The sequence below is a fragment of the Urocampus carinirostris genome, chromosome 2, assembly GCF_059441175.1.
Source record: "Urocampus carinirostris isolate Australia breed hairy pipefish chromosome 2, RoL_Ucar_1.0, whole genome shotgun sequence".
Lineage (NCBI taxonomy): Eukaryota > Metazoa > Chordata > Actinopteri > Syngnathiformes > Syngnathidae > Urocampus > Urocampus carinirostris.
The window spans coordinates 65,526,517-65,580,805 of record NC_142350.1 but is presented as its reverse complement, the minus strand read 5'-3'; the positions used below and the strand labels follow the sequence as shown (position 1 = coordinate 65,580,805).

General features: G+C 38.1%; 1 protein-coding gene across 1 annotated transcript; it reads right to left on the bottom strand.

Moving 5' to 3' along the window:
* Positions 1-17,645: 17,645 nt before the first annotated feature.
* On the bottom strand, positions 17,646-36,266 carry tbx20 (T-box transcription factor 20). Its single transcript, XM_088328132.1, has 8 exons — positions 36,034-36,266; positions 33,226-33,508; positions 29,974-30,138; positions 27,262-27,370; positions 25,535-25,693; positions 23,800-23,876; positions 19,153-19,265; positions 17,646-18,027 (listed from the first exon to the last, which is right to left on the bottom strand). The coding sequence occupies exons 1-8, from the start codon at positions 36,176-36,178 to the stop codon at positions 17,708-17,710; spliced, it is 1,371 nt and encodes a 456-aa protein (XP_088184258.1). The 5' UTR covers positions 36,179-36,266; the 3' UTR covers positions 17,646-17,707.
* Between the last annotated feature and the right edge of the window lie 18,023 nt (positions 36,267-54,289).

Sequence of the window (54,289 nt, the reverse complement as noted above, 5' to 3'; positions counted from 1 at the left end):
TTGTACGGCCTACAAACGTCGTTTGTTTTTACAATTCTTTCACAAGATATTAAGTAATTACAGACCTGTGTCAAACCTACCTTTCCTCTCTAAAGTACTCGAAAGAGTAGTGGCACAGCAGCTGAATGCTTTCATATCGGAGAATAACCTTTTTGAATCCATGCAATCTGGATTCAGGGCTAACCACTCTACTGAGACAGCTCTGATCAAGGTAACAAATGATCTCCTAATGTCAATGGATTCTGGCGCTTCATCACTTTTGCTGCTACTGGATCTTAGTGCTGCTTTTGACACAGTGCGCCACAATATCCTACTAGAACGGTTGGAAAAATGGATTGGTCTCTCAGGAGCCGTCCTCTCGTGGTTCAAATCTTACCTCTCAGATAGGACGCACTGTGTTAAATATGGTGAAACGACATCTGAGCCCTTTAATGTTACCTGCGGTGTTCCGCAGGGTTCAGTGCTCGGCCCCCTACTTTTCAACATTTACATGCTTCCATTAGGTGATATTATTCGCAAGTACAATATCAGCTTCCACTGCTACGCAGACGACACTCAACTATATCTTCCGTTGGAGGAATCTTCCACACTAAACTGTGGAAATTTGGAGGCCTGTCTCACTGAGATAAAAGAGTGGATGTCACTCAATTTCTTGCGTCTTAACTCTGAAAAGACCGAAATGTTAGTCATTGGTCCTTCTAAATGCCGGGACTTATTCGCAAAAACTGCTGTGAACATTGACAAATGTCACATCACACAGAGTGACTCAGTTAAAAATTTAGGTGTCATATTTGACCCTGATCTATCCTTTGAGATGCATGTAAAGCAAATTACTAGAACTGCCTTCTTCCATCTTCGCAACATTGCTAAAATCCGTTCAATACTGTCTCAGTCTGATGCGGAAACAATAATTCATGCATTTGTTACCTCCCGTCTCGATTACTGCAATGCACTACTCTCCGGTCTCCCGAAGTCCAGAATCAAGTCTCTTCAGCTGGTACAAAATGCCGCAGCGAGGCTTTTAACTAGGACAAAAAAGTACGATCACATAACACCGATTATGGCTAACCTGCATTGGCTCCCAGTTAGCCAAAGATGTGACTTCAAAGTTCTCTTAGTATTGTACAAAATCATACATGGACTTGCTCCCTCTTATCTTTCAGATCTGATCTGCCACTATGTCCCGGTCCGAAGCCTACGATCTGAGAGTGCTGGTCTTCTGATGATCCCGAGAGCAAAGAAGTCTTCTGCTGGTTCGAGAGCGTTCTCCATCCGGGCACCGGTGCTGTGGAATGCTCTTCCCCCTGAGATTCGATCTGCAACCTCAGTGGAAATGTTTAAATCTAAACTTAAAACTCACTTCTACTCCATTGCATACGAATAACCTACTCCTCTTGTCGGTTGAAAATAGTTTGTGTAATATAGTGTAACAATCTGTGAAGCCCTTTGAGACTCTTCGTGATTTAGGGCTATACAAATAAAAATGACTTGACTTGACTTGACTTTTTTTTCCTGGTATCTTTTGTCGCATAATACTAACATTTTGGGGGCCTTATTGAGTCGGTTGCACGATACACAACTGTATTTAATCAAATTTTTTTAGTGGAAGTACAATGTTGGCAACAAGATTCAATTGATATAATTGGAAATTACTTGAATGCAACACAAACTTTTTCTTTTTTTTTTTTCTGTTTTTTTTCTATTTTATTTTTAATTCCTTTAAAAAAATCTCATTGTGTTTATTTTTTTCCGAGCTGTTACTTTTTTCTTTTTGTTCTCTATTTACTTTTTTTTCCTTTGTTTCTTTCTTTTCTTTTTTTCTGGCTTTTTCTGAATTTTTCCTTCTTTTTTCTCTTCTTTTTCATTCACTTTTTCATTTTGGTATTTTTTTTATTTTTTCTATTTTCCCCCCCTTCCTTGAAGTCATTTTGTGCACAATTTTACCTAATATTTGGTCGTGTAGGGATTAAAGAAGCAAAACCAACCTGAAGAGCCGTCTAGGACCCGAAAGAGCCGGATCTTTTTAGTGAGCCGAGCCGAAGAAGCCGGTTCTCGAAAAACTCTATTGAGTTTACTCAACTTCGTTCTACTTCGACCTTAACTTCCGTATACCGCATTTAGAACACAGCGTCAGGGGAACCCGTGTATTTTTACCTTCATGCACTGTAACTTTGACTTAATTCGCTTCTTAATTAGCAATTTCGAGCCCTGATTTTTGTGAGCTGGCTAGATTTTGGAATGGATGTGGAACTGCAGTCGTCCAATTTCGTTGTCACAATATATCCCATGTTGTAACAATGACAATCAAGGAATATTCTATTATTTTATATTTTCCTGTTTGCGGAAAAGCTCTGGGTAGTGCACAATGGCTGCAACTGGTCCCAGGGCTGGACTTTGGAGACGCCTGACTTAACACCACTAATGAACTTTCAGAACTGATAACTAAGCGTACTATTTTAATGTCAGATGTGAATTTGCGCAAACAAGCCGTTCCAACCGACAGGAGCATTAGACGACATGACGCCACGCGCACGGGACGGATCCTCCGAAAGGCCGTAACGAAATCAGCATGGATTTTTCTGTCGCGGGCTCAATTAATTATGCATGACACGGGCTTGACGGACCTTTAATTGGGTTATGGTCCACAACCCAGTCAAGGTCTGTCGATCCAATCGGGTTAGGATCATAAGCGGCCTTTTTAGGTGCACGACTTCCATCGCTCCTTATCTGAGCTTTCTCTTAAGAGTGTCAGGCTACTTGGAGGGCGTTTCATCATTCTGATACCGTATTTTCACGAGAATAAGGTGAAACGGCACAGTAGCTGGTTCTATTCCTGTATTTAACACTACAGAGGGCGCACCCCAGGATAGGGCCCGGAAGACCTTTGATTGCGATTGCCTTAAGATTACACAGACAAGCATACATGCGTCCATCCATTATCTGCAGAGCTTATTATCAGGTGGGCTGCTTGGGTGCTGGAGCCCATCCCAGGAATCTTCGGGCAGTGGGCAGGGGACACCCTGAACTGGTTGCCAACCAGCTGCGGGGCACACAAAGACAGACGACTCACTCGCTCATTCACACCTTGGGTTGATTTGAACCGGTCAATTAATCCTACAGGCATGTTTTTGGAATGTGGGAGGAAACCAGCACGGGGAAGAACATGCAAACTCTGCACAGGAAGGCTGCTGCTGGATTTGAACCCATGACCCCAAGATTGTGCCGCGGACGCGCTAACCCCTCAGCTGCTGTGCCGCTTTACAAGCATAAAAATGTGCGTATTTAAAAATACAACGGAAGAAAAATTTAGTTTGTTTTTTCCTTATTTAAGTATTGATTACAAAGTAAAACACACGAATAAAACAAAATGCCCAATTTTGTCTTTAGCATATAGGCCTTAGCATGACTCGCGTGCATGTAGCTGTTCGCATAACCAGTTGGCATGTAGCCGTTAGCATGTAGCCGTTAGCATGACTAATTGGTATGGAACCTCTAACAACTCGTTAGCATGTAGACGTTAGCATGTAGCCGTTTGCAAAACTCGTTCACATGTAGCCATCGGTATGACTCGTTCACATAAAGCCATTAGCACGTAGCCGTCAGCATGACTTGTAAACATGTAGCCGTTAGCCTGAATCATTAGCATTAAGCCAGTAGCATGATTTGTTAGTAGTAGCCTTTAGCATGTAGACGTTAGCATGTAGTCGTTAGCTTACATATACATATAGTACGATCAGTCCTTCGTATTCTGCTCAGAAAATGACGCTATTCTTAGTGCATAATAATAGTTTAGAAAAAAACTGAGGGCAAATAGATGGCGCTATTTTGTCGGTATAGAAAAAGACGACTGTTTAGTTTGAACTCTAGTAGACACTCAAAATCAGGAGAGAAGACATCAATGGATTTTCAACTCTGAGCTTTCAGATAAGAAAATTCTATTCCCCATTTCTCCTTCCCGGTTTGAAATACATTAATGTCTTCTCTTTCATTTCGAGTGTTTACTCAAGTTTAAATTTCTGTTCATGCTAATTTTTTTTGCAGTTTTATGATACGTTTCCAGAAATCCCAAATTTATTTGACGATTTTCCCTCCAAATACGTTTGACACCACAAAGAAATGTATGACTTCAGACTCAAAACAAATTCGGTCTTGCCCAAAATCTGTTTATAAATGTAAATACGCGAAGCCTTTTATGCTAAACAGGTTACGACGGCGTTCCGCTTGAGTCTTTGCGTCCACTCCCCGTCTCGTTCCCGCTTCGTCACGGGAACTCAGCGCTCGTCCCGGAGGCAATTTGCCGGCGTCTCGGCTTCTGAGAGCGCTCCGAGGCTAAATTCGGCCGGACGCGCCATCCATCACCCGGCCCGCTTTTAACCTATTAGCATACGGTTAGCAAGATGGCCGCCCTGACCCCTTAGCTCGTCCCGACCGCTAAAAGCTCGCCAGGACGAAAATTGGCTGCGAACGGGACAGCGTTGTCTGCTCGCGAAGCAGCGTCGTGAATCTCAAAACGAAAAATGGAAAGTTCACTTGAGGGAAAAGCTAAACTCAAATGATGTTTGACAAGATCGCAAGGACGGACCCAAGCGCATATTGAAAGCTGGACCGGCCCTCAGCCAAATTAGAAATGGGGCCCCCTATTACTTGATAAGTTCTAGACCAGGGGTGTCAAACTCATTTTAACTCGCGGGCCTGACTATAGAACAAACATTCTGTCGGGGGCCGGACGAGATTAAAGAGAAAGAAAAAGAGAGATAAAGAAATAAGAGAAAGAGGGAGGGAAAAGGAGAGAGGGCGGGACAAAGAAAGAAAAAGAGAGAGAGGGAGAGAGCGTGAGAAACAAGATAAAAAGTTGTGAGAGAGGGGGAAAAGAAAGGGAGAAGAAGAAAGAAATCCAAAGAGAAATAGAAAGACAGAATGAGAGAAAAGGAAAAAAGGAAGTTAGAGCAAATGAAGTTAAAAAGACACAGAGAAAGACAAAGAGCAACAAAGGAAGAAAAAAATAGAGACACAGAGAGCGAAAGAGACAGAGATAGAGAGTGGGAGAAAAGGGGTGGAAAAGAGAGAGAGAGAGAGAGAGAGAGAGAGAGAGAGAAAATGAGAGAGGGCAGGACAAAGAAAGAAAAAGAGAGAGAGGGAGAAAGCGTGAGAAACAAAAGATAAAAAGTCGTGAGAGAGGGGGAAAAGAAAGGGAGAAGATGAAAGAAATCCAAAGAGAAATAGAAAGACAGAAGGAGAGAATAGAGAAAAGAAAGCACAAAGGGTAGGAAGAGAGAAAGGGAAAAGGAATAAATGAAGTTAGAGCAAAAGAAGTTAAAAAGACACAGAGAGAAAGAGACAGAGATAGAGAGTGGGAGAAAAGCGGTGGAAAAGAGAGAGAGAGAGAGAAATAAATAAATACAAGTACAGAGTCTTTGTTCGAGGCATCTGGCTTTGGCAACATCAAGTTGACATATTTCAACCTGCAGCTTGTTTTTCTCTTGTGCTTCTCCGAGTGTTGTCTCGCGGGCCGGATTCAATCCCTTAGCGGACCTGATCCGGCCCACGGGCCGCCTCTTTAACACCGGTGTTCTAGACCTTTTAGAACTCATTCCTTGTTTTACTCCAGGGGTGGGTAACTATTTGGGGTCGGGGGCCACATCTGACATACTTAGTATATCAGGTCCCTGTTTTAAGCACTTCATTTGGTATTTAGTTTTCAAGTATTACTGTAGTTTTTTTTTTTTTTTTAAATTTTTTTTAGTATTTTTGTAGTCGGATTTTCATTGAAGTTATGTAGTTTTTTTGTATTGTTACTGTAGTATTTTTTTTGTACTTTTTTGTACTATTTCTGAAGTAATTTTATGTAGTATTTGCATAGTAATATTTTTTTAGTATTTCTGTAGTACCTTTGTTGTATTTAAAAAGTAGTTTTTTTTTGTTGCATATCTGCAGTATTTTTGTATTACAGTAGTATTTTTGTGGTATAACTGTGGTGTTATTTTCTCTTTTGTATTTGGTAGTATTTCCATATAAGAATGTTTTCTGTATATTTTAGTTTTTCTGTGTTTTTTTTGTAGTAGTGTTACTGCAGTTTTATTTTTGTAGTATTCGTGTGATATTGCCATAGAAGAATTTTTGTAGTATCGCTAAAGGTGTAATCTGCAGTATTTTTGATGTAAAATTCCTGTAGTAGTATTTTTCTAGTAATATTTTTGTACTAGTTTTTTATGTTAGAGTATTATGTACAATTGATGTATTTCCAAAGCAGTATTTTTGTGGTATTTTTGTATAATTTCCATAGTTTTACTTTTTTTTAGTATTTCTGTAGAACTTTTGTTGTACTTTGAAAGCAGATATTTTGATTTATATCTAATATTTTTGTAGTATTTTTGTATTATTACAGTAGTTTTGTGCTTATAGTAATTTTGTAGTATTACTGCAGTGTAATTCTTGTACTATGTCTCTGTTGTATTTTTTAGTATTTCCATATAAGAACCGTTGTTGTATAGCTGTAGTATTTCTGTAATCTTTTTTGTTGTACAGTGTTACTGCAGTTTTATTTTTGTAGTTTTTATGTGATATTTCCATTGGAGAATTTATGAAGTATCGCTAAAGGTGTAATTTGCAGTATTTCTGATGTAAGATTCTTACAGTAGTATTTTTTTAGTAATATTTTTCTACTTGTTTTCCATGTTAGAGTATTATGTATTGGTATTTTTTTAGTATTTCAGTAAAAGTATAATTGATGTATTTTCAAAGCAGTATTTTAGTAGTATTTTTTGTAGAATTTCCATAGTAGTACTTTTTTAGTACTTCTCCAGTACATTTGTTGTATTTCGAAAGTAGATATTTTGCTTTTTATCTGTAGTATTTTCGTGGCATTTTTGTATTATTACAGTCGTTTTATGATCATTATAATTTTGTAGTATTACTTCACTATAATTATAGTACTATATCTCTATTGTATTTTGTATTATTTCCATATGAGAATGTTTTTTGTATAGCTGAAGTATTTCCACAGTACTTTTGTAGTACAGTGTTACTGTGGTTTTATTTTTGTAGTATTTTTGCGATATTTCCATCGGAGAATTTTTGTAGTATCGCTATGGGTGTAATTTGCAGTATTTCTGCAGTAAACCTCTTGTAGTAGTATTTTTGTAGTAATATTTCTCGAGTCATTTTTTTTACACTATAGTATTATTTATTTATATTTTTTTAGTATTTCAGTAGAAGTATAATTGATGTATTTCCCAAGCAGTATTTTAGTAGTATTTTTTTAAATATTTCTCTAGTACATTTGTTGTATTTTGAAAGTAGATCTTTTGTTGTCTATCTGTAGTATTTTCGTATTACTACAGTAGTTTTATGATTATAGTAATTTTGTATCTTTACTGCAGTATAATTCTTGTACTGTATCTCAGTTGTATTTCGTAGTATTTCCATATAGGAATGTTTGTTGTATATCTGTTGTATTTCTGTAGTACTTTTGTAGTACAGTGTTACTGTGGTTTTAATTTTGTAGTATTTTTCCATAGGGTAATTCTTGTAGTATCGCTACTGTCATTATTTGCAGTATTTCTGTTGTAAACCTCTTGTAGTAGTATTTTTGTAGCAATATTTTCCTTGTAGTTTTTTATGTTATAGTATTGTGTATTGGTATTTTTGTTGTATTTCAGTAGAATTGATGTATTTCCAAAGCAGTATTTTGGTAGTGTTTTTGTAGTATTTCCATATTAGTATTCTTTTAGTATTTCTCTTGTGCATTTGTTGTATTTCGCTATGGGTGTAATTTGGAGTATTTCTGATGTAAAATTCCTGTAGTCGTATTTTTGTAGTAATATTTTTCGACTAGTTTTTTATATCGTAGTATTATGTATTGGTATTTTTTAATATTTCATTAGAAGTATAATTGATGTATTTCCAGTAGTATTTTTTAGTCGTTCCAAAGTCGTATTTCTGGAGTAAATAATTCTGTAGTAATATTTTGTAATACAGTATTACTGTAGTAGTATTTTTGTAGTAATTCTATCCTATTGTTTTTTTTCAGAATGAAAGTAAAATAATATATGAGGTCTCTGTTTTTAAACACTTAATTTGATATTTAGTTTTGGAGCTATTGTGTAGTATTTTTGTTGTATTTCTGAAGAAGTATTTTGGCGTCGTTGGCACCAATATAGTGAACCACTCTTGGGGGCCCCCTTGTGGTTGGGGGGCACTAAGCATCTGATTGAGAGACTCGGTTAGCTAGCTTCTACGTCATGGCGACCAGGTGGGGAGGGGCGGTCTTACCAACTGCTCATCCAATCACAGTTGAGCTTGAAATATGCTTTGTTTATAGCCTTAATGCTAATTAGCATGCCGGTCATTTTGTAGTTCTATTTCCATTTCATTTCTCATTTTTAAAACACGTTTTATTCATTTATGATTTAATATAAATCTTAATATGTATTTGATAATGAATATAGTTTGTGTGCTATGTTTGAATGTCGTTCTGTACTTCGTAACACATTTTGAAAATATATAGTAATAAATTCAATCGTATTAAGTATTTTAATTTTATTTTTACTGGTAATACGATTCACCAATAATTTGGTCAATATTTTCTGTTGCATATTTATTTTTCCCCGTAGATGATAATAATTTACCGTAATTCACATCCAAACGATTTCCTCTTGTGTGTCCTTTATTTTAAACCTTTATTCAGTCATTTCTTTTTTTCCATTATTCATTGTTATTATTATTATTATTATCACTATTGTTAATTTTCTTTGCAACCACATGTACCGTACACTAAAAAGACATTTACTAAAACAGTCTGCCGCTAGATGGCACTGTTGAACGCGTAGAGCTGGGGCCTCCGACCTTTTTCAAGAGTCATGCTATTTTTAGCAAAGGACGCCCAGTTTCATATGCGTTTCTAAAATAATAACTACTTACTATGTTGTTATTTTGGTATTACTAGGTTGGTTATTGCAAGTAGAAATAAGAACAAGAGAAAAAAGACAAAGAAAGACAGAGAGAGAGAGAGAAAATGAGAGATAAAAAGCGAGAGCCAAAAGATAAGAAAGAGAAAAAGAGAGAAAGAGAGGCTGTAATAGAAAGAACTGAGAAAGAGAGATAAAATAAGAAAGAAAGAAAGAAAAGGGTAAAAAAATTAGAACTATAAAAATAGAAAGAGAAAGAAAATGAGACATAGAAAGAGAGAGCGAAAGAGAAAAAGAGAGGAAGCCAGAAAGAGAGTGAAAGAAAGAGAAAGAAAGACCGAAATAGAAAGAAAACGGACAAAGAGAAAAGAAGAAAGAGAGAAAGAGTAAGAAAAAGAGAGAGAAAGAAAATGAGAGATAGATAGAGGGATAGAGCAAAAGAGAAAAGAAAGAGAAAAAGAGAGGAAGCCATAGAGAAAGTGAATAAGAGAGAAAGAGACAGAAAGAAAAAGGTTAAAAAGAGAAAAAGAAAGAGAAAAGGAGAGAGAGAAAGAGTGAGAAAAATAGAGGGCTATAAAAATAAAGAGAGGAAAAGAATATGAGAAATAGAAAGAGAGATCAAAATTGAAAAGAAAGAGAAAAAGAGGGAAAGCAAAAGAGAGACTGAAACGGAAAGAAAAGGGAGAAAGAGAGAAAGAAAGAGGGAGAAATAGTGAGAAAAAAATGGAGGACTATAACAATAAAGAAAAAGAAAGAAAATGAGAGATTAAGAGAACAAAAGAGAAAAAGAGAGACAGCCAAAGAGAAAGTGAAAGAAACAGAAAGAGACTGAAACAGAAAGAAAAGGGAGAAAGACAGAAAGAAAGAAAGACATAAAGAAAGAGAGAGAAAGAATGGAGGACTATAAAGAGAGAGAGAGTTGGAATTCATGTTAATATGACATTAATATGGCTGCTGTTGCAATCACAGGTCCAACTACCAATACTATTATGAGAACCTACAAACTCATGCCAACAGTATATACACATCATAACCACATTCAAATCTTGACTTGCAGAAGCGAAAGAAAAACGTCAGTTTTTGGGTGATGATATATTTTTTCAAGTTTGACAAATACATGAAACATTTTCAGACGAGAAAATAAATATATTGCACTTACGAAAAACGACAAAATCAACAAAACGCAAACGGGAACGTGTTTCCGTGGAATATTCGGCCGGACCGGAGAAGGACTTTTATGTACACGGGATATAAACATTGTACGTGAGTCAGGGAGGAAAACTTTGAATTTTGAAAAAAAAACAAAAAAACCCATAAATACCTTGTTTTACTGGTTAGCGGAAGTGTCATTTTCCAGTATAAACCAGTAAAATTGCAGTCTACACACCTAGTTCATATGACAAGTTTTTGATTGGATCATATTAATCAACTACTGATTTCATTTTTGGAGTAATATGCTTTTTAGTAGTTTTTTACTATATAATATATATTAGTATTTTTTTAGTATAATTGGTGTATTTCCAAAGCAGTAATATTGTAGTATTTTCATAGTAGTCTTTTTTAAGTATTTCTCTTGTAGATTTGATGTATTTCAAAAGTATTTTGTTTTGTATCTGTAGTATTTTTGTATTATTACAGTAGTTTTATGATGATAGTAATTTTGTAGTATTACTGCAGTATAATTATTGTGATATTGTAGTATTTCCATATAAGAATGTTTGTTGTATAGCTGAAGTATTTCCGTAGTACTTTTGTAGTACAGTGTTACTGTGGTTTTATTTTTGTAGTATTGTTGCGATATTTCCATAGGAAAACTTTTGTAGTACGGCTATAGGTGTAATTTGCAGTATTTCTGCAGTAAACCTCTTGTAGTAGTATTTTTCTAGTAATATTTCTCAAGTCATTTTTTTTTACATTATACTATTATTTATGCATATTTTTTAGTATTTCAGTAGAAGTATCATTGATGTATTTCCAAAGCAGTATTTTGGTAGTATTTTTTTTAGTATTTCTCTGGTATATTTGTTGTATTTTGAAAGTAGATCTTTTGTTGTGTATCCGCAGTATTTTAGTACTACTACAGTCGTTTTATGATTATAGTAATTTGTAGTATTACTGCAGTATAATTCTTGTACTGTATCTCAGTTGTATTTCATAGTATTTCCATATAAGAAAGTTTAGTGTATAGTCGAAGTATTTCCGTAGTACTTTTGTAGTACAGTGTTACTGTGGTTTTATTTTTGTAGTATTGTTGCGATATTTCCATAGGAAAACTTTTGTAGTACGGCTATAGGTGTAATTTGCAGTATTTCTGCAGTAAACCTCTTGTAGTAGTATTTTTCTAGTAATATTTCTCAAGTCATTTTTTTTTTACATTATACTATTATTTATACATATTTTTTAGTATTTCAGTAGAAGTATAATTGATGTATTTCCAAAGCAGTATTTTGGTAGTATTTTTTTTTAGTATTTCTCTGGTATATTTGTTGAATTTTGAAAGTAGATCTTTTGTTGTGTATCCGCAGTATTTTAGTAGTACTACAGTAGTTTTATGATTATAGTAATTTTGTAGTATTACTGCAGTATAATTCTTGTACTATATCTCAGTTGTATTTCATAGTATTTCCATATAAGAATGTTTGGTGTATAATCGAAGTATTTCCGTAGTACTTTTGTTGTACAGTGTTACTGTGGTTTTATTTTTGTAGTATTTTTCCATAGGGTAATTTTTGTAGTATCGCTACAGTCATTATTTGCAGTATTTCTGTTGTAAACCTCTTGTAGTAGTATTTTTGTAGCAATATTTTCCTAGTAGTTTTTTATGTTATAGTATTGTGTCTTGGTATTTTTGTTGTATTTCGGTAGAAGTATAATTGATGTATTTCCAAAGTAGTATTTTAGTCATATTATTGTAGTACTTCTATAGTAGTATTTTTTTAGTATTTCTCTAGTACATTTGTTGTATTTCAAAAGTATTTTGTTGTGCATCTGTAGTATTTTCGTAGTATTTTTGTGTTATTACAGTAGTTTTGTGATTATAGTAATTTTGTAGTATTGATGCGGTATAATTATTTTTCTGTATCTGTTGTATTTTGTAGTATTTCCATAAAAGAATGTTGTTGTATAACTGAAGTATTTCCGTAGTACTTTTGTAGTACGGTATTACTGTGGTTTTATTTTTGTAGTATTTTTGCGATATTTCCATAGGATAATTTTTGTAGTATTGCCATAGGTGTAATTTGCAGTATTTCTGTTGTAAACCTCTTGTCGTAGTATTTTCGTGGTAAAATGTCTCTAGTATTTTTTTTACATTGTAACATTATATTTTAGTATTTTTTTTAGTATTTCAGTAGAAGTTTATTTGATGTATTCTAAAAACAGTATTTAAGTAGTATTTTTTAGTAGTTCCAAAGTCATATTTTTGGGGTAAATTATTCTGTATTTTGTAATATAGTATTACTGTAGTAGTATTTTTGTTTGAATAGATCATACTAAACACTTATACCGAGGTAAATTAATTATTAACTGATTTCAAAGTTGAAAAACTTTTGTAGTAATATGTCTCTAGTAGTTTTTTACATCATAGTATTATATTTAAGTATTTTTTAGCATTTCAGTCAAAGTATAATTGATGTATTTCCAAAGCAGTATTTTTGTAGAATATTTGTAATATTTTCATAGTAGTATTTTTTGAGTAAATAATTCTTTAGTATTTTTGTTTGAATTGATCATCTCAAAAACGTACACTGAGGTGATTTAATTATGAACTGATTTCAAAGCTGAACTAAATAGCTGAAATTATAAGAGTGTGCATGTGCAAACTATTACAATTGCACCCCCCCTTCCAAACTTTAAAAACACTACAATTAATTAGAAAACATTGAATATGGATTTTTCTTGGCCTCATGCTTTAATTTCCCCTTATGTTTCTACTCGGAGCCTTCATTTGGAAAACACTGGTCTACTTGTGATCCCAAGAGCCAAGAAGAAATCGGCTCTGCCCTCCAAGAGAGGATTGTTTGATAATGCAACATCTATTTTGGCCTGGTTATCCTGGAAAGGGGTTTTTCTCTTGTTTTTTCCTTGCCCTCATGTAGGTTTTAGATCAGGGGATGGTGTCATCATAGTTCATAGTCTTTGAGACTCTTTGTGAATAAGAGCCAAACAAACAAAGACTTCATCGAAAAAACAGGCATTTGAACCAGGATGTGTAGACTTTTTTTTCACTGTTTGGGGGCGCTAGGATCAAGAGGTCCCGGGTTCGATTCCCGGCTCCTTTGTGTTGTATGTCGAAGTGTCCTTGGGCAAGACACTGAATCCCTAATGCCCCCAATAAGCAGGTAGGCGCCTTGCATGGCTGACTCCCTATTGGTGTGTGAGTGTGTGTGTGAATGGGTAAGTGTGAAGCACATAGTAAAGCGCTTGAAGAGCGCTGTATCAATACAGAGCACTTACATTTACTGCGCTCCAAATTCAAGAATAACAAAACATGAGAGGTATTGAGGAAATTTCCCAGGAAGACTGAAATATTTTTGTATCCCTTTTAGCTAAAACGTAAAAAAAACAATGTGGCTAGTTAGCTAATGCTAACAGACTTAAAAAACAACTTCCCAATGTTATATTTAACATGGATGTCAATAACTTAGTGATTTTTTTTCTTCTTCTATGATTTAGTCAAGCATGCTTGCTAGTCTTTTTCTATCGTAGGCCAATGTCGTGCTTCCGTCCATTTCTAAATTTTTCTACATACGGTTGGTGAATTTTGAAGCTGATCGGAAACACGTCATCGACTCGTTTCCGTCAAATATTTCCGGAAGAAAAACAATGGAGTCGAAGCTTTTTTTCCGATAGGAGATTCCAGAATCTGCGTTTGGGTCCTCCTCTGAATTACGTTTGTATTGGGAAAGGACCGTAATGAAAAGAGAATAAATTAGTTGTGAACTCAAAAGATGAATAGGAGCGATCGTATTAGAAAACGGTTCATTTTTAAGTCCTAAAAAACTAAAGGTTGTTTTCTTTAACTCAAATTCTGCTTTGTCAAAAGTTAAAAGCTTTTACTCCGAGTTAAAGCTTTAATTCATAATTATAGCTTTAACTTAAGTTTTAACTCGAAACGTAAGATTTATTGCTGCTTTAACTCAATATTTAAGCATATTTAAAGCTGTAACTCACAGTTAAAGCGTTATTTTTGAATTGAACCTCTGACTATAGTTTTAACTCTGAGTTAAAGCTTTCATTTAACTCTCAGTTTAAGCTTTCATTCAGAATTATATCTTTAAAGCTTTAACTCAAAATTTAAGCATCAATGCTGCTTTAACTCAAGATTTAAGCATATTTAAAGCTGTAACTCAAAGTTAAAGCGTTATTTTTGAATTGAACCTCTGACTATAGTTTTAACTCTGAGTTAAAGCTTTCATTTAACTCTCAGTTTAAGCTTTCATTTAGAATTATATCTTTAACTAAAGCTTTAACTCAAAATTTAAGCATCAATGCTGCTTTAACTTAAGATTCAAGCATATTTAGAGCTGTAACTCACAGTTAAAGCGTTATTTTTGAATTGAACCTCTGACTATAGTTTTAACTCCGAGTTAAAGCTTTCATTTAACTCTCAGTTTAAGCTTTCATTCAGAATTATATCTTTAACTAAAGCTTTAACTCAAAATTTAAGCATCAATGCTGCTTTAACTTAAGATTTAAGCATATTTAGAGCTGTAACTCACAGTTAAAGCGTTATTTTTGAATTGAACCTCTGACTATAGTTTTAACTCTGAGTTAAAGCTTTCATTTAACTCTCAGTTTAAGCTTTCATTCAGAATTATATCTTTAACTAAAGCTTTAACTCAAAATTTAAGCATCAATGCTGCTTTAACTCAATATTTAAGCATATTTAAAGCTGTAACTCACAGTTAAAGCATTATTTTTTAATTGAACCTCTGACTATAGTTTTAACTCTGAGTTAAAGCTTTCATTTAACTCTCAGTTCAAGCTTTCATTCGGAATTATATCTTTAACTAAAGCTTTAACTCAAAATTTAAGCATCAATGCTGCTTTAACTTAAGATTCAAGCATATTTAAAGCTGTAACTCACAGTTAAAGCATTATTTTTTAATTGAACCTCTGACTATAGTTTTAACTCTGAGTTAAAGCTTTCATTTAACTCTCAGTTTAAGCTTTCATTCGGAATTATATCTTTAACTAAAGCTTTAACTCAAAATTTAAGCATCAATGCTGCTTTAACTTAAGATTCAAGCATATTTAAAGCTGTAACTCACAGTTAAAGCGTTATTTTTCAAATTGAACCTCTGACTATAGTTTTAACTCTGAGTTAAAGCTTTCATTTAACTCTCAGTTTAAGCTTTCAATATAATTCTGAAGAATTATAGCTTTAACTAAATTTTTGACTCACAATTATAGCTTCCAACCTGCTTTAACTTAAGATTTAAAACAGATTTAAAGCTTTAACTCAGAGTTAAAACTATAGTTAGAAGTACAATTCAGAAATAACGCTTTAACTTTGAGTTAACAGCTTTAAATATCCTCAAATCTTTAGTTAAAGCAGCATTGGAGCTAAACTTTTGAGTTAAAGCTTTATTTAGAGCCATAATTCTGAATGAAAGCTTAAACTCAGAGTTAAAGCTTTTATTCTTAATTATAGCTTTAAAACAATCTTTAACTGACATTTATAGCTTCCAACATGCTTTAACTTAAGATTTAAAACAGATTAAAAGCTTTAACTCAGAGTTAAAACTATAGTTAGACGGTAGACCTCTTTAACCTGCTTTAACCTAAGATTAGAGGTTAGAGGTCTACCGTCTGTGAACAGATTTAAAGCTTTAACTCAGAGTTAAAACTATAGTCAGACGGTACACCTCTAACTATAGTTAGTTATAGTATAGTTAACCTGCTTTAACCTAAGATTTAAAACAGATTCAAAGCTTTAACTCAGAGTTAAAACTATAGTTAGAGGTCTACCGTCTGACTATAGTTTTAACTCTGAGTTAAAGCTTTAAATCTGTTCACAGACGGTAGACCTCTAACCTCTAACTATAGTTTTAACTCTGAGTTAAAGCTTTAAATCTGTTTTCAATCTTAGGTTAAAGCAGGTTGGAAGCTATAGTTTGTGGTAAAATTAAAATTGAGAAATAACGCTTTAACTTTGAGTTACAGCTTCAAATATGCTTAAATCTTGAGTTAAAGCAGCATTGTAGCTAATATTTTGACTTAAAGCTTCACTTAAAGCTATATTTCTGAATGAAAGCTTTAACTCTCATTTTAAGCAATTATATCCTTCAAACCTTAACTTAAAGCAGCATTAAAGCTGTAACTCTGAGTTAAAGCTATTGTTATTTATATATAATTCAGAATTAAAGCTTTAACTCATAGCAATAGCTTCAAACCTGCTTTAACATGATTTAAAGCATAATCAGCTTCAACTCAGAGTTACAGTTTTAATCCTGCTTAACTCAGTTATTTCGGGATTGGTTAGTGCTTGGATCGGAGACTGGCCTGCAATATCAGTTGCTATAAATAGGTCATTTGGCGCACGCTCTGCTGCAACAGCACTGACTGACCTCCCACTAAATTCCCCTCGTTCCAGTCGGTGAAAACGAATTTCCTTAAGGGGACTAAATAAATGATATTATTATTATTATTATTATTATTATTACAACACTTCAAACCTGATTTCACTTAAGATTTAAAGCTTTAACTCACAGTTTAACCTTTCATTCTGAATTCTAGCTATAATTAAAGCTTTAACTCGCCGTTATAGCGTCAAACCTGCTTTAACTCTGAATTACACCTATAAATAAAGCTTTAACTCAAGTCAATCTTAACTAAAGCTTTAGCTTACAGTTACGGCTTCAAACTTGCTTTGATTTAAGATTTTGATTATCTTTAAAGCTTTAACTCGTAAGTTAGAGCAGCATTTTAGCTTTAACTCAAAGCATTAAAAGCTAAACTGCAAACTTTGCAGTATTATTCTTATTTTCTTTTCATTGTGGTCCTCCTAGCACAGGGGTGTCAAACTCATTTTAACTCGGGGGCCACACGTTAGAACAAACAGTCGGTCGGGGGCCGGACTAGAAGATTAAAGAGAAAGAAAAAGAGAGAGAAAGAAATAAGAGAAAGAGGGAGGGAAAAGGAGAGAGGGCGGACAAAGAAAGAAAAAGAGAGAGAGGGAGAGAGCGGGAGAAACAAAAGAGATAAACGGAGAAGTCGTGAGAGAGGGGGAACGAAAGGGAGAGGAAGAAAGAAATCAAAGAGAAATAGAAAGACAGAAGGAGAAAAAAGACTAAAAGTATGAAAAGAGAAAGAGAAAAGGAAAAAAGGAAGTTAGAGCAAATGAAGTTAAAAAGACACAGAGCGAGAAAGAGACAAAATGCAACAAAGGAAGAGAAAAATAGAGACACAGAGAGTGGGAGAAAAGGGGTGGAAAAGAGAGAGAGAGAGAGAAATAAATAAATACAAGTACAATGTCTTTGTGAGAGGAACCTGGCTTTGGCAACATCAAGTGGTCATATTTCAACCTGCAGCTTGTTTTTCTCTTGCGCTTCTTTGAGTGTTGTCTCGCGGGCCGGATTCAATCCCTTAGCGGGCCTGATCTGGCCCGCGGGCCGCCTCTTTGACACCTGTGTCCTAGAATGTTGTATCTTGTTGAGAAACATCCAATCTCCTTTGAAGGTGAACCTTTGCCACAGAAGAACACTTCTAAGGTAACTCAGCTTTGAGGTCCTTGGTTCGAGATTCCGTGGCGGCGTAGCTATTTACAGGAAGGCGAGGTTTTCCTACTTCGGGCGGAGTCATACGAACGGCGTCATGACGGCGGAGGAATGGCGCAGCCCCTGGATGGCGGCGTAGGGCCCCTGCTGGAAGTAATGGTGGTAGCGTGGCATGTGGAAGGACGGGAAGGCAGGGCCGGCCGCCTGCAGGGCACCGGGCCCCAGGGGCATACCCAGCCGGCCGTACGGGGGCAGCGAGCCCTGGATGGGGTGCGGCAGGGATCCTCCCGCCCCCATGGTGGACAGTGACGGCGGGGGTTGGAAACCTGAGAAACCCGCCGAGGTGCCGCCGCTCACCCAGGAACTCAGCGACAGGTTGTCCGAGGCGGTGAAGGCCGAGCCTGTAAGCATCGAAATGTAACCCCTGTTAGAACGCGAGATAAAAATAAAAAATAATAGAATAATTCAACATTTAAATAAAATATCAGGTGAATTGGCCGGTCCCAATTGTCCCTAGGTGTGACTGAGCGAGTGAGTTGTCTGTCCCCATGTGCCCTGCGATTGGCTGGAAACCAGTTCAAGGTGTCCCCTGCCCACTGCCAGATGATTGCTTGGATGGGCTCCAGCACCCCCGCGACCCTACTGAGGATAAGCGGGGCAGCTGATGAGATGAGATTAGCTTTGAGGTCAGCACGGCGGCGCAGTGGTTAGCGCGTGTGCGGCACAGTTCTGAGGTCATAAGATCGAACCCCCTGTGCGGAGTTTTGCATGTTCTCCCTGTGATATTTGGAGAAAAAAAATAATTTGGTTTTGACACACCTCCTGCAACAATAGGGCCCCAACTCGGGTTTGAACTGGGCACAGGTGTGTCCAAGCACCAGGGTTGGGTAGGGTTACTTTAACTGGAATACTTTCAATTACTTTTGGATTACTCCAATACCAAATATGCTAATAAAAGACAAAAGAGACGAAATATGAATAAAATGACTCAATTTTGTGCAGGCTTGGGGAGTAACGGAACTCATGGAATGGCAAAAAGCTGTTTGGATTTATTTTCATTTTGTTTCTGTCGCATTTTATGTTAGTTTTGCCAGAGATCAAAGAGATCAAAGCCAGGAGAGAAAGCTTACCACGTGTTGTGAGTCATCATTTTATTCATATTTAGTTTTTTTTTGTCTTTCATTAGCATATTTGGTATTGGAGTAATCCAAAAGTAATTGAAAGTAATTAAGTTAAAGTAACCCTACCCAAACCTGGTCATTGCTGACCGAACACAGTATAAATGCCACTGTCGCCCGGACAAATTTGGAACACGACTGAATGTCTGGATGAAATAAACAACGTGTCCCCTCTCATTTCGACTCTCTCTGCTCTCTTGTGTACGTTTTGGGGCGAGGCCGGTAGACGTCCTGCTCCGAAATACAATTGTTGTATTTTTTGTATTCTGATTATGTAACGCCTAGGGTCGGCAATATCACATATCGATAATCCAATACGTATAATAATAAAGTATTGAAAGTATTGACCTCTGGCGTGCGGCGGGTGTCCGTCATCGGGCATGTGGTCGTCTTCCCCGGCGTAGGTTCTGATGGGCGAGCGGGCGTACGAGTGCTTGTGGATCAGGTTCTCCACACTTTCCCTGCAGCAGAAGTCCCAAAAGCAACAGCCCAAAATAAATCTCCTTGTTTAATATAATAATATAATAATAATAATAATTTCCTTGTATTGTCATTCTGTGTAACAATGTACACAGAACGAAATGTCGATTGCACCTGACCCGTTGTAGCGAGCCGATGCAGCCGCAGCCAACAGAGGGCGCCGCCGACCACTTTTTAAGTCTTAGGAATGACTCGGCCGGGGCGCGAACCACCGACCTCCCAACACACTCCATATATAATTCTATTGTTTAAGGCGGGGGTGTCCGTCAGAATCCTTGGTTTCACTATCGCCCTCTGAGGCAAGAGGAATGCTTGCCTCACTCTGCATCTGCAGACACTCACCACAGTAATACATACTAAATGTATGAATAATATTCATAAGATATTGTGAAAATTCAGAGATGATGAAGGAGAAAATCCCAGTATTGTCATGTTAAATGAGAAAGAACTTTAACACAGAATACATATCTATTTCAGGGGTGTCAAACTCATCTTAACTCGGGGGCCACACAAGAGAGCAAACATTCACTCAGGGGCCGGATTTGTAGATTAGAGAGAAAGAAAAAAGAGGGAAAGAGAGGGAGAGAGAAGTTCAGAAAGAAAAAAGAGAAGAGAAGGAGAGAAAAGTTGAGAAGGGTGGGACAAAGAGAGAGAAAGGGAGAAAGAGAGAGCGCGTGAGAAACAAAAGAGATAAAAAAATAGTAAGAGATGGGAAAAGAAAGAAATCTAAAGAGAAATAGAAAGAGAGAAAGAGCAAAGGAAGGAAAAAGGAGAGAAAGAGAGAAGGGGGGCGCAAGGGAGAGAGAGAGAAAATGTAAAAAGGAAGAGAGAGCAAAAGAAGGTCAAAAGACACAGAGAGAAAGAGGAACAAAGAAAGAGAGATAAAGAGTGAGAGAAAAGGGGAGAAAGAGAGAAAGAAATACAATTGAAATAGGTCCACTTGATATTGCCAAAGCCAGGTGCCTCTCACAAACCCTTATTTCAACCGGCAGCTCGTTTTTCTCTTCTGCTTCGCTGAGCGTTGTCTCGCGGGCCAAATTCGATCCCTTTTGCGGGCCTGATCCGGCCTGCGGCCCGCCTGTCTGACACCCCTAATCAATTTCCATAATGACAGGTGAGGCACTGCCTCACTTGCCTTCCCTGACTGCACGTCACGGACATAATTCGTTTTGAATCAGTATGCATTTCATGTAGATTTTTGTTGTCATTTACAGGGTTGCTTGTTGGATCCCTTAACCACACAAGTAATAGGGGCACCATTTCCTGTGGTGTGTCTTGGGCAAGTACAGCCTGGTGGCGCCCATCCCTCCCCATGCCAACACATGGAAATTATTATTATGAGAAAGAAATCAAAACATTGTAATAATAAATAGTTATATTTTGCGTGAGAGGTGGATTTCTTTCTTTCTCTTTCTTTCCCCCTCTCTCACTATTTATTTTTTTGTCTCTTTTGTTTCCCACAATTTTTTCTCTTTTTATCCTCTCTTTTTCTCTCCTTCCTTTTCCCACACTCTCTCTTTCTCTTTTTTTGTTCTCTTCAGCTCTTTCTCCCTCGTGTCTTTTTACTTTTTTATGCTCTCTCTACCTTTTATCATTTTCTCTCTCTTTTCTCTCTCTCTTTTTCTCTCACTTTCCCCTCTTATCGTTCTACCCTTCTCTCTTTCTCTCCTCTTTGCTCTCCTTCCTCCTCTTTCTCTCTATTTTTCTTTGGATTTCTTTCTTTCTCTTTCTTTCCCCCTCTCTCACTATTGCTCTTTTTATCTCTTTTGTTTCTCACAATCTTTTTTTCTTTTTTCCTCTCTTTTTCTCCCTTTCTCTTTCCTTGTCCCACGCTCTCTTTCTCTTTTTTTGTTCTCTTCAGCTCTTTCTCCCTCGTGTCTTTTTACTTTTTTATGCTCTCTCTACCTTTTATCATTTTCTCTCTCTTTTTCTCTCACTTTCCCCTCTTATCGTTCTACCCTTCTCTCTTTCTCTCTATTTTTCTTTGGATTTCTTTCTTTCTCTTTCTTTCCCCCTCTCTCACTATTTATTTTTCATCTCTTTTGTTTTCCACATTTTTTCTCTTTTTATCCTCTCTTTTTCTCTCCTTCCTTTTCCCACACTCTCTCTTTCTCTTTTTTTGTTCTCTTCAGCTCTTTCTCCCTTGTGTCTTTTTACTTTTTTATGCTCTCTCTACCTTTTATCATTTTCTCTCTCTTTTCTCTCTCTCTTTTTCTCTCACTTTCCCCTCTTATCATTCCACCCTTCTCTCTTTCTCTCCTCTTTGCTCTCCTTTCTCCTCTTTCTCTCTATTTTTCTTTGGATTTCTTTCTTTCTCTTTCTTTCCCCCTCTCTCACTATTTCTCTTTTGTACCTCACAATCCTTTTCTCTTTTTTTCCTCTCTTTTTCTCCCTTTCTCTCTTTCCTTGTCCCACACTCTCTCTTTTTCTTTCTTTTTCTTCTTTCTTTCCCTCTTTTTTTCTTTCTGCTCAATATACCAGCCCCCAAGAGAATGTATGTTCTATTGTAAGGCCCCGGAGTTAAATATTGAGTCATAAAACGATTTTACGAAGGTGTGACATCATCCGTGTCATAACGGAATCCGTCGTTGTTTTAGTGTCAATGTTTAATGCGTTTTCCATCTTCGCCACCGGGGGCATTAGCTCATCCGAGTCTCCTCCGGCCCACTGACTCAAATTGGGTTAGTAAAGTGCAATAAGTGTCAGCAGACCCCGACCGACGCGTGGGCTTTTATCAGGCCGACCCTATGGCGAAATCCCAGCATGCATTGCGCGAAGGAGGGAGGGGGGCGGGGCCCGCCGGCTTCAATCACTCAGCGTCGTCCAATTGGATTAAAGCGCGTTTTGAGTGCAGCCGCGGGCTAATGGCGTTTGCCCTCCGCAGATCGATCCATCCGCTCGAATTCACAGCCCTCGAATACACTCGGACACCACCTCAAGGTTCGTGTGCATAAGTCAACACACCCCTGTTGAAATTTCGAGTTTGCACATACAAACTGCGTCATGTCTTTGTCATGAGCGCTCTCTCTACCAGCACCGATCATCTCCCTGCTCTGTCACCGCACATCGATCAGTTCCACCTGTCTGTTCTCGCTTAGCTGTTCTGAATTCAATAAACTGGTCTACTTGTGATCCCAAGAGCCAAGAAGAAATCCGGAGGTTTAAGAGCAATCTTCATTCTGTTAAAATCTAGGCTTAAAAAAGTCTATAGCAGGGGTGTCAAACTCATTTTAACTCAGGGGGCCATACAATAGAACAAACATTCTCTTGGGGGCTGGTAGATTGAGCAGAAAGAAAAAAAGAGGGAAAGAAATAAGAAAAAGAAAGAAAAAGAGAGAGTGTCGGACAAGGAAAGAGAGAAAGGGAGAAAAAAAGAGGTAAAAAAGAGAAAAAGATTGTGAAAAACAAAAGAGATGAAAAATAGTGAGAGAGGGGGAAAGAAAGAGAAAGAAAGAAATCCAAAGAAACATAGAAAGAGGAGGAAGGAGAGCAAAGAGGAGAGAAAGAGAGTAGGGTAAAAAGATAAGAGGGGAAAGTAAGAGAAAGAGAGAGAGACAAGAGAGAGAAAATGATAAAAGGTAGAGAGAGCATAAAAGGTAAAAAGACACGAGGGAGAAAGAGCTGACGAGAACAAAAAAGAGAAAGAGAGCGTTTGGGACAAGGAAAGAGAGAAAAAGAGAGGATAAAAAGAGAAAAAGATTGTGAGAAACAAAAGAGATAAAAAGAGCAATAGTGAGAGAGGGGGAAAGAAAGAGAAAGAAAGAAATCCAAAGAAAAAAAGAAAGAGAGAAAGAGTAGAGAAAGAGAGAAGGGTAGAACAATAAGAGGGGAAAGTGAGAGAAAGAGAGAGAGAGACAACAGAGAAAAAAGGATAAAAGGAAGAGAGAGCATAAGAAGGTAAAAAGACACACGGAGAGAAAGAGAAGAAGAGAACAAAAAAGAGAAAGAGAGACAGAGAATGAAGGAGAGAGGGATTAGAGAGGTAGAGGAAAAGGAGGGAGAGAGAGAGATAAAGAGCGACAGAAAGAAATACAACCACAGCGTCTTTGTTCGAGGCACCTGGCTTTGGCAACATCAAGTGGACATATTTCCACCTGCAGCTTGTTTTTCTCTTGCGCTTCTCTAAGTGGTGTCTTGCGGGCCGGATTCAATCCCTTAGCGGGCCTGTTTGACACCCCTGGTCTAGCCAAGAATGACCTATATTTTATGTTGACAATATCTATGTATTGTCTGTCATTTTTATACTATACTTTAATTATTTTATTGTATTTTTTTTAATTGTTTGTTAATACAACTTCCATTTTGGCCTGGTCATCCTGGAAGGGGGACTACTATTCTCAAGGTTTTTTCATTTGCTTCATGTTGAGGTTTTTGAGTTTTTCCTTGCCCTCATGTAGGTTTCAGATCAGGGGATGGTGCAATAATCGTCTGTACTTGTAAACCTGACTTGACTGGAGATGAATGTAACAGAGAACATAATCAGACACAAAATGGCATCCCCAGAATCCCCTGTACCTCTCCATGTCCGTCAGCCGCGAGGAATCCCGAAAGCCTTTGGCAAAGGGGTTGCTGTCGATCTTCAGTTTGGTGATCTAACGCAGACAAACGATCAAATAACAGTTACTTCTCGCAAAATGTAGAATTTCACACGGAGAACCTGCGAAATATGGAAAGGTGGTTGTGAGCAATGTTCCCTGTCATTTTCCTTAGGGGTCTGAGCCTTCACACAAAGTCGGTGAGCAACGCTTGAAACAACAGTGGGCAACGGCAATCCCAAGTGTGGCAACTCAGTCATTGTCAAATGTCCAAAACTTGACATCAAGTTACATTTTGCTGAGTTTGCGACAATGCAAAATTATTTTTCAGTTTTGAATGAATTGACTCATGTTTTATTGCAAAGGTTGTACAATTCTTTCACAAGATATCCATTTCTTTTTATTTCCTGATATATTTTGTCGCATAATACTAACATTTTTGGGGGCTTATTGAGTCGGTTGTAAGATACAGAACTGTACTTAATCACATTTTTTTGTGGAAGTACAATGTTGGCAACAAGATTCACTTGATATAATTATTTGAATGCAACACAAACTTTTTCTTCTTTTTTCCGTGTTTTTTTTCTACTTTTTTTAAAATTCCTTTAAAAAAATCTCATTGTGTTTATTTTTTCCGCGCTGTTTGTCACGGTCACCATGGCTACCAGTCTGCCGCGCCCCCGAACTCAGCTGCAGCAGATCAGCTGATTGCTGGTCTGCTATTTAAGGCTGGATTTTGGGTTTGGCGGGCGCTGGCTCATTACACAATCCCAGGTCTGTTATGCCTTGTCCTGTTTTAGGTTTAAACATTTTCCGTCTGTTATGCCTTGTCCTGTGGAGTTCGTGCCGGAGGAACTCTGTATTGTTCTGTTTTGGTCCCGGAGTATTGGGCGACTTTTATTTTGTTAAATAAAACTTATGATCGTCAACGCATATGAGTTCTCCCTTCCTGCCTCCTGCCTCCGTTCTGGTCCGGTCACCCCTTCCAGTTCCACCACGCCACGTGACACTGTTACTTTTTTTTTTGTTCTCTATTTACTTTTTTCCCCACATTTCTTTCTTTTCTTTTTTTTGGGCTTTTTTCTAAATGTTTTCTTTTTTTTTCTCTTCCTTTTTTTTCTTTTTTTCTCAACTTTTCACTACTTTTTCATTTTAGTATTTTTTTCTTTTTGTTCTATTCCCCCCTTCCTTCCTTTAAGTCATTTTGTGCATCATTTTACATAATATTTGGTCATGTTGGGATTAAAGAAGCAAAAACAACCTGAAGAGCCGTATCGGACCTTCGGTTCCTTTTAGTGAGCCGAGCCGAAAAAGCCGGTTCTCGACAAACTCTACTAACTCTACTCCACTTCCTTCTACTTCAACTCGACTTCAAATCACCGCATTTAGGACACAACGTCAGGGGAACTCGTGTATTTTGACCTTCATGCACTGTAACTTTGACTTAAGTCGCTTCTTAATGAGTCATTTTGAGCCCTGATTTTTGTGCGCCGGCTAGATTTTCTCGTGCGCTGAGAATGTGCGAGCAGTGCGCAATTGCCCAATGGTGCAATAAACACAATGAGATTTTTTTTAAAGGAATTAAAAAAAAAAGTAGAAAAAAACAGGGAAAAAGGAAGAAAAAGTTTGTGTTGCATTCAAATAATTTCCAATGATATCAAGTGAATCTTGTTGCCAACAAAAGACCCATCTCAAGAGACTAGTGTACAACTTACCAGCTGGTTCTGGTAAGCGGTGACGGCGGTAAAAACGGTTTCCGTAAAGACGAAGGTGCGAAACTCTTCCGACTTGAAGTTGAGCAACGAGGCCGTGTGCTCTTTCTTCTTGATGATGTGAACCCGGGGCTGGTACTTGTGCATGGAGTTCAGGATGATCTGTTTCGAAAAAATTCCATTTAGTAGTCCTGTAAATATGTTTTCTCATTTACCAATACACTCGTGTTTTTCTTATGTCAATTTAACTGTGACAAAATCGAAATCACGGGTGTCGAACGGGCGGCCCGCTCAGGGATTGAATCCGGCCCGCGAGACGACACTCAGAGAAGCGCGAGAGAAAAACAAGCGGCAGGTTGAAATATGTCCACTTGATGTTGCCAAAGCCAGGTGCCTCGAACAAAGACGCTGTAGTCGCTCTTTATCTCTCTCTCTCTCTCCTTTTCCTCTACCTCTCTAATCCCTCTCTCCTTCATTCTCTGTCTCTCTTTCTCTTTTTTGTTCTCTTCTTCTCTTTCTCTCCGTGTGTCTTTTTACCTTCTTATGCTCTCTCTTCCTTTTATCCTTTTTTCTCTGTTGTCTCTCTCTCTCTCTCTTTCTCTCACTTTTCCCCTCTTATCGTTCTACCCTTCTCTCTTTCTCTCCTCTTTGCTCTCCTTCCTCCTCCTCTTTCTCTCTTTCTATTTTTCTTTGGATTTCTTTCTTTCTCTTTATTTTCCCCTCTCTCACTATTTCTCTTTTTATCTCTTTTGTTTCTCACAATCTTTTTCTCTTTTTCTCCCTTTCTCTTTCCTTGTCCCACACTCTCTTTCTCTTTTTTTTGTTCTCTTCTTCTCTTTCGCTCTCGTGTCTTTTTAACTTCTTATGCTTTCTCTACCTTTTATTATTTTCTTTCTCTTGTCTCTCTCTCTCTTTCTCTCACTTTCCCCTCTTATCGTTCTACCCTTCTCTCTTTCTCTCCTCTTTGCTCTCCTTCCTCCTCTTTCTATGTTTCTTTGGATTTCTTTCTTTCTCTTTCTTTCCCCCTCTCTCATTATTCCTTTTCTCTCTTTTCTCTTTCTCTCTTCCTACCCTTCGCGCTTTCTTTTATTTCTCTCGCTCCCTCTCTTCCTTTCTTTCCCACCCCTTTTCTCCCACTCTGTCTCTGACTCTTTCACTCTCTGTCTCTCTCTTTTTCTCTTTCTTTGTTGCTCTCTGTCTCTTTCTCTCTGTGTGTCTTTTAACCTTTTTTGCACTAACTTCCTTTTTTCCTTTTCTCTCTTTTCTCTTTCTCTCTTCATGCCCTTCGCGCTTTCTTTTCTCTTTTCTCTCTTTCTGTCTTTCTATTTCTCTTTGGATTTCTTCTTCCTCTACCTTTCTTTCCCCCCTCTCTCATGACTTTTAATCTCTTGTTTCTCACGCTCTCTCCCTCTCTCTCTTTTTCTTTCATTGTCCCGCCCTCTCTCCTTTTCCCTCCCTCTTTCTCTTATTTCCTTATTTCTCATCTCATCTCATCTCATCATCCGTACCGCTTATCCTCATTAGGGTCGCGGGGTCCTTATTTCTCTTTTTCTTTAATCTACTAGTCCGGCCCCCGACAGAATGTTCTATCGTGTGGTCCCCCGAGTTAAAATGAGTTGGACACCCCTGATCTAAATGATACAGACAAAACATGACAGATGTGTCACTTGAAATAAACGATCGTTTTAATTGTTGATAATAAGAATAATTAAACAAAAATACAAACTGACGTGTCCGTGCTGGTCCAGCTCGTTGTTCGTGAGTTTGACCTTCTCGAAAGAAACCATTTGCTTCATCAGCTGCTCGCCGCTGAACGGAGAGTCGGGATGTACGTACAACCTATGAACGCAACACCACAACACGGTCGTCACACGCATATTTGATTGGCTGGGAGCAGATAAAAAACAGATCCTGAATAGCCAATTGGTGCTAAGGGAATTATTCAAATTACATTTCACGTTTGGTTTTAATTATAACTTATTATTTTGTTACAGTAGAAGAAAAATGGGAAAATAATAAAGACCACAGAATAAAATATTTTAATTATTATATTTAAGAAAACTCGTTATGTTATAATTTGTGATCAGCCTCCGCAAGTAAAAATAGTCCCGCGTGAGGAAGGAGAATGCAGGTGAAGCGCAGTGATATATACAACGAAAGCTTCCGATTTTCTCTCCAATCAAATCGTTGGATTGGAAGTAAATTGTTTTTTCGAAGTCCACCTACGCGAGTAAAAATAGTCCTACGTAAGCACATAGAAAGCGGTTGAAGCGGAGTGATATATACAATTATAGCTTCCGCTGGTTCACTGCCATATTTGACTATTCAGGGCTCGAGTCTTTTGTGTTCAACTTTACAATTTTTTTTCTTTTTCTTTTACAAAATTGCTGGATTTTCAACTAATTTTATGAATATTATTAATACAATGAGTGTCCTTGTGTAAAACAAGTGAACAAAACGCCCCCAACTAGCAGGTTGTCGCCTTGCATGGCTGACCCCGCTATTAGTGTGTGTGTGTGTGTGTGTGTGTGTGTTGTAAAGCGCTTTGAGAAAAGGTCTTTAGTGACTTTAAAAGCGCTATATAAATGCAGACTATCTATTTATCGATGTTTCTCTCCAATCAAATCGTTGGATTGGAAGTAAATTATGTTTTCGAAGTCCACCTACGCGAGCAAAAATAGTCCCACGTAGCGTGGAGAAAGCGGGTGAAGCGGAGTGATATATACAATTATCGCTTCCGATGTTTCTCTCCAATCAAATCGTTGGATTGGAAGTAAATTATGTTTTCGAAGTCCACCTACGCGAGCAAAAATAGTCCCACGTAAGCATGCAGAAGGCGGATGAAGCGGAGTGATATATACAATTATAGTTTCCGATGTTTCTCTCCAATCAAATCGTTGGATTGGAAGTAAATTATTTTCTCGAAGTCCACCTACGCGAGCAAAAATAGTCCCACGTAAGCATGGAGAAAGCGGGTGAAGCAGAGTGATAAATACAATTATAGTTTCCGATGTTTCTCTCCAATCAAATCGTTGGATTGGAAGTAAATTATTTTTTTCGAAGACCACCTACGCGAATAAAAATAGTCCCACGTAAGCATGGAGAAAGTGGGTAAGGCGGAGTGATATATACAATTATCGCCTCCGATTTTTCTCTCCAATCAAATCGTTGGATTGGAAGTAAAAAAAAAATTCGAAGTCCACCTACGCGAGCAAAAATAGTCCCACGTAAGCATGGAGAAAGCAGGTGAAGCGGAGTGATATATACAATTATAGATTCCAATGTTTCTCTCCAATCAAATCGTTGGATTGGAAGTAAATTATTTTTCCGAAGTCCACCTACGCGAGCAAAAATAGTCCTGCGTAAGCATGCAGAAGACGGGTGACGCGGAGTGATATATACAATTGTAGTTTCCGATGTTTCTCTCCAATCAAATCGTTGGATTGGAAGAAAATTATTTTTTTCGAGGTCCACCTACGCGAGCAAAAATAGTCCCGCGTAAGCATGCAGAAGGCGGGTGAAGCGGAGTGATATATACAACTGTAGTTTCCGATGTTTCTCTCCAATCAAATCGTTGGATTGGAAGCAAATTATTTTTTCGAAGTCCACCTACGCGAGCAAAAATAGTCCCACGTAAGCATGGAGTAAGCAGGTGAAGCGGAGTGATATACTGTATACGATTATAGCTTCCGATTTTTTTCCGTTGGAATTGTAAAATGATATTTACTTCTACAAAGTCGTTTTCTAAACAATAATAAATTTATGTATTTATTTTTTGAATAATTCTGTAGGCCAATAGTCACCAACCACGTAGCCCGTGATTGGCGAAATCCGAGAAGTATAAACCTTTCTTTACATTTTCACAATTTTTACACAATTAATTACTGTATTACACATTAAAACTAAACAATAACCCATTTTTATATGCTCAATGATTATTTTAAAACATTACAATACTGTATAAACCCGTTTTAATATGAATAACAACGGTATTTTGAAATAATAATCATAATTGTAAATGGTAAATGTTCTGCATTTATATAACACTTCCCAAAGTGCTTTACAATGTGCTTTACACTCACCCATTCACACACACATCACGCAGCAACAATAAACAATAATAATAAAAACAATAATTCATTTTAACTGAAAGTGGAAATACTTTTTAGCCCCGGGCGGGCTCGAAAAATAACCTACCGGTGATGGATCATTGTGATTTTCTATTATTTAAAAACAAAACAAAAAGTAGATCCTATCATAGCCTATATTGCAATCCCGTTTTGTATAATCACAACCTGTTAATAACATAGTAATAACATGATAATGATTTTGGAAATGCATTTAAAAAAGGGAATCCCTTTTGCGTTAAAAATTATTTTAAAAAAGTATCTCTCGGCTTCAGAAATGTATGTTATTTCTACAGTAAGCTTTATTTTTCTTACCTGGCAGGTAAAGGCGGGTCAGCCTTGCCGGCGACCAGCCACGAAGATCTGTGGTAAGCGTATCGATAGCGCTTGTTGTCCACCGGGACGATGTCCATTAATACAATATATTTGCACTCCTGCTCCACACCCGAAAATGACACCCGGATTGTCGGGAACATCCGCCTGGAAAAGCACAAAACGACGCAATTTATCATTAATCAATTATTAGAATAGAATAGACTAGAATAGAATAGAATATATTTGGATTGGAGTGGAATAGAATAGAATAGAATAGAATAAAACAAAATAGAACAAAATAGAATAAAAAAAGAACAAAATAAAATAAAATAAAATAAAAATAAAAATAATAATAAAATGAAATAAAATAAAACATAGAATAGAATAGAACAGAATAGAATATATATTGGATTGGAATGGAATAGAATAGAATGGAATTTGTTGGGATTGGAATAGAATATAATAGAATAGAACAGAATAGAATAGAACAGAATAAAATAAAATAAAATAAAATAAAATAAAATAAAATAAAATAAAATAAAATAAAATAAAATAAAATAAAATAAAATATGGGCTCCAGCACCCCCGGGACCCTACTGAGGATAAGCGGTGCAGCTAATGAGATGAGATAATATAATATAATATAATATAATATAATATAATATAATATAATGTAATGTAATGTAATGTAATAGAATAGAATAGAATAGAATAGAATAGAATAGAATTTATTGGGATTGGAATAGAATAGAATAGAATAGAATAGAATAGTCTTTATTGTTATTGATATCAACGTTGTGAAACAATATATGCAACGAGATTAGACATGGCACTCCAGGGTAGACATATATTACAGACTTTGAAGAGAAAAATGATTAAAAGACTCGGGATAAATAGGAAAAATCGAACTACAACGGAGTGCTTAGAAAACTCTCTACGTTATAATAAAAATGCAATGAAAAAGAATGGTGCACTGTATTAATAGCGCAATGAAAATAGGCGCAACAGCAATAATACAAAAAAATATTGTATATCATTCACTCGGTACAAATGTATGCATATTTTTTTCACAGTTTCATTGAATAGTATTTTTTCAGAGTTTTATTCAGCAACAACGAAGGGAAAACAACTCAAATTGTCAGAAGACATATATTTACTGTTTTGTGCGTTCGTTTAGGGTTGTGATGGCCCTGGGAAAGAAACTGTCTCTGAGCCTATTCGTCCTAGTTTTGAGGGTCCTGTAGCGCCTACTAGAGGGAACAGGTCAATGAGGTGGTGGCCAGGGGGGTTATCTTTTAGAATGGTAACGGCTAAAGCCGGCAACGTCTTCTAGACTGGAAAGAGAGCAGCTGATGATGTTTTGGATTAGTATTATAACGTGAGCAGACATTTGATTCGAAGGCTTCTTTCAAGGCTGTCACTAAAATTAGGGCTTAAAAAAAGGGATTATCCAAAAGAAAAAGTTGATAACAAACAATAAATTGATTGATTGATTAAGATTTAAATTCGCTTTCTCCGTATAAGGTACAATTAATTAAAAATCAACAACTTTGATAAACAATCGAGAAAACAGAACGAACAACAAGTTATTTTAGATATTTTCTTTTCATAAAACAAAATAAAGCTTCACTTCGAGCTATATTAGATTAATAACTTTGGATATATTTAGATGATATTATAAACAGTATAAATGATATTGTATTAGAGTAATAGCTTATTCATCCGTAAATGTTTTAAAAATACAAAATACACAATTATCTTAATAGAAAAATCATGACAAAAGTATCCATAGTCCTCCTTGTTATTCTTTAAAAACAATCATGACGTCAATTCTTTTAGAAATGATCGGACATGAATTACTGCAATGGGCCTCTATTTCAAACCTTCGTATACTTTTGTTGATTTTCTTTAGGCAAAATAATAACAAATTGATATTCTAAATTTTAGGAGAGGTTTTTGCTTGGAGTGCTACGTCTAATCTCGTTGCATGCAATTTCCCATAACGTTGATATCAGTGGCGATAAAGACAATTCTAATTCTAATTCTAAAACCATGACAAATATGACCCTATTCAATAATGATCTAAATATATTTGCATACACTGTAAATTATAAAATATATTCATATTTTAATTATAGTATTGAAGCAAGTATAAGTATTACATATAAATTGATTGAACTACAATGTCCAGGGACGAGTATACAATTCAAAAAGCTCACAAATGAATTTCGTATCGAAATGTCCACTGCGTTTTTAACAACTGTTCATTGAAAAAAATGAAAAGCACCATTTTATTTTATCGCTATCTTCCACAACGAAAACCGTATTCACCATTGCGCTAAACATTTTAATGATCCGTATAAAATATTGAAGCAATTGTCCCATACTTTTTATTAGAATTTACACAAGAAAGAAAAATACCTCACATTTGTTAGTAAATTATAATATTTATGCTTTTCTAGTATTGTATTTGGGAAATAACTTCGATCTCAACTTAATAATGATAACAACGATAATAATAACCATAGTAATAATAATAATATTAATACTATTAGATGTATAACAAAATATAATCTATTCGCGTTATAAGTAATTGTTCGATGACAATAAATACAATTCTAATCAGGAACACATTTATTTTATATTATAAAAATACAAATAACCCCATTTCGATCGGTAAATAATATCAATGACGAATAAAAAGTTGATTTTATATATCACAAATGTAGTACATACATGTCCTCGTGTATATTTTACTTTGGTCCGATTTGAACTTTATTACCGGAATATATTTTATATTGTTATTATTTATGAAACTGGTTTTATATTCACAAAATATTAGATGGGTTCGACTCGTCTAATTTTTAAATGACTAAATGACGTAAATTAATTAAGAAATAAATGACGTGTTTCGATTCCGTAGCTGGTGGCAAGGTTATTGATGGTCCCCCACTTTATTTTATCTCATTGCAAATTTCTGAATGATAGTTTTTACAAAAACTTACGAAAAAAATAAATAAAAGAAAACCTTAACAAAGCGTTAGAATTACAATTATAATTTCCCATTTTGCCTTTGAAACATTGTGATTAAGGGCTATACAAATAAATGTGACTGGAATCTAAAACATATTCGTGGATATGGTTTAGAACGAGATTAGACAGGGCGCTCCAGGATACACCCGTAATAAACACTTAAAAGGTAAAAATTACGATTAAAATGTCAAAATAAATAGGCAAAAAAATATTCATTACCTTCCCGACTTGGTAATGATCATTTCGGTACCAAGCTCGTGGAACTTGTCCCAAAGTTCTTTAGTTTCGAGGCTGCAGGAGATGTTGGCCATTTCCTCGCTGCAGGGGAGCGGGGGGCTGGTGGGGATGAGGGGCTCCGTGCACGTCCCCGGGGCCGACAGAGGCGCGCTCCCGACCGGATCGCCTCCCGCTAACGGCTGCAGGACGTCCAGAGACGAAGAGGGCGAAGAGTTGAGCTCCGATAACGCTGGCTGGCTGCAGGGCGACTTTTCCACGAACTGCTCTGCGAAGGCGATTGTGCAAGTGGAATTTACTCGTAAACATTTTATAAAACACGTATTTTAAATTCTCCTTTACAAAAATTGCAAAAAGATCATATTTTATTGACCATAAACCAAATATCAAACAAAATCTGCACAACTGTCAACCTCAGCCAATCGCGCCCCTTATAAACGATTGCAGTTCTCTTAATTAAGCGAGAATAATGATGAAATGATGATCTGCATTTTTATATAGCGCTTTTCAAGTCAATGAGTTCCCAAAGCGCTTTACAATGGGCTCCACATTTCCCAATAGCGGCCTTGCAGCCATGTAAGGCGCTAACCTGCTTAACGGGGGTATTAGGGGTTCAGTGTCTTACCCAAGGACACTTCGACATGTAACACGGACGAGCCGGGATTCGAACTGGGATCCCTTGATCCCAAGACGAGCGCTCTACCTCCTGAGCTAAAATAAAAGTATTGTTGCTTATTATACTTAACAGTGCAGGATTTCAAATACTTCGAGTACCCATATGTTTTTCTCTAAAACAGAAACTGTTATAACTGTCGCCAGTAACTGAGATGATAAGGATTAGAGGCGAAATGGGCAAAACGACACTGGACAAACAAAAAGAGTTACTTAATTATATATTGTTTTAATTATATTTTATAGCAATACTTGTTATACGGCGTACACAGTTCGAAACGATCAAAAATAGGATAAAATACGGAGAAAACGTATAGGTTGACAGGTATGGAATAGAATAGAATAGAATATTATAGAATATATTTGGATTGGAGTAGAATAGAATAGAGTATATTTGGATTGGAATAGAATAGAAAAGAATATATTGGGATTGGAATAGATAGAATATATTAGGATCGGAATATAATATAACAGAATAGAATAGAATAGAATAGAATAGAATAGAATAGAACACAATATATTTGGATTGAGTAGAATAGAACAAAATATATTGGGATTATAATAGAATAAAATAGAACAGAGTAGAATAGAACAGAACAGAATAGAATAGACGTTATTGACATTGTTGTGAACACTGTTTGCAACGATATTGGACATTGCGCCCCAGGATAAACAAGAAAAACACCTAATAACGCATAAAAGAGAACAATGAGATAAAAAAATGTCGGGATACATAGGCAAAAATAATTACAAAGTAGTGCTTGGAGACTGGTCTAATTTGTAAGTGCAATTTGTTTTATAATATGAGTGCAATTAAAACCAGAGCATAGTTAAAAAGTGATATTTTACCCTCTAAAATCAACATCAACAATAACAAAATTCTACTTAATGTTAATTTTTACTGCTGGAAATATTTTTACTAACACTTCACAATATAAACCTAAAAGTAAATTATGTAAAATAGGTCTTGTATAAACAATTGCCAGTGCATGTTTCTATTTATGACGTATTCACAGAAAAATGATTAATAAGTATGTACAGCGAACACATCACAGACTTTAATAAAATAGCGAAAATAAACAACAGGATTACAAGTTGTCATCATTTACAACATGGATTTAAAAATTGTACTGCAGAATATTTGCATCTCGTCAGTTTACTCCTTTGGTAGACGGAACTAACATAATAAATTCCAGATTAAAATCCAAACATTGTCAGGTAAAAACATGATTTAATTGGTAGAAATGCTAATAAAAAATAAGAGTGTATTTTAATTATTATTTTTTTCTACTTGGAGTATTAGAATCCTAGTTATCACGATAAGTAAAAATCTTAAATGAACAGAAATAATATCTAAATAAAGATTTTCCTCTCCTTAAATAGGAAAAAGGAAGAGAAAATAGAAAAGAAAAAAAATCGATGTTTTTAACAGAAGAGAAAAACAAAAAAAGAAGAAAATAAATCAATGCAATTGCACTACAGTATTAGCAAAAATAATATAAAATCTGGTTTGTTTACATTTAGACAATGTATACTTAAAATACCGCTGATAAAAATTGTAAAAATGGGACACGTTTATTGACAGTTCTTTAAGAACTCTGAAAGTTGGCCCATGGTTTGCGTGTTTGACTGACAGCTTATACGTTTCCCCGTAGTTTATACGATTTTTCATCGTCTCATATTATGTACGCCGTATTTTTGTACGGGATTTTTTTTTCTAAATTTAAAAAAAACATAACTCTTTTTTTTTTAGATTGCTGTAATCTAAACCAGATCATCTCATTGCAGATTGCTAATATTGGCGCGGTATTCTGCATATTCTGTCTTGCTGTGAGTAAATAGGTGCCTCGCATTTGTAAGGTTTATTATCGCTTTAAAGGAGAATTGCAATCATTAAGCATAGCAATTGGCCGAGGTTGCCAGGTTTGACGTTGGGACAATGCACACTTCTAATACCGCTAGTGAAAAATTAAGCGGAGCAATTGGCCGAGGTTGCCAGGTATGACGTTAGGGCAGTGTACACTTCAAATACCGCTCGTGAAAATCGTAAAACTGACACTCACTTTTTGACAGTTTCTTGCAAACTAAGAATTGTTGTGTGCGGGTGTTGCGTTTGCGTACCGAGGGGTTTGATGGTGCTGGTGCCGTTATTTTCCCTGCCGGCCTCCCTCTCCTTGCCGGGCTTCCCGCTGGACATGAGCGCGGCGATGGAGAAGGCGTTCGCCCGCGACGACAGCTGCGGTTTGGGGCAGCTGCTGCACTCCATTTCGCAAAGAAAAACTCGTTTCTCAAAAGTGATAAATCCTTTTTGATTTGCTGCTCTTTATAAAGGTGTTCGCATGATGGAGGAGAAGAAGAAAAAGCGGGTGAAGGAGATGATCCAAGACTTCCAGGTGACTTCGAGAAGACAAGAGTTTAGGGCCAATTTGAGCCATTTTGCCCCGCCCCGCTCTCTCTGCTCCAATTGGATTGCAGGAAATCCTACGTCACTAGCCCGCCGTGGTAACCAATCGGAGGAGGCTTTTGGAGAAGTGGGCGGGGCAGGCCGGGAAAAGACGTCATGGTCAGCTTGAAGAAGGGTCCCCAAAGTGGTGTCCGCGGGGACCCGGGTGCCCCTTAAGGACAGTTGAAGTGCCCGTAGACCAGTGCTGGGTCATTGTGATTTTCTAATAAACGATTTTTTTCATTGGTTGACTGAATCTAATTAACCTTATTTTTTGATGATTAACCCAGTATTAACGTAGTAATAACATAGTAATGACATAGTAATAACACAATCAATTGTTATTTTAGAAATTCAAATACATAAATTACACTTCTTTAGCTTCAAGGACAACAACAAATTTTATTCAAGTATTGCTAATTATCTTTAAGCAATTAATTAAGAGAATAGAATGGATATCTATTCGTGTGTTAAACAAATTTATTAATTGGTCTTTTACAGGAAATAGAACAAACTAAGCTCTAATTTATAGGTTTTATAAAACAAATTGGCACAAAAATGTGCCGTTTTTTTAGCTAGCTATCTGGCTAACTTTTTAGCTTTGCAGCTAGCTATCTTCCTACATTTTTAGCGATTTAGAAAGCTATCTTCCTAGCTTTTTACATCTTTCACATGCTATCTAGCTAACGTTTTATCTTTTTTTTTGCTAGTTATCAAGCTAAATGTTGGCCTCCTTTCTAGCTAGCTATCTATCTTTCTATCTGGCCACTTAGTTGGGTTTTTACTGTTTTAGCTAGCTATATGGCTACCTTTTTACTGTGTAGCTAGCTATCTTCCTACATTTTTAGCTATTTAGCAAGCTATCTTCCTATCGTTTGACATTTTTCACATGCTATCTAGCTAAAGTTTTTTTTTTTTTTGCTAGTTATCAAGCTAAATGTTGGCCTCCTTTCTAGCTAGCTATCTAGCTTTCTATCTGGCCATTTAGTTGGATTTTTACTGTTTTTGCTAGCTATCTGACTACCTTTTTACTGTGTAGCTAGCTATCTTCCTACATTTTTAGCTATTTAGAAAGCTATCTACCCAGCTTTTTACATTTTTTTCACATGCTATTGAGCTAACGTTTGATCTTTTTTTTTGCCAGTTATCAAGCTAAATGTTGGCCGCCTTTTTATCTAGCTATCTAGCTTTCTATCTGACCATTTAATGTTTTTTTTACTGTCTTAGCTAGCTAGCTGGCTACCTTGTTAGTTTTGTAGCTAGCTATCTTCCTACATTTATAGCTATTTAGCAAGCTATCCTCCTAGCTTTTTACATCTTTCGCATGCTATCTAGCTAACGTTTTATCTTTTTTTGCTAGTTATCAAGCTAAATGTTGGCCTCCTTTTTAGCTAGCTATCTAGCTTTCTTTCTGGCCATTTAGCTAGCTTTTTACTGTTTTAGCTAGTTATCTGGCTACCTTTTTATCTTGTAGCTAGCTATCTTCCTACATTTTTAGCTATTTAGCAAGCTATCTTCCTAGCTTTTACATTTTTCACATGCTATCTAGCTAAAGTTTTATCTTTTTTAGCTAGTTATCAAGCTAAATGTTGGCCTCCTTTCTAGCTAGCTATCTAGCTTTTTATCGGGCCATTTAGTCGGCTTTTTACTGTTTTAGCTAGCTATCTCGCTGCCTTTTATTTTTTACCTGTTTACTTTTCTAGTCAACTATCAAGCTACTCGTTAGCTAATTAGCAAGCAGTCTGTATAAGTTTCTCGTTTAGAAATTCATATTGAAGTGGGTGCCCTTTGCGCATGGACGTAACCAGCCTGTTTTTGGGGGTGCTCAATTACCCCAAACTCAACGAGAGCACCCACGAAAATAAGAGCATTTTTAAAACTCTGTTTTCCTTAATAAAAGACAGGATATGCTTAAATACAATGTAAAACACTAGCTAAAAACAAAAATGTGAACAAGTGTCGGAAATACTCCATTGCCTTGAAATGGTTCGGTCCATTTGATTCCTAGCACCGCTCTCGCCACCTACCCGCTCCTCTTTCGCTCAGGTAGTGTTACTTGCGGCATCGTGGGGGAGTCTGTGGAGGCTCCAGTGTATTATGGAGAGAGTACGGTGTTACCAAAAGCCAAGGAGTTCCAATATTCATTTGATAAAAACAGCCTTAAAATAAACATTGAATTGATAAAAACAGCCTTGTAATATAAACAGCTTTTAGCAAAATATTTTAATTAAAATGCTATCACAATCGAGTTTTATATCTTATGTCACTTAAATCCAAATGCCAAAAATGATTGTAACCAGCCAGGCACTCTGGGTGTTCAGCACCCCCAAAGCCCTGAACCAAAAATCTTCCCTCATGGGTCTCTTTTTGAAGCCGAAAGCTACTTTTTTGTAACTAGCTAGCACAAAGTGCTACAAGTCTCATAAGTGTTCCTAAAATAACATGTTATTACTATGTTGTTACTATGTTATTACTATAAAACTGCCAGGTCCCTGCCATTACTGTACATGTTATAATAGGCTCAGACATCTAAACATCATGAAATGACATTTCCAAGAAAATCACAATGACCCATGATCAGGGTTGGGAGGAATACTTTAAAAATGTAATCCCATACAGTTACATGTTCAAAGATTTCATCAGTGACGTCATCCGAATACCATCTTAGTAAAGAAATGTAACTTGATTACTTTCAATTACTTTTGGTTCCCTCCAATATGAAAAATGCTAATAGAAGACGAACTAAACTAAAGATAAATACAATTACAAATTGTTGTTGAGGATAGATCTATAATGTAACCTTGAAAAGGAAATAGAGGAATCCAAGATCATTTAGATAAGGGGTGTCATACTCATATAGAGAACAAACACTAGTAGATTAAAGAGAAAGAAAAAGAGAGATAAATAAATAAGAGAGAGGGTGGTACAAAGAAAAAGAGTAAGGGAGAAAGAGAGAAAAGAGAGAGAGAGAGAAAGAAAGAGAGAGAGAGAGCGGGAGAGAGAGAAAGAGAGAGAGATAACGTGCGAAACAAAAGATAGAAAAAGAGAAATAGTGAGAGAGGGGGAAAGAAAGAGAGATAGAAAGAAATCCAAAGAGAAATAGCAAGAGACAAGGAGAAAAAAGAGAAAGAGAGAAAGAGAGAAGGGGAAAGCAGAAGAGAGAGGAAAAGAGAAAAGAGAGAAAAGGAAAAAAGGAAGAGAGAGCAAAAGAAGTGTCACGAGAATGGCGTGGTGGCGTGGAAGGTGACCGGACCAGAACGTAGGCAGGAGGCATGAAGGGAGAACTCAAATGCGTTGACGATCCATAGGTTTTATTTAATAAAATAAAAGTCGCCCAATACTCCGGGGCAAAACAGAACAATACAGAGTTCCTCCGGCACGAACTCAACAGGACAAGGCATAACAGACTAAAACAGGACAAGGCATAACCGAACGGGATTGTGAATAATGAGTAGTAATGAACCCGCAACCGCAGAACCCACAATGCAGCCTTAAGTAGCAGATCCACAATTATTGGAACTGCTTTCAGCTGTTGCCCAGAGGGCGGGGCAGACTGGTCACCAAGGCGACCGTGACAAGAAGATAAAAAGACACAGTGAGAGACAAAGAGAAAAAGAGAAAAAGAGAGACAGAGAGAGTGAAAGAGAGAGACATAGTGAGAGAAAAAGGTAGGAAGAGAGAGAGAAAGAAACACAAGTACAGCGTCTTTTCGAGAGGCACCTCAACTGGACATATTTCAACCTGCAGCTCGTTTTTCTCTTGCGCTCCTCTGAGCGTTGTCTCGCGGGCCAGATTATGTCCCTTGGCGGGGACACCAGAGTGTCCAATCACCCCACATGTCTCTAATTAACCTCACCCTTCATAAGGACGTTTTCGACAGCACTCAGTGTCAGTGATATTTATTTTTCACCGTAACCTTTTTCCAGTCCATCCTTCTTTCTGAGGTTTTTTGTTTGTTTGTTGTTCTGACCTGTTTATTGTTGTTGTCAAGATTGAAACTTGAAATTGTATTCAGGTAAATAAAGAAACACACTCTGAGTCAGGTATTGATGTTGGGTAGCCCTTTCATCAAAGGCGTGTCTCATCTGAGCAATCCCTAGATCTGATTCAAAGATCTGCTCAGAGAGGAATCACACACACCCAATCACTGCAGGCTCATTCATTAAAAACACAGGCATAAAACAATTTATCTGATTGGCTTAAACAAGATCACATGAATACATGAAATTATTCTGATTGGCTTAAACAAAATCACATGAATGCGTAAAACGTATGATGGTTCTCGCTAGATGGCATGCAAGCATAATAAATGAACAATCAGGAAAGTGAAACTTTTGTAACATAAAGGTACAATGAGTTATCTGTAAAACCTAGGGAGCGTAGAAGGGAGGCAAGCTTGTGACCCAGACTTCCTGGCACTTACGTGAAGGACATCTTATATTTAGCGGGTTAGAGGATACAAATGTTGTAAGAATATAAACAGCACTTAGATATAATCTTCGGCTCTCTTTAAGGTACTTTTGGGGATAAAATCATACAAAGATACATTCAAACTACAATCAAACTATAATTTCCCTTAAAGTTGTTTGCTACTTTGTTGATGATTTTCCTATTAAATGCCATTGCTTTTTCCTGCTTCCTGCGTTTGGGTCCACCACAAAATCACAACAATGATTTGAGTTTAAAACAAATATTCAAAATTAACTTTCAAAATTAATTACTTTCGCGGTTGCCATGGTGCCCAATTGGCCGCGCCCGTTCCTGATTGGCTTACGTTCTCCACTTAAGCGGTCTGCGTCCAGCGATGGTTGTCCGAGAGTACTCTTTGTATCCCTGAGTGTTTCTCCAGACTACAAGGTACCCACGACTCCTCTTGCCTGATTCATGCCTGCCTTCCGTTTTTGACCTGTTTCCGTTCCACGTTTTGCAACCTACTCTCCCGCCCCGGCCATCGACTTACCCGCTAAGCTGCACCTTCTGTCTACCCGTCACGGAGCTGCCATTCCGCCCGAAGAGCCTGACGACCGACAAGCGCCGACGTCCCAAGCCAGCTCCAACATCTCTTTCAAATAAAAACTCTTCTGAAACTAACGCTAATGGATCCAAGAGTCCGTTCTGGTTCATGACACATGGGTTTCGACTCGGTCCTGTTCTTGTTGGTATTGTTCCCATTTATTTTGTCCTGTTTAATTTCGGGTTCCAGTTTTGTTTCCGTCTATTTTTGTCCTGATTATTTTCTCCAGTTTTTGTTCCCGTCTAGTTTCTCCTGTTTATTTTCGATATCCTGATTCATTATCTATCCTGTCTGTCCTGTCCTTTCCGGTATCGACCCCATCTGTCCGATATCAACTCGGGCAATTGGAATCGATCCCGTCGGTCTCTGGCTTCCTGTCTTTCCACGCCAGACCGCTGCCGAACGTGCATGACTCCTCGTTTCCCGTAAAATAAAAGGCTTGTGAGAGAACGTCACGCGTTTGGGTCCTGATCCTGCTCTGGTTCCTGACAACTACTTGGGCTTCTGATTGGATAAAATGAGCACTGTTCTTTAAAAGTTTAAGTCATGTTATTTAGAAAACGTAGTCTTACTTCCATACTCCACAAATAAGCTTTCTAGACCCAATCAAATAATATATATACTTTTCCGGCTTCTTCTTTGCTGTGAAGTCGATAAAAATAGATAAATCGGCTCTAGACGTCACCTCGGGCCATGCTTCGGTGGAGACGCCATGTTTCTTCCTGCTGGTAAGTAAGACAGATAAGACAAAACAGCACTAAAGTAAGATCAGATGAATGAATGAAAACTTTATTCGAACATTAAAATAAAAACAGAACAAAAACAATAACTCAACACCAAAATAATGTTACATAATATGTTCGAAAAGGGGTAGTAAGAAGCAGATGCTTATTTTCCTTACCCCTTCATCTTCCCTATTAACTACACCAATGGTATAACTGTCACGGTCGCCGTGGCGACCAGTCTGCCGCGCCCCCGAACTCAAGCTGTAGCAGATCAGCTGATTGCTGGTCTGCTACTTAAGGCTGGGTTGTGGGTTTGGCGGGCGCTGGCTCATTACACATTCCCCGGTCTGTTATGCCTTGTCCTGTTTTAGTTTTAAACAGTGTCCGTTCTGTTATGCCTTTTCCCGTTTAGTTGAGTTGGAAGAAGCAACTGTTTGTTTTGTCATGTCCCAGAGTTTTGGACAACTTTTATTTTGGTGAATAAAGGTTTTGGATCGTTACGCAATTGAGTTCTCCCTTCCTGCCTCCGTTCCGGTCCGGTCACCCCTTCCACTCCACCTCGCGACGTGACAATAACAACAATTGTATTAATAATATTAATAATAACCGTTATGATATAAAAATAACAACAATAACACAAAATTAACCATAGTTCTAGACACAGTATTCCCAATCTCTCGTATCACTCATACCCCATTTTCTTCATCTCTGCATTCCACCAGGAATGTTTTTTGTATTTTAATTTGAACAAATGAATACTTGGAAATTGTTTAATCTCGTCTTGGAAATTGTTCCAAAGTTTGACTCCACACACAGACACACACATACTTTTCCTGGTGGTTCTCACCTTCGGGATTATGAATTTACTACAGCCCCTTAAATCATAATTTTGCTCTTTCTGCATGAATAATTTATGGATGTTTTCTGGCACTGTGTTTTTGTTGACCTTAAATAGCAGTTGTGCGGTGAAAATTTTTACCAAATCATCTAATTTTAAGAATTTGGACTGCAGGAATAAAATATGAGTATGATCTCGAAATCCTACCCTGTGTGTGGTTCCAATTGCACGTTTTTGGAGGATAAAAGTAGTCAACTTTAGTAATTATTGCCCCAGACTTCTACACAATAAAGAAGATGAATAGTACGAACTGTTCTTGAACGCACCATGCTTCAAAAATGAACCCTTATTTCCTTCATAGTCACAAAATCGTGAACTAGAATGATATATTTAGCGTCTGTGCGTATGTTGTGTCCTCCAAAGCGAGTTTCTTCCCGAACGATACGCGAAGGTCTCGAAGGCTTTAGCCGAGTCCGGAATGCAAATGCGCCGTTGCAGATATTTAATAAGAGACCCGGCGCTGACAAAGTGGATTAGCCTGCGTCGGCGTCTGCACTGGATAATGTGCTAAAAGCTTTCCCTTGTGCCGCTCGCTGGATATTATTCACACTTTGAGGGGCCGACGGGGCCCTCCAGGGGGCAAGGCGGCTCCTAGCCAAACTCAGGGAAAACTCTTGTTAGGAAATAAACTATTAAAAATGTATCGTTTACTAAATTGTTCGAATTAGTTATCTGACTCCATTAACCAAACATAACTTTCGCTCACCCAACAATGCATGCTCTTTTCTTTTTCGGGAAAATTTGGGCAAGAGACTGGCAGATTTATTTTCTTAAAGTATTTAACTAAGTGAACTCCATCGAATTAGTCTTCGTCGAGCCTCCCTCTCGATTGTCCCTCGCGATCGATCCCCTATCTTCTGCAATTCTTCTACCCTTGTCTTTTCCCAAGCCGGCGTGTTGGCCCCCCCCCATGGGCTCCACCTCGTCGCCACCTCGTCTGGACCGGTCAAAACATCCCCGCGCTCATCCACGTCATCAGGACTTTGTTCTCCAAACATCACCTACCACCTGCGTCAGAACTCTGTTATCAACAGAACTAAACAAAACATTCGCATTCGGAACGGCCCGACCTGTCATTGACCTTAAGCCTTCTCTGTGAAAAATCTTCATTGCATTCAATAAATATAACTTGTATAAAATTGTATAAAATCCTTTATAGTCAAATAGATAAAATATAAAATCCCTCACTCTTAAAGTGACACTTTTCAAATCAGGCTATGTGGAAATTACGTTTTGGTGATCGGTCGTGATGAAATAAAACCTGACGTACTATTCAAGATAAATCCTGCTCGTAATGCTGGGAGATTAATACTAAATACTGTTTTTCGAAAGCCCCAAATTAAGAAATAAAGAGCCTTTAATGTGTCACAAAAACAAAAGAATGTAATGTCATCGCCACAAAGTTTGTTTTTTAACAAAAATATGAAAGCCAGGTATTGTACAATATGACCCTCAAAGTTTTTTCCCCAGGGACAAGCAGTGGACCCAAATGCGTAACGTTTCGCACACTGCTTTATTAAGGAATCGGGGAAGTCAGGACGAGAGGGAAAAGACAGCGATCTGGTGCTCGCTGGGCAGGAGGAGCAGGAAGCCCTCGCGAACGACGCGTGGTCGGGGATCGGAAACAAGTCGGGCAGCCGGGACGGGAGAACGGAGCGTGGTCGGAGATCGGAACAAGTCGGGTAGCCGGGACGGGAAAACAAAGCGTGGTCGGGGATCGGAAACAAGTCGGGCAGCCGGGAAGGGAGAACGGAGCGTGGTCGGGGATCAGAAACAAGTCAGGCAGCCGGGAAGGGAGAACGGAGCGTGGTCGGAGATTGGAACAAGTCGGGTAACCGGGACGGAAGAACGAAGCATGGTCAGGGATCGGAAACAAGTCGGGCAGCAGGGAAGGGACAACGGAGCGTGAGTATTGAACAGGCTTGAGTACTAAACCATCGATGATTAGCAAGCAAGTCTTAGCATTTAGCCTTTAGCATTCATTTTGGTCATTTTCTGGGAAATCTTTTCGTTTCCTAACCAACAAAGTTTTTAGTATTTTTACCCAATCAAAAACAATTTAGGTTTTAGGCAATATGAGAGATTTCAAAGTCCAAACTTCACACTTTTAACATTTTAGCCCTGTTTGTTTGCCATGAGGAGAAAAACTGTAAACAACATTTGTGGCCGCAAAAGACTCCAGCCTGGTCCGGTCAGGCGTACGGGTGACAGCCTCTGTGTCATAAACAGAATCTTGTGCGCCGTAATGGGGATTTACATTGACAAAACAGGGGCGCGTACATACATTACACGTCTTCTTGTAGGCAAATCGTCGGCGTAATCTGCTGAAAAAGTGGCCACGCGGGGCCAAAAAGGTCGGCTCGCGACAACAGCCATTTCATTACGGGCCGGGCCGGGACGTCCCGCCGGGCAATTCAATCACCGGGCGATTATTTTTCCACCAAATTCCACTCTGGGGGGAATTGGCCGTCGCGGGCGGCCGACCTCGCGGCACGGAGGCCATTTATCCGAGGGGATAATGGCGGGGATGCTTTCATTGTCATATCCTTGAGTGCAACGCAGATCTTGTTAAGCGCCACTCACCCGTCACACCGTTTTCATTCACCGGGCCTTTCCGAGGGATTTGGGGATAGAATGGAAAACACTGTATTAAAAATACTGTCACCTGGCAGATTGTTACGCCACCTTGGTAGGTGACATTTGGATTCGACGTGACACAAAAGAGAAGTGATTTCCTGTCTGATTACAAAAGTGGAGGAAGAAAAGCCTTTTTCTCTGTGTTTGTTTACCGTATTTTCCGCACTATAAGGCGCACCTAAAAGCCTTTATTTTTTTCAAAAGCTGACCATGCGCCTTATAATACAGTGCGCCTTATATATGGGTCAATATTAAGTCGCAAAGTCTTGCAACTAAGGCAAGCAGCCGCCGACTCGATTTTCCCCCGAAGGCGAAGTCGTCCGCGGGATTTATATACCGGCGTTTCATTTCCTAAATAACGTGTCAATCATCATTTGAATCAGCCACTATTGGCTAAAGTTATTCGGAGGTAAAGGGGGCGGATCCTTTTGATCATTTACAGGCTCGCATAGGCTAAATGGGCGAAACAAAGCCAGCGATTGGCCGAAAAAGATGAATGTGAATCACACGTTGGGTTGCACTACGGCATAGAGAAAACATGTTTCATTAGTCTGTATTTGTAAATATTTTACTCTCCTGGATTTACTACACTCACGGTTGTAAGAAGACCATGGTTACGTATCATTATTGAACGTGATGGCTGCAAGAGAACTTAGGTGAGCTATGCGGCTTTATATTTTCCCGGTATCTTGTTTTAGAACGATCTTGATGTTTCTGTGATGAGTCTATTTTTAAACTCAATTCAATTCAAAGTGTTTATTGTCATATGCACAGTAAAGAACCCCGTTTCCCTGCACAATAAAATTCTTACTTTGCTGTCCGCACTGTTGCCAGCAAAAATAAAATGGAAACTAAGAAATGTTTGGCATTTCTTGAATCATAAGACTTTAACCTTCCGAATGATATTTGGAACGATGCATTTGAGTGATTGCTGACATCGTACAGACACTGTTTCCGTACATGTCTGAGACACGTATTTGCTTCTTTGCAAGCTTTGGGAATGTTAAGGGGGTAATCAGTTTGACTGAACCATCTGACTGTTTTGTCGACGTTCCCATTGTAGCGCCTTATAATCCGGTGCGCCTTATGTATGGAAAATATAGGACCAAAAACTATTTTTTCGGGGTGCGCCCTATAACCCGGTGCTCCTTATAGTGCACGAAATACGGTAGTTTAACATGTTATATTGTACATGTGTTTTGTTATATCATATATAATTAACATTTTTTTGTTAGATACTGAGTTGCTCGACGTGAATGAGGTTTATTATAAAAAAAGTTCAAAAGTAAAGTAGCTTGGACGTTCACTGTAGAAGGAATAATACATGCAAATATAACTACTTTCGCTGTGAAAAAAAATATTTTAAGTCCAGCTGCTGATATCTACTTGACCAGTTGTCTCAGGTTGAGAGAGTTAATTTAATATACTCACTTCAGTTTTTTTACTGTTGATTTTTGGGCGGCAGTAGCTCAGGAGGTAGAGCGATCGTTTTAGGATTAAGGGATCCCAGTTCGAATCCCGGCTTGTCCGTGTTACATGCCGAAGTGTCCTTGGGTAAGACACTGAACCCCCAATACCCCCAATAAGCAGGTTAGCGCCTTACATGGCTGCACAGATCACGGCCGCTATTGGGAAATGTGAAGCACAATGTAAAGCGCTTTGGGAAGTCATTGACTTGAAAAGCGCTATATAAATGCAGATCATTTCAGATCATTTCATTTCATTTTTATTTGTGTTGCTCTTTAAGTGTAGGGTAATTCTGTTGCTGGTGAAGTGCAATAAATATTACAAGGTTCTGTAACACAACTACCTGTCAAATTCACTCGACTACTGCTCCGAAAATGTACAATTCTTTGAAACTTCTTTTTAAAGTTACTTTTACAATTGAGTAATTCCATACACCACAAATAAGCTTTCTAGACTCAATCAAATAATATATATACTTTTCAGGCTTCTTCTTTGCTGTGAACTCAATTACTTTTTGGAAGTAGTAGTGAGTAACGGTAACGAATTACTTTTTAAAAATAATGTGCCTGACACCAGTGTTCCCTCTAACCTGCGCGCGGCTCGCACATTCTCAGCGCACAAGAAAATCTAGCCAGCGCACAAAAATGAGGGCTCAAAATTACTAATTAGGAAGCGCCTTAAAAAGTTACAGTGCATGAAGGTAAAAATACACGGGTTCACCTGACGTTGTGTCCTTAATCAGTCATTTGAAGACGAGTCGAAGTAGAACGAAGTTGAGTAAAGTTAGTAGAGTTTATCGAGAACCGGCTTCTTCGGCTCGGCTCACTAAAAGGAACCGGCTCTTTCGGGTCCTGAACGGCTCTTCAGGTTGTTTTTGCTTCTTTAATCCCAACATGACCAAATATTATGTAAAATTATGCACAAAATGACTTAAAGGAAGGGGGGAATAGAACAAAAAAGAAAATGATACCCAAATAAAAAAGTAGTGAAAAGCTGAGAAAAAAAGGAACAAAAGGAAGAGAAAAAAAGAAGGAAAAATTTAGAAAAAAGCCAGAAAAAAAGAAAAGAAAGAAATGTAGGAAAAAAGTAAATAGAGAACAAAAAGAAAAAAGTAACAGCTCGGAAATAATAAACACAATGAGATTCTTTTTAAAAGGATTTTAAAAGAAAGTAGAAAAAAACATGGAAAAAAAAGTTTGTGTTGCATTCAAATAATTTCCCATTATATCAAGTGAATCTTGTTGCCAACATTGTACTTCCACTAAAAAATGTGATTAAGTACAGTTCTGTATCTTACAACCGACTCAATAAGCCCCCAAAAATGTTAATATTATGCGACAAAAGATATCAGGAAATAAAAAGAAATGGAAATCTGGTGAAAGAACAAACGACGTTTGTAGGCCGTACAACCTTTGCAATAGTACATGAGTCAATTCATTCAAAACTGAAAAATAATTTTGCATTGCCGGAAACTCAGCAAAATGTAGCTTGATGTCAAGTTTTGGACATTTGATAATGACTGAGTTGCCACACTTGGGATTGCCGTTGCTCACTGTTGTTTCAAGCGTTGCTCACCGACTTTGTGAGAACGCTCAGACCCGTAAAGAAAATTACAGGGAACATTGCCTGACTCCGTTTGTATCTAATTCTCTTATCAACAGGGGGTCACACGGATCTTGCGTGTATTAATCATAACCCCCACCGTTGCACCCCTATAAATCCGTAACTCAGATGTAGCAAGAGTTAGCGTGGAAGCTACTTGTCAATGGTGTTGTTAGCCTAATGTCAAGTGAAAGTGCTGAGGGGGGAAGTCGGGGGCTTAAAGGGGGCCTCTTCCTCGTGCCTCCGGCCGAGCGGAAAATCTCAGCAAACGAGTTACCGCCACGACGGCCGGTCGGGGAGCTTTCATCCAGCGCAGCGGCACAAGCGCTCCCCTGCCGCCATAAACTCGCCTTCCCCCTCCGCAACATCTTTACCCTCCCGTGACTCTCCCTGGCCGCCGTCCGAGCGTCCATTACTGTTAAACTCCGAGCTAGCATTAGCACCCTGAAGAGGTGCCACATCATCACCCGCTAAGAACTCCGGGTCGCCCCCCCCGAGACGCAGCTTCAGCCTGCCGCGTTCCGCTCGGGGTAAAAGTAAAGAATCCTCAAATCATATTAACAAAACTGAAATAGCAGTCTCTATTAGGTTTTGGTATCGAACGAATCCAATCAAATACAGGGTAGTACTGATCAATGTTCCCTGTAATTTTCCTTACGGGTCTGAGCGTTCACACAAAGTCGGTGAGCAACGCTTGAAACAACAGTGAGCAACAGCGATCCCAAGTGTGGCAACTAAGTTATTATCAAACATGTCCAAAACTTGACATCAAGTTACATTTTGCTGAGTTTCCGGCAATGCAAAATGATTTTTCTCTTTTGCATGAATTGACTCATGTAGGATTGCAAAGGTTGTACGGCCTACAAACGTTGTTTGTTCTTTCACAAGATTTCCATTTCTTTTTATTTCCTGATATATTTTGTCGCATGATATTAACATTTTGGGGGGCTTATTGAGTCGGTTGTAAGATACAGAACTGTACTTAATCACATTTTTTAGTGGAAGTACAATATTGGCAACAAGATTCACTTGATATCATTGGAAATTATTTGAATGCAACACATACTTTTTCTACTTTTTTTAAAATTCCTTTAAAAAAATCTCATTGTGTTTATTTTTTCTGAGCTGTTCCTTTTTTTCTTTTTGTTCTCTATTTACTTTTTTCCTACATTATTTCTTTTCTTTTTTTCTGGCTCTTTTCTAAATTTTTCCTTCTTTTTTTCTCTTCCTTTTGTTTCTTTTTTTCCTCAGCTTTTCACTACTTTTTCATTTTGGTATTTTTTTCTTTTTTGTTCTATTACCCTCTTCCTTTAAGTCATTTGGTGCATAATTTTACAAAATATTTGGTCATGCTGGGATTAAAGAAGCAAAAACAACCGGAATAGCTGTTTAGGACCCGAAAGAGCCGGTTCCTTTTAGTGAGCGGAGCCGAAGAAGCCGGTTCTCGACAAACTGTACTAACTTTACTCGACTTCGTTCTACTTCGACTCGACTTCAAAATACCGCATTAAGGACACAACGTTAGGGGAACCCGTGTATTTTGACCTTCATGCACTGTAACTTTGACTTAAGTCGCTTCTTAATTAGTAAATTTGAGCCCTCATTTTTATGCAGTGGCTAGATTTGAGAATGTGCGAGCAGTGCGCAATTGCGCACGTGCGCAGCTTAGAGGGAACACTGGTTTTGAGTTAGTTATTCATTTTCTTTATGAAAAATTCCAACTTCACAGTTTCTTGTGTCCTTATCTAGGACCTAAGGACGTAATCCTCCCCTTCCACTTTCACCCCAGACGGACGCTAAGCGCTGTGTGCAGATTCTTACGAGCAATAACAACACCTCCAACAATAGAGCTTTTTTTGGGGGGGCAGCCTCGGGGCCGCTTGGCTCCGCTCCAGTTAGCTCGCTGTTAGTTTAGCCGTCATGCTAATCCTTCAATTCGGAGAGTCGGCCATAGCCAAGACAAATTCAAGACGCCAGAGCGCGGTATTAGCAACATCACTGCATCCACTGGTCCACTTTTTGGACAAGTGAGTTATTTGAGGTTTGTTTTTGAAGGATTACAAGTACCGTGTTTTCCGCACTATAGGGCGCACCGGGTTATAGGGCGCACCCCCAAAAAATAGTTTTTGGTCCTATATCTTCCATAGATAAGGCGCACCGGATTATAAGGCGCTACAATGGGAACGTGGACAAAACAGTCAGATGATTCAGTCCAACTGATTACCCCCTTAACATTCCCAAAGCTTGCAAAGAAGCAAATACGTGTCGTAGACACGTGCAGATGCGGTGTCCGTACGATGTCACTCAAATGCATCGTTCCAAATATCATTCGGAAGGTTAAAGTCTTGGGATTAACAAAAATGCCAACCATTCCTTAGTTTCTATTTTCTTTTTCGCTCGCAACTTTACAGTGCATATGACAATAAACACTTGGAATTGAGTTGAATTCACTCAACTCATCACAGCAACATCAAGATGGTTCTAAAACAAGATACCGGGAAAATATAAAGCCGCATAGCTCACCTAAATTCTCACGTTCAATAATGATACGCAATCATGGTCTTCTTACAACCGTGAGTGAAGTAAATCCAGGAAAATAAAATATTTACAAATACAGACTAATAAAACATGTTTCTTTATGGCGTAGTTTAGCAAGCTTGCTATTCAGTCATTTTTTTCGGCCAATTGCAGGGTTTGTTTTGGCCCTCTAGCCTATCCGAGGCTCCGAATAACTTCAGCCAATAGCGACCGAATTAACTGATGATTGACACATCTTTTTTGGCCAATTGCAGGGTTTGTTTTGGCCCTCTAGCCTATCCGAGGCTCCGAATAACTTTAGCCAATAGCGATCGATTCAAATGATGATTGACACATTGGTTAGCCAATGAAACGCCGGTATATAAATCCCAGCATACACCGCGGACTACTCCACGTTGGGGGGAAAATTGAGTCGGCGGCTGTTGCGTAAGTTGCGAGACCTTGCGATTTAATATTTGAGCCATATATAAGGCGCATGGTCAGCTTTTGAAAAAATTTGAAACTTTTAGGTGCGCTTTATAGTGCGGAAAATACGGTACAATAAGGATTTATGTTTTTTATTCGGGAAAATTGAAAATGGTAAAGGAAAATCAAAATACAAGCATTAAAGGAAATCAAAATATAAGCATAGAGTGTTTTGTTTGATGATGCTGCCTATTGTATTAAAGTGTGAGGATATCTGCATGAGCGCGTGACAGGGGGAACAGGATGTGTGGTGCGAAAAAGTGCAAGAATGGAATGTTCTAGAACAGACTGTAACTACCACAAACAGGGTGATGACTCAGATGCAGTTGATAAACAACTGCCAGAAAAAACACAACCAGGAGGGGCCAACACGTGATCCTGCAGGTGAGGAAAGACCAATCAGAGCGAGCTAAGGATAACTGCAATATACACATAGCCAATAGAATTATGCTAGGATGTTTTTTCGCTGTGCTATTTGCATATTGTATAGTATAAATTAATGCTGGGCTACTCGGATGAGAGGTGCGCCTGCTGGTGGGAACAGAGACGCACAGGATTGTATTAAGAGGGACCCGAGACCCAGTTGTTTGTATTAGATTTGTGTGTTAGGAATAAATGCACTCGTGTGTGAAATGCCGGCTTCCTGATGCCTTTCTATTGCAGAACGAGCGCCCGTATTGTTGGATGAGTGGCGTTTGGGTAAGGTCAAAAATTGGAATCAGATTACGAATGTAAGTGTGTATTGATAAAGTAATGATTCCAACAATGGACACAGAGTTGGAGTGATTTTCAAGCGACGGAGCGTGTCCTTGTTTAGCATGGTGGCTGCTCAGCGGGGTGGAAACAAAACACAATTACAGTGTGGCTTGTTGAACGTATGTAGCCCAAGAGGCGGCCGGATCCTCTTAGCTTTTAGCGCCAGGCTAACGCCGCTAAAATGTCGTCGCTGTGTTGCAAAAAGGCTGTTAGCGTGTTATTATATTCTGTTGTGTCTGTCGCGCTAAAACACTCTCGAGGGAAATAGAAGACGGTCGTTTAAACTTAACGTTTACACTTGTTTGTCAGAAACTGCACAGACGGAGGACCCAGACGCGTAACGTTTTCACACAAGCTTTATTTTACGGGAATGGGGCAGTCATGCGGGTGAACACAAATGCCAGGGATGCGGCGATCGCTGGGCGGAAGAAGTGAGACAGAGAAGTCAAAGGCAGACGAGATCGATGCCGGACAGAACAGATGGGATCGATACAGTACACACGAGTACATATCGGACGGGACGGACGCAATTAATTCCCAAATACTGGAGCAAGATACCGGATAGGATGAGACAAACAGGATCAATACCGGATACCAAAGACTGGAACAAGATACCGGACAGGATAAGACAGGCAAGATCGATATCGGATACTGGAGACTGGAGCAAGATGCCGGACAGGAGGAGACAGACGGGATCTATACCGGATACTGGAGACGGGAGCAAGATACCGGACAGGACGAGACAGACGGCGTCGATGCCGGACACTGGAGCAAGATACCGGACAGGAGGAGACAGGCAGGATCGATACCGGATACTGGATACACGAGCAGGACACCGGACAAGTGCAGAGGTTCATTGACGGACCGACAAGGAGTGAATGAGAGCACTGAGTTTAAATAGGAGGGAAGCCGATCAGGCAACGAGCCGCAGCTAGCGCCAAACGGGCGGGGCCAAGTGAGGGCAATGGACAACCGTGACATTGTTGAGTACATCAGATATTTTGGGGATCCTTGGACCTTCACTTTTAAATATTAACAACATATCGCTATCCTCGGTTGTCGTTCCAGGGCTCAGTACTTGGTCCCCTTCTTTTCAATATTTAGTATAATATCAGTTTCCACCGAAAACAAACAATATCCAAATATTCACTTGTTCAAATCCAGATAAAACGAAACAATATTGTCAAAGTACAGAGAGGAAGAAAATAGGGTCTGAAAAATGTAATTGTTATTAATATTATCAAAATTATCATGATCATAACTGTCATTAAGTGTTTAATATCGGTATTGTTTATATTATTGTCATTTTTTTGGTCTGAATGACATTTAGTGATACGTAGCATAAGCTGGTTATAAGATCGGTAAAACTAATAACTAATCCGGTATCAATTACAACTATTATGATGTTGATGATTATTATTATCACTGTAAATGACTATTAGTGTTATTATTATTATTAGTAGTATTATTATCAGTATCAAAATAATGTTGGGGCCGAAGCCTTATACAGTCAGAAAATCGGTCAAGCTAATAATTAAGCTTATTATGACTACTGTATTATTTTGTTGTTGTTGTTGTTATTGTCACGATTGCCCGTTGCCCTCACCTGGGCCCGCTCGTTTGGGGCCAGCTGCTGCTCGTTGCCTGATTGGCTCCCCTCCTATTTAAACTCCTTGTCAGTCTGTCAACGAACCTCTGCACTTGCAAGACGTGTATTTTGACTCAGTCCGGTATCTGGTATCGATCCCGTCCGTGCCGTCCTGTCCGGTATCTTGCTCCAGTATCCAGTATCCGTATCGATCCCGTCTGTCCTGTCCTGTCCAGTATCTTGC

Bases quoted from the DNA above. Each gene is read 5' to 3' on its own strand.
- tbx20 (XM_088328132.1), bottom strand. From the start codon at position 36,178: ATGGAGTGCAGCAGCTGCCCCAAACCGCAGCTGTCGTCGCGGGCGAAC. The intron at 23,877-25,534 runs GTAAGTTGTACA...TGTCTGCGTTAG, and splicing joins CCGCTTACCAGAACCAGCTG to ATCACCAAACTGAAGATCGA. The intron at 19,266-23,799 runs GTACAGGGGATT...CTTCTGCTGCAG, and splicing joins CGGCTGACGGACATGGAGAG to GGAAAGTGTGGAGAACCTGA.